Source organism: Conger conger, chromosome 10 (assembly GCF_963514075.1).
Source record: "Conger conger chromosome 10, fConCon1.1, whole genome shotgun sequence".
NCBI lineage: Eukaryota > Metazoa > Chordata > Actinopteri > Anguilliformes > Congridae > Conger > Conger conger.
In genome coordinates this window covers 5851625-5923713 of record NC_083769.1, presented here as the reverse complement: position 1 = coordinate 5923713, position 72089 = coordinate 5851625, and the positions used below count along the sequence as shown (strand labels likewise).

Here is a 72089-nt window from a genome sequence, read left to right as displayed (position 1 = left end):
CTCACCCATTTCTTCGGTAATCCCGGGCTAGTCTGCAGAAACCCGGTTCGACCGATTTTTGCGGTTTTGTTTCACTTGGAATTTCACCAGGGAGTTTCTTTCCCGTTTTCTGCTTCTTCCCCTCTAGCGGCCCCACACATTTGTGAGGGGTTCCTGGATTATATCAGTGGTTATCTCACTTTTCGTGGGTAACTTTGTGATCCCGTCCCGGTTGATCTTGGTCTCCTTATAAATAAATTAAAGTTCGTTATTTTAGTTTGCACACATTCAAGAGTGCATTGCACACATTACTTGAATCACTCGCCATATGGCTGACATAACACTGTCAAACACATGACATAACTGTCACAAGATGGCGTAACAGATGACGTCAGGTTATGTCTAATGACATAGAACTCATACTTTCATCTAAATTTTATGATCTGTCATAACATTTATCGATAAAAGTATGAGTTTAATAACATTCGACATCAACTGACTTCATCTGTTATGCAATCTTGTAACAGCTGTTATGTCAGGTGTATGACAATGTTTTGTCAGACTTATGACAAGGGGTTCAAGTAAAGTGTTGCTTACCAAAGACAGTTTCGCTGTCTTTTTATTGCCCTTATGATCACTGATCTCCACTAGAAAAAAATAAAATAAAATAATAATAATAATAATTGTGCATGTGTCATCCAATAAATGATCCTGGTGCAAATCAGTTCCGTTGCTCCCTAGAACGAAATCCGAAGCCACACTGGTTTCAAACGTTGCTCAAATAAAATAAAACAACCTGCACACATAGTATAGAGTAGATACAATTAGCTAGAATGTTCACTTTCTATTATATTAATCATGAGACCTCATTAACTTGAGACATCAGAGTTAGCCAAAGGCTCTTTTTACCAGAAACCTTCGAGCTTATGTAGCTAGCTACAATGTACAATGTAGCTAGCTACATGAAATGGGCCAAAACCGTTAGTAAGCTTAACACAAAATACAAGCTTAACACAAAATATAAAGATACAGAATGTGCCAAAATAATATTCAAACATGTCACAATACATTTTCATTAACCAGCTTGGTTTTTTAACAGTATGTGAGTCCATGAAAGATAATTAGGCTTTAAAAATTTGCATTTTCAAGCTAAAAATCGGCTTTAGCAGCCACATGGGTGGCAACGTTCGCTAACTAGTTAACTTACCTAGCTAGCTAGTTCCAGGTAGAAATGGCAGAAACGTGGATAAAATACCGACAAACTCTGACTCCCGCAACTAGTCAGGTTGCTAAAAAGAAAGAGTACCTTATCAACAAGCATTGATATGAAATAACCGAGTATTTTCACGTTTTGCGATCATATTTTTAAAAGCTTTCTCAGCAAGTACTTTCCGAGGTCGTTTCTTACTTTAACATATTGAAAACAGCATTCTGGGTAATCCCCAGTAGAGGGCGATGGCGCGCTGTGACAGGCACAAGAAGCATAGTGAATACAGACTTCAAGTAAGACACAACCGAAACTTACTTCCTGAGAAATCTCTTGAAAATATGATTGCAAAATCAGAAAATACTCGGTTATTTCATAGAAGCCATTGTGGATAAGGTACTCTTTTATTAATGACCTGACTATTAACCCGTGGGAGTCAGACTTTGTTGGTCTTTTATCCACGTGTCTACTGTTTCTACCTGGAACTAGCTAGCTAGATAAGTTAGCTAGCTAGCTAGCTACCGTAGCCACCCATGTGGCTAGCTAAAGCCCAGTGTTAGCTAATTCTATTTGTTAGACTCACATACTGTTAAAAAAAACCAAGCTGGTTAATGAAAATGTATTGTGAAATGTTTGAATATTACATTGGCACCTTCTCTATCTCTATATTTTGTGTTAGGCTGAGCTGCTAACTAACTGTTTTGGCCCATTTCATGTAGCTAGTTACATTGTGCTAAGTCCATTGAGCCTTCTTGTAAAAAGAGCCTTCAGCTAACTCTATGATGGCTCATAATTAAACATATGAGCTCAATACATTGTTCACAAGCTGAGATTTTATTAGATGGTAATGTTACCATTACTCACAGAGGGATCTACATTTTACATTTTATTCACATGATTGATTGTTGTGTTTTAAATGAGAGGTACAAGTGAATGAGGGCTCATGCTTAATATAATAGCTAATTGTATTTATTCTATGCTATGTGTGTCGGTTGTTTTCATTTTCTCCTGGATTTATTATGGGTTCAACCCAATCTGAGCCTGTCCCAGTGAGCAACTCCAGATAGGGAATATTTGAAACCAGTGTGGCCAACCGCTTCGGATTTCCTTTGAGGGAGCAACGGAACTGATTTGCACCAGGATCATGCACCAGGATCACCAGGATGTGTCATCCAATACATATTTTTATTTTTTTTCTACCAGGGAGATCAGTGATCAGAAGGGCAACGAAAAGACAGTGAGACTGTCTTTGCTAAGACTTTACTTGAACCCCTCGTCATAATTCTGACATCACACTGTCATACACATGACATATAAACTGTCACAGGATGGCATAACAGATGTGTTTTTCTATGTTTTGTATTCTGTCTGTGTCGTTAGTGTTTCCGTGTTTTTGTTACCTCTGTGCACACCGTAGCCACCCTGTCCGGTTCGTCCCAGACTTCCGCATTTAGGTTCTCCCGTCTGTATGATATGTTTCGACCCGTTTTTCTATGTCTACTTTTATTTCTGGATTCTTGTTTTTGTCTATTTAGCCCGCTTGTTGTTGACCCTTCGCCTGTGACCACGATTACGTTTTGCATTATCCCTGATATACCTGTTTGCTGGAGCTTTGACCCACTGCCTGGACTGTATACTACGAACTGCTTCCTGGAGAATAGACTCTTTGTCAAATCCGAGAAGGGCGAGTTCCATCGCTTCTACATCCAATTCCTTGGCTTTGTCATCTCCAGGGGGGCAGCTCGAAATGGATGCCGAAAAAACCTCCGCTGTTTCTAATCTGCTAATCTGCTAAAACTCTGGAACGGGGGCGGTCTGCTCCCAACTGTCCACTTATCTTCTCCAGATCAATCTCCATGACCCCAACCAGTCTGGCTTCAAGAGTGGCCACTCCACTGAGACCGCCCTGCTCGCGGTCACTGAGGCACTCCACTCTGCTAAAGCAAAATCCCTCTCCTCTGTCCTCATCTTCCTCGACCTGTCGGCCGCCTTCGATACAGTCAACCATGAGATTCTGCTCTCATCGCTGTCTGGGATGGGTGTCACAGGGTCTGCACTCGCTTGGTTTTCCTCCTACCTCTCTGGTCGCTCCTACCAGGTGACTTGGAGGGGCTCAGTCTCCGACCCTCACCCCCTACGAACTGGAGTCCCGCAGGGCTCAGTTCTTGGGCCTCTCCTCTTCTCGCTATACACCGTGTCTCTTGGTTCTGTTATCTCTTCCCATGGCTTTTCTTATCATTCTTACGCTGATGACACCCAACTCTTCATTTCCTTCCCCCCCGACACCCAAGTCACCACACGGATCTCTGCCTGCTTGGCTGATATCTCTGCGTGGATGACTTCCCACCACCTGAAGCTCAACCTTCCCAAAACTGAGCTTCTCTACATCCCTGCTAAGTCCTCTCCGTCAATCGACCTCTCATTGACTGTTGAGGACTTTGTAGTTTCCTCCTCCCGTACGGCAAAGAATCTTGGGGTGACTCTTGATAACTGCCTCACCCTGGCTCCACAAGTATCCTCCACTGCCAGAACCTGCAGGTTCTTTCTCTATAATATACGCCGTATCCGTCATCTCCTGACGGAGAAAGCCACCCAGCTCCTAGTCCAGGCCCTTGTCATTTCCCGCCTGGATTACTGCAACTCCCTCCTAGCCGGTCTCCCAGCGTGTGCCATCAAGCCCCTCCAGCTGGTCCAGAATGCTGCAGCCCGCCTGATCACCAGTCAGCCCAGGTCGGCTCATGTCACCCCGCTGCTCATTGGCCTCCACTGGCTTCCTATTGCCGCACGCATCCGTTTCAAGGCCCTAGTGTTGGCATTTCAGGCTGCTAAGGGGACTGCCCCACCTTACATACAATCCCTGATCACTCCCTACTCCCCAGCTAGACCACTCCTGCCAGCTCTGGTTGCCTTATGGTTCCCTCTCTACGTGCACCTGGCGGTCGAGCTGCACGTTCACTCCTGTTTTCCGTTCTGGTTCCTCAGTGGTGGAATGACTTGCCTCCCACTGTCAGAACAGCAGAATCCCTCCCCCTATTTCGACGCAGACTCAAAACCCACCTTTTCAAACTCTACCTTAGTCCTCCCTCCTGATTTCCCCTGCCCCTCCTTTCTGATATCCCTATCCTTGTCTAACCCCCCCCCCCCCCCCAAAAAAAAAAAAAAAAAAAAAAAATGCTGACAACTATGTTTAGAACAGCATTTCATGTGTATTTTGCTAGTTTCTGGATGTGATGCTTTGACTTATGGTAGAACCTATGCACTTGTAAATCGCTTTGGATTAAAAGCGTCTGCCAAATTACTAAAATGTAAAATGTAAAAAATGTAATTGGCCCCCTCCTACCAACCGCAAGGAACTCCCAACGCTTTCTGGGGTTTGCCCAAAGGTTTGTATGAAGCTACAGCTCCGTTGCCGCTCCCCTGTCTGCCTTGACTTCCAGCAAGATCACCTTCTGCTGGACCCCTGCTGCCGACTCTGCTTTCAGAGGACTGAAGAAGGGCTTCTCTGCTCCTGTCCTGACGATGCCCGACCCAGAGAAACAATTCACCCTGGAGGTGGACGCCTCCGATACCGGGGTCAGAGCTGTCCTGTCCCAACGGTCCTCCGACAACAAGGTCCACCCATGCGCCGCCTTCTCTCGATGCCTCTTGGCCACGGAGAGAAACCACAGTATCGGTGACCGGGAACTCCTGGGCAGTCAAGTTGGCGTTTGAAGAGTGGCATCATCTGTTGGAGGGGGCCACCACTCCGTTGTCTGGACCGACCACCACAACCTGGTGTACCTGAGGTTGGCCAAGAGACCCAACCCCCGTCAGGCCCGGTGGTCCCTGTTCTTCGACCGCTCCAGCTTCTCCCTGACCTACCGGCCTGGCTCCAAGAACGTGAAACCTGATGCCCTCTCCTGACTACACTCACCTCCTCAAGATGACGAGGAACCTGCCTGGTCATTGTCACCCAGCTTACCATAGTAAGCAAGCCCTGAGGGGCTGTCCTGTACCCGAGAACACCCAGCTGCCTGTTCTTTCCTGATGTGGTCCACCCGCTAGATCTGGAGTGCGCCCACACATCCCGACTCGCGGGAGAAGCAGGGTGCATGTTTATCAGTGGAGGCTGAAGGCTGTGTTTGATTTAAACAAAAGAGAAGGCCCACCATCTGAGCGCTTTTCCCCCCTTAGGCATATTGTACATGATTACAACTGGCACACATCAATACAATCTCAGAATACAACCACATCCCTCCCTGACCAAGGTTAGTGCCATTGCAAGTGAGCGATTAAAATTTATTTCCCAGGGACAGTGCACATTAACCAACTTTTCAGTTTCCACATCAATGTAAATGCACCAGAGTTAACTAATGAGATAATTTTAATCTGTAGTCCCTAACGCCTTGGACTGAATGAAATCGCTCCTACCCATCATTCTGCAGTAATGACAAATGGAGAAGGGCAGAGCATGTAGAGGGAACAGGTGACTCAAGTATTGCTCCCAGATGGCAAACTCAAAATGGCTGCTCTCTAGCCACAGTATATGGTCCGAACCAGGAGAACATGTTAATGAGATATGACTGGCCAGGAATATCAGATCCCCATCTCCGATCACGGGGCCTGGACCGGTAATTGCCTGTGACAAGGCCCCGAAGCGGCGTTGCCATGGAAACCCCATTGTGTGTCTATTTGTTTTGCATTTTGTTTGTACTCAAGGCCCAGAGAGTGGGGACGAAAATAACATATTTGGGTGGGAGTGGCTGGAGGGTTGGGAGGGTTGTCAGAAGACAATGTTGGAAGAGTGATGTTCATCAGCATATTCTGACCACCTTTGCTCTGATGGCATCGCTGATGTAGGTTATTGAAACCTGTTCTTATTGTGTCTTTTCAGCTGCTGTGCCTCATTTCAAGACTGAAACCCCCCGGGTGCTGGTAGGACCATTGGGCAATTTTGTTGTGATGGTAACTTTCGCTGGGCCCTGTAGGGTGTAACAGTGACTGGCTCTCCTGTAGTACTGTGTGGCCCGTAGGGTGTAAGAGTGAACGGCCTATAGGAAAGTGTATCAGTCCACAGCCCTGCCCCTTGTGTGGGTGCATATGGGTGATAGATCAAGAACACCATACTGTACAGTATTTATGAACTTTGTTAACCTATAATTAACATGAAAACACATTGTGTACTGTAGAGAGACGAAGCAGCTAGAGTCAAATCACAGTAAGGCTTGTAGTCATGAGATGATTATTCTCATTCACATATCTTCATATGTGTAAACACAGCACATATAATGTGTTTGCACGCACAGTATCACAGTATATAACAGGAAAGGCAAACAATCACTCAGTTTTGAGAACTAATTTAGATAAGTAGTCTCATCTGATTTGATCTTCTCGGGCACTACAACTATTAATTAAACAGCTCATTCGTTTTCACCTTAAAGCTAATCTATTAGACTTAACAGAAGGTTAATCTGAATTATGAATCTCAGCACAACTGAAGAACACTAGAGGGACTTAGAGTACTATTCTTTTAATTATCACAAACATACACTTAAGAGTAGAGCTCTATAAAAGAGCAGGAGATAGAGGTAAGCTGTTTCATATAAATATCAAATGTTACATCTAGTACATCACATCGTTAAAAAACCTCCCCTCTTTCCCCTCGTTTTCCGGTTACTGATGGGAGGGGGAAATTGCTACGGTGTTCCGAACAGCACACAGGGAAGCGGCCGCTTCCACCAGAGTTAACATCCGTTCATAGTTTTTCTCCTGAGGAATGTGGTTTATGATTATGGTTGCTTATTGACTTTCAGTCACTTTGACTGATGTGAATTGGACCAATAGTAATGGAGAAAACAACAAATAACTACACAACTTCCCTGTGTTCGGAAGACTGTGTTAGCTCATGATGTTCTAAACACCTATCCATGACTTTCTGAAGGACAACTACAACAGTTTTGCACTCTATTATGCAGGCAAATCTGTAATAAATCTTTATCTGGTTAAATAAAGATCTTTATCTCGTTAGCAACAGCTTCCCCACCACACTGTCACAGGGAAGCAGCATTACCTTGTCACTGTTTATCTACTTACAGTTCCGTTGACAGTAGGCTATATAGCAATTGATTTCATAAGACAAGCCAATTTTCTTATATATCTCATGATTATGTATCAGATATGGTCATTTAGGAATACGTTTAAGATGCATTTGGGAAATTCCAAGTGAGTGTTGCTTTATAGATAGTTTCAATGATGCCTGTGTGGTTCAGCGGCTTCTGCATTCTAAATGCAGTTTGTGAACAGGCCATTAATGTCAGTGTGATGCAGGTCTGATGAAAATGGCTTTTCCACCGAGGACAGGAAGCAGTGCTGGGGCAGAATTGTGATTAAGCTGCCATTAGCCGTGAAAGCTAAACTGTAAATATATTACTTGTCCTCACAGAAGGGAAAAACCATCTTCCTTCTTGAACCGTGTGTTACGTTTGGGTTTCGTAAAATGTTTTTGGACCCCAAAGCAGAGCCAGTGACAACGAACGAGAGGATACAAACTAAAATTTATTCAAGAAGAAAACAATAACAAAAAAACGCTGGCGTGTAGGGGAGGCAGCAGGCGGACCGGACTGTCGGCACCACGAGCCGGGAAGCCACAACGAGGGAACCAGCGTCAGAGTCCAGAGGGTTCAAACAGGAGGCGAGGCACATGGGCTAACTGTGCACGGGAGAAAACGGAGAGACACAGGTAAGTAAAAACGTACTGGTATCGTTGAAACAAAAGGAAAACGCGAGAGACAAACCACCACGAGGAAACAAGCAGCAGTAATACTGACTAGCCGTAATACTAACTTGTCGTCGGAAATAATTCGGCACCGGAGTGGAGTGAAGCCAGGCTTTTATGGAGCGGGGTAATTGGATGATTGCTGCCAGGTGTGCCTTGTAGATGTTCCAACAGTCCAGCCACACCCACTGCCACACACCTACACTGCCAGGAGGGAAACAGAAAAAAGAAACAGAAAACACACACAACCAACACCAAAACCCAAACCATAACACCGTGGCCTTGGCTGTTTGAGAGGAAGTACAGATGGAGTGGGGTGGGATGGTACCGATGGGTGATATACTGCAAGTATTTTTATTATTCGGACCGACCGTTAGCCAACAAACAGTTCGATTACTTGACAATCACTGCAGCTGTACTGTATGATATACTCTGTAAATATTACAACTTTATTTTCAGATTATTTTAATTTGTCCCATTATTTTTGTTCCTCTAGAATGGGAATATGCATGAATGGGCTGCAATTCCTATATGGATCCTTCATGTAAATACCCTCAAATTAAAGCTGAAACTTTAACCTGCTATTCGTTGGTTTACTTCAGAACCAAAACAACTAAAATTGTATCACTGGCCCAATACTTTGCCCAATACCAATGGTTTTACAGTAACTACATAAAGCTATTTGTTATTGGGTCCCACAGATCCACATGGCTTACACCATTTGCAACAGTTAGCTTTGTCTTATTCCACAGTGGTGAATTCAAGTAATCACAAAACACACCAAACACCAACGCAGCCATCCTGAATCAGAGTTAAGTCATTGAAGGACTGTAGGTTTTGAGCGCCCTGCCACCCGTTTTCTGCTATGAAAAAGCAAACGCCTGAGAAGCTGACTAATCATCAACAGGCTGGAAACATGAAAATATGTCCGCCAGAGTCTGCTGTCTGAGCTATTAAAAACCTGTTCCCAGCCCCGCTGGGGGGGCCTCCGTTCCAGGCCCGCTGTAGATGGTTTGCTTTAGCCCCTCTAATCCACCAATCACTGCCTCAGAACGGATCCCTCTGAGCAACCACTGACTTGGCCTCTCATCCTGTAAGAATATAATGGATGGGCAAACAATCACTCTAAAAGCTGTAACTGAAAATGCTCCCTGGGTATTCATAAATAGAAATGGACCTTGCTGTTATTCCAGGTAATTACTATTTTTGATGCAGGTTTGGTACTGAAGGAGGGAACCTGGAGAGCACTGGGATGCCATAAAATGAATTACTAGAATGTGAAACTCTATGGAGTGGAGAGGAGTGATATTTACGTCTGCATGCACACATGCTTTTCACACAGTATCTGACCTAAGGTGAATAGGGGGGAAAATCCTATCCTCCAATCAAAATTACATTTATTATTTAGAATGTGGATACATTGTGTACAATAGTTACAGTACTTGTGGATTTAGTCAGAGTTCAATTTTCTGGTTCAATATGATGAATGACTCAACAGCTCATAATTTACAGAGGGCCTTTTTTTATTATTTTGTTTTCTTGAATTATGAAAAAAACATGTAACTGTGCAAAAACTTGACACCCTTGGTCAAAAAGCCTTTTATAATTAATATCTAAGTATGCAGAACCTGACCTCTAAATAGTGCAACATTAAACATGACACATTTCTTCAAATTTTAAAGCAAGATTACTTTTATTTACATTGTTTACAGTGTCCGAATAATTAAAAAAGCCCTGTGCAAAGGTGTGGGAACCTATAACAGCTTGCAGATGCTTCCTGTAGCTAGCTAAGAGTCTTTTGGAATTATTCCTCATTCATCCTGCCAGAACGTTTGAACATGTTTGAGATCTCTCCACAGATTTTCAATGATATTTAGATTTTGAGGTATGCTTAGGATCATTGTCTTGCTGGAATAGCAAAATTATGTTCAACTTCAGTCTCAAACATTAGCCTCTAGAATTTCTTGATATTTGGTGGAACCCATTCTTCCTTCCACTTGCACAACATTTCCTGTGCCCCCAGCTGCCACACAACTCCAAAGCATAATGGATCCACCTTCATGCTTCACAGTTGGCAAGGTGTTCTTCTCTACCTTCTTTACCTTCTTTGGTAGTGTCCAAAAAGTTCAATTTCATCAGTCCAAAGTGCATTGTACTAAAAGGGCTTCAGGCTTCTCGATGTTTTCTTTTGCATAATTCAGAAACTTAATTTTATGTTGAGGTCGTGGAAAATATGCCATGTAGGTTCTGTATGTTGTATTGTTAAAGTATGTTGTATTGTTGCCCTGTGAACAGTCAAACCTGTGTCTGCTACTCCTTTTTGCAGCTCTTTTGCGGTGATGTGTGGGCTCTTCTGCATTTCTCACCAGGTCTCGGGCCATTTTATCTGAAATCTTTCTTGGTCTTCCAGATCTTGCGTTGACATCAACTGTTCCATTTATCTTCCATTTTCTAATAATGTTTCTGACAGTGGAAATAGGTAAACATGATTAGAAAAATTTTTGGTAGCCTTCTCTTTCTTGGTGGAAATGAACCATTTTCAATCTTAAATCCTTGGACAACTGTTTAGAGGAAGCCATGGTTGTTAATACCAGACAGAACAGCCACTGCAGTTGGATTCTTTAGAAGGCATGGAGGTACTTAAGAATAAAAAGTTCAACCCTCATTGAAGCCCCAACGAGTACATCACTTGGTTCTGGGCCTTAGTAATCATCTTTTTTTAAAGTAACAAAGAATAATCCAAAAGTCTTCCCAAACTTTTGCACAGAGCCCTTTTTCTTTTTTAAATGATTTATAGACAATAACAAATGAAAAGGAATTTGACTTTAAAATGTGCATGTTTAACTTGTGTTTCATGTGTACCATTTAGAGTTCAGGTTTGCTTTCGATCACATACAAATTCACAGACATTTAAGGCAAGGGTGCCAAAATTTTTGCTGAAATTATGCCGAATTCCTTTCATTTTATTTAGCTATTTTCCTCCATAAAATAGAAATTGCTAAATCTAGCCGAAACAGCTTCTGTAAATTGCCAGCTATTTTGGTTAAAGGGGCAGTTCACCAAAAATGTACTGTATGTTTCACTTAACCGGAGCACTGAGTACATCCATGCCATCCAGTCCATCCAGATAATTTTGTTGCCATGTGACACATCGTGATATAATGGCCATCTATGGACCTGTTTTTTTCTATGAATCCACCAAAACTTCATATTTGCAAAGCCCAACAGCAACGTGTCTTTCAAAATATAATGCCACTGTAACCTGCGAACATCAACAGAGCTCAAAAATGAACATTTCAATCGAGAACTATTTCTTATGCTGCGGGAACTTGTGTCCATGCAAGCAGAAGTTTCAAGTAAATCAGTATTCTGCATGTCTTCTTTATAGTCTGACATTGTGAGTCCATAGAGGTCCATTATATCACCATGAACTACATTGCAAATATAGAAACTTTCTTCACATCTTATTGAAAATACTCAGATAGACATGTAGTACTCTGCTTACGTGGAAACATACATTTTGGAAAACCTTTAATTGCAATGAATAAACCTCAAATAATCCGGAACAGCCCATAAATGCTCAGCACAAGAGCATCGATTCTCTTATTAGGAAAGAGATGTAAAGGTGTGATGTACGTATTGTCCTGGTTCACCGTCTGCAGAGGTTAATTAAAACCATATGGGCAATCACTTTATTTTGTCTAGAGAGAGAACCCTTCAACACCTGCAATATAAAGAGCCAAAGGTGGACAGACTATGTTTTGCTCTGACGCCTGCAGCAAAATGCCTGGGGCTACCTATGCGTAAGGAGCAATGGGAAATGCAACATTCCAATACACAATTAAAAAGCTAATAACTGTCTTTCAGCCGTATGGAGGCCTTTGAGTGGAGTTTGGGTGGGTGGGTTGGTTTGAAGAAATTAATTACCCACAAGTACCCTTAATTTCTCCCTTGGCTCCCGCCTTCCAGGGGTTAAACCAAATTTTCTACCTTGTGACCTGGCTGGAGCTGCAGACAAACAGCTCTCCATGGAAACCGTGTTCGATATTGCCATGACAACACACTTTGGAGGGTACAAGACTTTAAAAAAGAGAAGAAAACAACAATAGGGTCAAAAGAAGACGGTGATCTCTGACAGATAATATGATCTCAGTCTTTGAGCTGGGAAGCGTTGGGTACATGTTTCTATTTCACTTTGAAAAAGAGGGCCTTGTTTCCTGTGCTGTGGTAACTGGGGGTCCTTCTGACAACCTATTTCTGGAGGGCCTGCTTCATTAGCAGCAATGCAGGTGACAAATACAAAATAAATACAGCGATTACAATGGAATTAATTCAGTAAGAAGCAAGTACAGCCTAACTCGGTGGCCAATTAACACTTGGGGAATCGGCTTTCCAACGTGGAACAATAAAAAAAGGATAAACTTGGAAAATCTTGATATAGTCTAAAACTGCAAAACACAGTGAATGGAGACAACTTATCCTGGACAGTGGACTTCAACAATGTGTGATATTTGTCCCAGAAATAAATGCAGGTCTGATGAAAGAGAGTAAAACCCAGAACAGCTCTCTTGACTTCAGTCTATGAGGGTGGGAGGGATCCAGCCATCTATCCGGCAATTTCAGTATTCCTGCTTGGTGACCTGAACCATAGCCCTGAGCCCTGAGTGTTAATGTGTGTTCTTTTCTGAGATATTATGTAAAATTTTCATTTACCTTTTATATTTAAACTCAACATCATAAAATAGCAAATGTTGAGTAATATATTGATAATGACGACACGTAGGACATTACCTCAGGAGGTAGGAGTGGTTGTCTGGCAGTTGGAAGGTGCCTGGTTCAATCCCCTGCTCTGGGTGTATCAATGTGTTCCTGAGTAAGACACCCGACCCCCAATTACTCCCGACGAGCTTATTGGTACCTTGCATGGCAGCCTATCGCCATTGGTGTGCGAGTGTGTGTGAAAGGGTGAATGAGAGGCATCAATTCTGAAGGGCTTTGGATAAAAGTGCGATATAAATGCAGTCCATTTAACATTTACTATTTGTAATCTAAATCAAAATGCACTTATTTGAATGTCTTTATTTGAAGAGAATGTTTACAACGTTATAAAACACACAAAAACAAATTCCTTTGCTGAATATATTATTTAATGTAATTTTATTATATTTATAATTAATAGAGTAGTTCTTAGTTCATCTATTAGAAAGCACGTATTACGTTATTACGTATTTATTATACTTATTTTTTAGATTTATTGGTCTTCTGCTGCTGTAGCCTATCCACTTAATAGGTTTGACGTGTTTTGTGTTTGGAGATGCTCTTCGCTACACCATTGTTGTAATGTGTGGTTATTTGCGTTACTGTCACCTTCCTGTCAGCTGTGACCAGTCTGGCCCTTCTTCTCAGACCTCTCTCATCAACAAAGCGTTTTTGCTCGCAGAACTGCTGCTCACTGGCACTGTCTGGCACCAACAATCATTCCATGGTCCCAATTCTGACATTTGGTCTGATAAACAGTTGAACCTCTTGACCATGTCTGCATACTTTTATTAATTTAGTTGCTGCCACATGATTGGCTGATTAAATATTTGCATTAATACGCTGGTGTACCGGTCTACCTAATAAAGTGCTCACTGAGTGTATTTACCTGCCATTTTCACATTGAAGGTTTGCACTTCGGCAAAAAGGCAGATGATTGGCTCGAGTGCGCTTCATGCAGATGGCAGATGTATCCTGGTGCCGAACGCTTTCTCTGGTTCCCCTGAGTGTCTCTTCATCAGGAGAGTACACTGTGGTCATTGTTAAAGCTGCAGCTGTTCTGTTAAAGCCGCTGAACTCTCTCATTCCAAGCACAATCCTTATCGGAAGTTTAACACTTTCACCCCCGATCAGAAACACTTTACCAATGTGTAGCACTCACCTGAGTGATGCTATCCTGAAAGATTTACAGAATGGTTAAAGGAAAACACCAACGTTTTGGGAAAGAAAAATTCCGACTTACCCATATTTAGACATGATTTCATTTTAATTTTTGTGCATTCACTGTCTCAATTTCCATGTTAGCAAAACATGTTAGCTTAGCATAAAGACTTGAAGCCTGTCGGAGTCAGTAACCTACCACCTTCAAAGTGAAGAAATACACCTTACAGCAACTCCAAAGCTGTCTTATTTACATGAGGTATGTGTATTTTAAATACACGTGTGGGAATTTAAACGAAAGATGTTGTTTTCTGAGAAGTTAGACGGTTGGAACTATAACCGCTGAACACACATCCTCTTCTGTCTTCCGCTGGTTGAGCAGTGATCGGCGCACCTTCTGAAGGTCGTTTTAAAAGGCAGAACTTCTCAGAAAACAACGTCTCCCAAACAAAATACACATACCTCATGTAACTAAGACAGCTTTGGAGTTGCTGCTCTATTTGTTCACTTTGAAGGTGGTAGGCTACTGACTCCTACAGGCTTCAAGTCTTTATGCTAAGCTAACATGGGAATTGAGCCAGTGAATGCATGAAAATGAAATCAAACATCTTAAGTCTGGATAAGTAGGAAAAAAGGTATATTTCCCAAAATATTGGTGTTGGGATACATAGCAAATAATACAGTGCATCCGGAAAGTATTCACAGCGCTTCACTTTTCCCACATTTTGTTATGTTACAGCCTTATTCCAAAATGGAATAAATTCATTTTTTTCCTCTAAATTCTCCACACAACACACCATAATGACAACATGAAAGAAGTTTTTTTGAAATTTTGGCAAATTTATTAAAAAATAAAAAAACTAAGAAATCACATGTACATAAGTATTCACAGCCTTTGCTCAATACTTTGTCAATGCACCTTTGGCAGCAATTACCAACCAATTAAAGTCTTTTTGAATATGATGCCACAAGCTTGGCACACCTATCTTTGGGCAGTTTTGCCCATTTCTCTTTGCAGCACCTCTCAAGCTCCATCAAGTTGGATGGGGAGCGTCGGTGCACAGCCATTTTCAGATCTCTCCAGAGATGTTCAATCGGATTCAAGTCTGGGCTCTGGCTGGGCCACTCAAGGACATTCACAGAGTTGTCCTGAAGCCACTCGTTTGATATCTTGGCTGTGTGCTTAGGGTTGTTGTCCTGCTGAAAGATGAACCCTCGCCCCAGTCTGAGGTCAAGAGCGCTCTGGAGCAGGTTTTCATCCAGGATGGTCTCTGTACATTGCTGCATTCATCTTTCCCTCAATCCTGACTAGTCTCCCAGTTCCTGCCGCTGAAAAACATCCCCACAGCATGATGCTGCCACCACCATGCTTCACTGTAGGGATGGTATTGGCCAGGTGATGAGCGGTGCCTGGTTTCCGTCTGGCCACTCTACCATACAGGCCTGATTGGTGGATTGCTGCAGAGATGGTTGTCCTTCTGGAAGGTTCTCCTCTCTTCACAGAGGAATGCTGGAGCTCTGACAGAGTGACCATCAGGTTCTTGGTCACCTCCCTGACTAAGGCCCTTCTCCCCCGATTGCTCAGTTTAGACGGGCGGCCAGCTCTAGGAAGAGTCCTGGTGGTTCCGAACTTCTTCCATTTACGGATGATGGAGGCCACTGTGCTCATTGGGACCTTCAAAGCAGCAGAAATTTTTCTGTACCCTTCCCCAGATTTGTGTCTCGAGACAATCCTGTCTCGGCGGTCTACAGACAATTCCTTTGACTTCTTGCTTGGTTTGTGCTCCGACATGCACTGTCAACTGTGGGACCTTATATAGACAGGTGTGTGCCTTTCCCAATCATGTCCAATCAACTGAATTTACCACAGGTAGACTCCAATTAAGCTGCAGAAACTTCTCAAGGTTGATCAGTCTAAACAGGATGCACCTGAGCTCAATTATGTACATGTGATTTCTTAGTTTTTTATTTTTAATAAATTTGCAAAAATTTCAAAAAAACTTCTTTCATGTTGTCATTATGGGGTGTTGTGTGTAGAATTTTGAGGAAAAAAAATTAATTCCATTTTGGAATAAGGCTGTAACATAACAAAATGTGGGAAAAGTGAAGCGCTGTGAATACTTTCCGGATGCACTGTATAAACTTTAAATGAAAAATGAAAAATATAGAATATTTTATATTAACTAACTTATTTTATATTAACTAATATGCTAAACAGGCGGCACGGATGGTGCAGTGGGTAGCACTGCCACCTCACCTGGGTTCGAATCCCCGTCGGCTGGGGCCTCTCTGTGCGGAGTTTGCATGTTCTCCCCGTGTTTGCGTGGGTTTCCTCTGGGTATTGTGGTTTCCTCCCACAGTCCAAAGACATGCAGGTTAGGCTGATTGGAGAGTCTAAATTGCCCGTAGGTATGAGTGTGTGAGTGAATGGTGTGTGTGCCCTGTGATGGACTGGCGGCCTGTCCAGGGTGTATTCCTGCCTTTCGCCCAATGTATGCTGGGATAGGCTCCAGCCCCCCTGCAACCCTGTTCAGGATAAGCGGGTTAAGATAATGGATGGATGGATGGATAATATGCTAAACATCTTTTGGAGAAATTGTGTAATTGCCTGCTCAGTGTGAAGATGCTAACGTTTTTCTGTAATGGAATTCCCATTGTTTTAAACCACTTCCTTTCACTTTAAAACCTTTGGGTTTTAAAAGTAAATTTCAGACCCAAGAAACCAGGTGAGGTAATTTAGCTGTGTAGTCAGCTGCATTTTGTCCTGTACCGAGTAAGAGAACCAGCACACTGTGGGCAGGAGTGAACAGAGTCGGGTTAGAGAGTAGCCTCTCCCTGACTGCACTGTAGGAGGGCCATTCACAGCTCAGCCTCCAGTCTGATATTACTGACCAGACCTGGGGTCTGCCCAGCACAAAATAAAATTCTGTTCCCTGCCATAACCAAGTGTGAGAAATTATGTAAAAATACAGTTATTGCACTGACACTTTTATCCAGAGACTTACCAGTTGATTAGACTAAGCAGGGGACAATCCGCCCTGGACCAATGCAGGGTTACAGGCCTTGCTCAAGGACCCAATTTTACTGTGGCTTGAACCACCAACCTTGCGAGTCCCAGTCATGCACCTTAACCACTACGCCACAGGCTGCAGAGCAATGGCCAATGTATAGTGGAGGTGAGATTAATATTGATCTGATTACAGCTGTGTGTGGGTGCATGTGCACGTGTGTGTACATGTGTGTGTGCATGTGTGGGTGTGTGTGTACATGTGTGTGTACATGTGTGTGTGCATGTGGGGGTTGTGGGGTTGGTGGGGGCAATCATTATTCGGGCCTGGCTTATGAGGGGTAATAATGAGCCTGACCCGCAGAATAAGGCGCTGGGCAGGAAATTGCTGTTTGGTGCAGTGTATTGTCTGAGAGATCTCCCACAGTGCATCACTTCCTCCACTTCCAAAGAACCATAAGCAGTTGATCCAAGATGGCAGATAATACAGAGGCCTGGACAGAAGTGCCCAACAGAAGTATTGGCAGCAGGTCAGTGAGGCTCAATTACTAGACTTTAATGTTGTGATTTATATGGTGCAAGTATTACATTAATTTGGTTCATAATGAGTAATTATCAAAATCGTGGTTCATTTTTATTATTAGAAATGACAATAATTGCATAAACAGCAATATACCAAATCAATTGATACTTGTAATTTTCGCATACACTTCCCCTACCTACATAGGGAGCAGTAAGACACGGGTGAATGTAAATAAGTTCCTAGAAAACCATCATTCAAATCGGGGTTGGGGTCAATTCCATTTTCACTTCAACACTCAATGAATTGACACCGGAGGCAGCGCTTTCTTTGACATTGGGAAACATTGTTTATTTGTATGTCAGCAGAGGTGCATAGAAATGCATGCCTACAGGATACAAGATATTAACTGTATTGCCCTAGACACACCACATTTGACAGCTTCATACAGTTTCATCCAAAACAGTTACTGTACCAAACACTTCATTTTGAGGAAGCCAGCATTTACAGTGACTCCAGCTCACCCACTGCTACCCAGCAACACACTCTCTGTCTGCTTCTCTCTCATTAAAACACAACAGTAAAACTGACAAAGTGTAATGCAGGTCGATAAATCTGTAATATTAACAAAATAATCTCTTTATCATATTTGTTTTAATATGCATCTGTAACTTAGCTAAAGGTTAATGCACTTGTGTTCAGGTTATAAAAGGTTTTGAGTAGTATGTCATGTTTAATCGCATACTGTGCTACATACTAGATATGTGCTATCATTTGCGTACAAAATAAAAAATATATATTGATGTCTGATGTACAAACTCAAAGATACACTATTTCATGCACAAACTCAAAGAAAGCTACTGTATAGATATATGTTTGTTAAATGTACTGTAAGGCAACTAAGGTTTTTAAACATGGCAGGCTAGACTGGAAAACTGGAGCCAACATCTTTACTCACACATGAGCACGTACACTGCGACTTCTATCCCTGTCTGGTGTGTGTGTGTGTGTGTGTGTGTGTGCGTTTCAGATATCAAACTTCTATAACCCTCAGAAAGACATCTGAAACCAGTGTGAGCTTTAATTATGTTCTGCTACCAAGCCCAGGCTCTCCAATTCATCCTGTTTAAATTACTCACAATAAATCCTCATTGACTCCAGATTAGGCACAATCGGAACAGAACTGATATGCTTGCAAGCCATCTTCATGATCATAATCTAATAAAGCAACAGAAAATGGAGAATTTTCCCCCCCGCTTGGTCCCCTTTCAACCAGCAAAGTAACTACAATGTAACTACTGTGTGTTGTAAGGTTATGGAATTAAAACATGTCTTCATAATAGTCGTTGGAAGGCTTATGGACGAGTGGAATAATCGATGTCTGCTCCATGTTCCTTCCAACTAACTCTAGCTCTGCTGCCGCGACAAAAGGCAGACGTGCAGTTGCTTTTACTGTTATGTTTTAATTCAAACAAAGCCACACTTGGGTTCATTTTTTTTTGTAGGAGTCAACTTGGAACAACTGTTGAAAGTCTTGACTCTATCTCACGGTCACAATTTTACACCGCAATATTCAAACACGTACTTCTGTTGTGTTACAGTCAACATTTATCACGTTTTATCTGTGAAAGGCTGAACTAAAATGGCACCATCACGCCTGTGTGCTTTTTAAATTATAAAAAGTAAACTAAGGGACAGTGAATCACCAGTTGATTGGATGTTGCACAGCTGAGAAACATCATTGTTCACAAATATGGCAGTCATTTCTGGCAGCAGTCTTGATAAAAAAAATATTGCAGAGTAACTTCAACTCATGAGAAAATGTTAACAACAACGTTAACAATGTTAAAAGTTAATTCAACTATGATACAAGTTAATTGCTGCCTAAGTGTTAAGTACATTAATAGAGTTTGTTATTCTCTGTCAAAGATACATACTATAACAGTGTATATCATGCAAGACATGCAAGACGCATCTAAAACAGACGGATGTGTACATAACGAGGGCTTCTGAAGAGCTGAATATACACCACAGAGAGTGTTTCCTTGGACAGTTCCCCTCCTGGAGAAATGATCCAGCCTCTGCCTGTGTGCCTGAAGGAAAGGGGGTGGAGCCACCCCTGGCCCCCTCCAGCCCTGCACTCTGGGCCACGCCCACTCGTCCCAAAGTGACCAATAGCCATCAAGTCAGGGTGGTAACTTCTGCCTGTGCGTAATTGGCCGTAGCAGCGAGGGCTTCTTTGCAGCTCTCTGCGTTTGAGAAACAGAATGTTGTAAATCAAGAACAGCATTCATTTGAAGCACTGCATGTTGCATTGTGCAGAGTAAACCCTTGGGTAGACACAACCACTGTAAGTACAAATAAAACACTCAGCAAGCTTGAAAGAATTGAGGCAAACGAATAGTAAATTAGTAAACGAGTAGCAAAAACAAAAAGTTAACAACATGTAACCTTTTGATTTGAAAAAAATAATTGAGAATTACATGTTTTCATTTTATTACCAATACTTTTCATCAAATAACAACATTCAAACTTAAATTTGTCTCTAAACGAGGAAGAACAATTTGGTTAGACTGAACCCAAGTAAGGGCAGAATTTCAAAGTATGTTCCTTCATGTTTCGTCTCGGGCAGTACATGGACCGTACAGCGGCATGTATATTTAATACAGCTCAGAGTGATGTACAGGCCAGAGCCCAGGCCCATCTGAGCTGTACACTCCTCTGTGATTCACTCTCGTCGTCAGCCCTGTGGACTACATTAACACTGGATATCTATGATGCAATTCCACAGGGAAACACGCTAATCACACCCCTTTCACTGTTGCGCCAATCCACAATGTTGAGTATGACATCACTGATTAACCCTCCTATTATGTTCAGATTTTGTGACCGGTTTTACATTTGGGGTAAAGTCGGTGCCAGTGTGTTTGGACACACCTCTGCTCCTCCAGGCCAGGGCCAGCTCTGGGTGGCCCTCGCGTTCGGCCCTACGGGGCTGCGCAGGGCGGAGCGCTGCCTCTGTTCTCTGCCCAATCACTGCTCTGCTGCCTGACACAATGCAGGCCTTTAGCGCACAACAGCTAGGCCAGGGAAAGAAAAAAAAACCTCAGGGCAGGTTCACGTTACTAATGGAAAGCCATTAGTGCCAATTAACCAGACATGTCACCGGGGGGGAGTAATAGCACATCATAACACACATATCTTTTTTTGCTTTGTTTCTTTTTAGTGACGGAACTGCTTGTAGCTTAATTATACACTAATCATAAGGAAATGACGGTACAGTTAGCGGGTAATTTCGGCAGATGGAACGAGGCTCACAGCCGCGCTGATGCTGCCTGCCTGCCTGTCGAACACGACTCGCCACCACTGACCCGCCCGGAAACCCCGTTGTTAGCGTACGTCAGCTGTACCAGCTCTTAACGGACGTCTCATGTTTGGCCATGATTCTGTATAAGGCAAAAAAATTATGGCTGTTGACTGATGAAGAGGTCGAAACGTTAACCATTTCAATGGCTCAATGTGTCGCTTTATATGTTTTTTGGAGCATTGAGTGAGTGTGTGAGCCTTTTCTTTTTAAACCTATTTCCTATAATTGTAACAACAACAACCCGTTTGGGCGCATGTTTCAGCAGAAAGCAAGAAAAACTTGAACAAAGCGCTATTATGTAATTTCAGAGCAAAAGCTGAATTTTTATTGACAGTGAAAAGCTGCTGTATTGAGAGAAATGAGACTGGATCTAGGTGGGTAATCAATCAGGCAACCGATGAACAGATTGCAGACAAATACTTATCAGCTACAGGGGGATTCAAATATGGGTAAATATGAGTAAACTGATATAACCTAAAAATGTCCAGTCTGGCAGCTTCAGTTTGTCTCATGCCATAAAAGGCAAATCATTTACTTTGCTAATCTTGTCCTGCTTAATGTGCTGTTTCTGTGAAAAAATGTCACTACTGTGGAATCTGAAAAAGGCCATGAAAATCTTATTGTGTTGTTACTCCGTCACCAAGTGGGTCGATCCAGAGCAATCAGGAAAGAATGTGGGGTGTCTGAAATATTGGCATGCATTCAGATTAAAATGTTCTGTCACCCCGTGCCCTTTTGGCCATCTGTATTTCTCGGTTTCCTGTTTTCTGTCTCTAGCGTTTCTGCCTCTTGTTTCCCTCTGTGACCACCGTAGTTTTCAGTTTCATTCCCTCTCATTCATTTGTTTCACCTGTGTTCCATTTTGTGTCTCCGCCTCCCACTCCTAATATGTACTTCCTTTCATTTCTGTCATGTCTCTCACCTGTTTCTTGTTGTCTGTCAATCAGTATTGTATTTAAACCCGCCCGTTTCAGTTTCGCTCACAAAGTTGTGTGAATAAGTAGGTGTAATAAAGTAAAAATGTTTCTAATAAAGTGATCCGTGAGTGTATATATACACAAATGCCAGTTCACTTGTGAATTGGATCAAGTAAATGGCCATGTTCACCCCAGCTGTGAGATGTTAGAAAGCCTCTCTGGACTGGCCATAAGGGGCTCTCTAATCTCTCTCTCGGTCTCTGCATTACCTGATAATGACATTTGCCTGCAGTCTGTTCCCAAACAATGGCAGTTTCCAGGAATCTCAGATACAGCCTGGCCCTAATTTGGCCGATCTAAGCTAAGGGCCGCAGTGTTCGGAGGTGGAATGCTAGCATGGTCTATTGGCAGGAAATCCATTCCCTCCCGAAATAGAGCTCCAGAACGGCGTCCAGGGGCAAAGAGGGAGCTCCGCCTGCCAGGTCGAGAGATAAAGATTCCAGCCTGAAAGGCCCAGAAAACCCCACGTACACGCCTGTTCTGGTTCCTCAGTGGTGGAATGCCTACCACTGTCAAGACAGCAGAATCCCTCCCTATATTTCGACACAGACTAAAAACACACCTTTTCCGACTACAGCTTAGTCTTCCTACCCATACCCCCCCGTCCGTAGCCCAAACCCAGTGGTGGACCGGTGGAGGGGTTGTTGAGTAAGATCATAACAGCGCCCTTCTTTTCCACAACAGCAAAATGTGAAGATGGGTCAACTGGAGGTCATTAGACCTAACGGAATATATGAGTGTAACAAGGGTGAAAAGTTATCATTGTTTAAACTACTCAATCAAAGTCGAATATTGGAATGGGAGAATGAGGCCTGTTTTGAACTAATCAATGCGAGTGTTGAGTGTTGAGTGCTGAGTGCGAAGGCAAAATATTTTGATTGGTTCAAACAAGACAGTTAATGACAGCCAATTGCAGCTCCACTTCTTTCCAGTGTCATCATACCACACTCTCCCTTCACACCCTCAGACTCAAAAGTAATCCCTCAGATTTCATTCAACAGTGAACATGGTGCTGTGAACTTGCCGTTCATCTAAATTAGAACCAAAAGGAATTTTGGTTTTGAAATTAAGTTGTGAAATGTAAAGGAAGAAGAAAAAGGTGGCTTACAGAGAACCCTCATCCAAGAGCTCCTTTCTGTCTCTGCGTTCCACAGGGATCGTCTGGCCTAGTTAATTCCTGTGACTGAACAACACATCTAGCATGTGTGCAAACACAAACAAATCACAGCATTGCTGGCAGGCCTAAGTATATCTATGTATCTATTTCTTGTGATTTAAAGAAGAAAAAAGCGTGCCTTTATTATAGGCATACTACACTCACTGAGCACGTTATTAGGAAGACCTGTACACCAGCTTGTCAACTAAATGCAACTAAATGCATAAAGGCATGCACACATGGTCAAGAGGTTCAGCTGTTTTTCAGACCAAATGTTGCAATGGGGAATAAATATGATCTAAGTGACTTTGACCCTGGAATGATTGTTGGTCCCAACAGGGTGGTTTGAATATCTCAAAAACTGCTGATCTCCTGGGATTTTCATCCACAACAGTAACTAGAGTTTACTCAGAATCGTGCTAAAAACTAAAAACATCCATTGAGAAGCAGTTCTACACACAGAAATGCCTTGTAAATGAGAGAGGTCAGAGAAGAAGGACTGACAAGAAGGTGATAGTAACACAAATAACCACACATTACAACAGCGGAAGAGCATCTCTGAACACACGTCAAACCTCTTAAGTGGATGGGCTACAGCAGCCGAAGAACAATAAGTCTAAAAAATAAGTATTAAATACCTAATAAAGTGCTCACTGAGTGTAGATAACACACTGATAGCTGAGACTGGAGTCATAGCAATACAATGATTCCCTCAGAACAGGAATATTAGTATCCCTCTATGCCAGGGATCATCATCTGGCCCTTGAATCCAAATCCAGCCCTGGTTTTCTTTTCACCCTTGTAATTAGTGCTCCCGATTAGCCCGACTTCACACCTGACTGCCAGGTAAAGGGAGGGTGGAAAACCAGTTGCTGAACCCTGCTCTAAATTCTAGAGAATCTACTGCCAAAGTGGTGGGGTTTATAAGGTGTGAAGCTGTTAAGAAACTTTACTGCTACTTTATTTCCCATGAGCCCTACAAGGCTTGTGACAAGGCTCACGCTAGGATATCTTAGGACTTTGGAAGCCAGTGAGGCCAAACGGGGTTAGATTTTCAATGGGGAGCTCGGAGGAAGCCATTCTCTGTGACCTTTATTCCCTTCAATCACTTGAATGCTATCTGGCACTCAAGCATAACTACCGTCAAATCACAAGAGCACCATATGGCACCCGCAACCTTATACATTTTGGTGGAGCCGCTTCATATTAGGCTTGGGACTGAAAGGGTTAACGGTGAGCTCACGGCATACACTCAAGATGGCTGCATCCGACTCTGCAGGAAGTTATCGGCCCTGTTCCCCCGTTTACCTGTGCGAATGGGGGTGTCAGTGGCGCAGGAGAAGTCGACGGAGGTCAGCAGGAAGCAGGACGCCTCCGTCTTGGTCTTGTCGTGGCCGCGGGATCGGCGTAGAGACCAGCGCTTGGTGGGCGACAGCGTCAGGCCGTACCCCTCCTCGTCCGACAGGACCAGATTGGCATCACCGTTCTGCTTGGAGTCTGATGGGAGGAGGGGAAGAGAAGGTGGTTGTATCGGTGTGGAGAGGGTGTAGCTTGATTGATAGTTGTAGAGTGACGCACACTTAGGTGCGGTAAAGCAAAGGCCTCATGGCAGGTTATCGTGACAATCCTCTGCCGACACAACTCTCAACAACATGTCCTTCGCAAGGGGTGATTTCATCTTTAGCCTACTGGTTTGTCTTTGGCCCCAGGTTCAAATCTCTAACTCATTACACAATTACTACCATTTTACTCACCATTCACATCTGCCTGCAGTGTGGCCAACCATTTAAACCAACTCTTCCTGTAATACAATGGGTTCTATTCCAGCTGGAGCACACTGAAACATGGTGAGGATCCATGCCATTAATGGCATTTGGCAGACGCTCTTGTCCAGAGCGACGTACAGTTGATTAGACTAAGCAGGAGACAATCCTCCCCTGGAGCAATGCAGGGTTAAGGGCCTTGCTCAAGGGTCCAACGGCTGTGTGGATCTTACTGTGGCTACACCGGGATTAGAACCACCGGCCTTGCGTGTCCCAGTCCTTTACCTTAACCACTACACTACAGGCCTCCCATTACTCCCATTACTCAGAGGCAGACCTGGGTCAAATGCGTAATTGATTTGGATTCAATTACTTTTCTACACTTTACTGAGCCTGTCTCTGGTATTGGGACCTATGAAATACTCTCAACAAATGCAAATGAAATTACTATCCAAAGTAACATACAGTTGATTTGATGAAGGGGAGCCAATCCCCCCTGGAGCAAGGTGGGGATAAGGGCCTTGCTCAAGGGCCCACAGCTGCACTGATCGAATTGCGGTCACACTGGGGTTTGAACCACCAACCTTCTGGGTCCCTGTCAAGCAACATAGCCACTTGGCTATAGGTTTCCCCATACAGGATGGATAAGAGTATCTGTTAAGACCTGCTACAATAAAAAATAAAAAATAATAATTTCTGTTAACCAACAAAATCTTTGAGAACAGCGAAGACGAGACATTTGTTTTTTAGTATGGCAGCCTACTACTAAATACACAAAGAGCTCCTTTGAACAAAAAGTGTGTGAATGAATGTAATTCATACTGGAGACTCACTCAGGGGCTCAAAAAAAATCAGACTTAAAATTTGTTCTTTGACACAGGAAGTACAGGGAAAACTGAAAAGGCAACTGCATCCTAATGTGAGCAGGGCAAAAATGAAAACCTGATTAAAGGTAATCATATATGCTTGTGAGAAGGGTCTATCTGCAGCTTACAAACTCCCTACAAAACAGAAGATACATCCATATTGGAAATGTAGAGACACATCGATAGAAGACCTCCCCCCATCTTCTGATGTGTCCATATAGTGGACACATCAGAAGTGAGTGCATTATTTCAACCAGGTGTGTTGGTATCGCTGCAGGCCATTCCAATAGACGCGGTAAAGTACAGATTCTAAATTGCTCATTTGAACAGCTGAGGTTAGAGCTTTGAGCTAGTTTGTTTTATTCACTGGAACTGGTAGGCTACCTGTTAGTGATTGATCAATTGTTTTGATAGCACTGGAATCTGTCACTAGATTAGTCTTGAATTGGTATTCCCTTTAAGCAATTTTAGCCAATAGAAATAGGTGTGCTCAGAGCAATGCTCCGTCCCAGTTATGGTTCATCCCATCCCAGTCTTCTCTCTCCCTCACATAAGAAGCCCCCTGCGACATGGGCCTCCATGGTGCCGGAACCTCTCCAACCTCTGCTACCCCCCCACTGATCCCCTGTGAGGAATTTGCGGTCACAGGGGCACTACGGAACTGCCAGTCTGCCACTTGGAATGCTGACTTCATCCCCGCATATGCCTCCCTCCAATCCCTACAATTCCTTGCCCTAACTGAGACCTGGATCACACCTGACAACACCGCCACTCCCGCTGCCCTCTCATCCTCCGTCTCCTTCTCTCACACCTCCCGGCCATCCAGCTGTGGCGGTGGTTTGTTAATCTCCCTCTCATGGAACTTCTCTGTTCTCCCCCTCTCTGACCTGTCCATATCCACTTTTTAATACCATTCTCAATATCCTACCCTACTAACCTCTTTATTGCTGTTGTCTGTCATCCTCCAGGGCCCCTGGGAAGTTTCCTTGATGAACTAGACACCCTTCTCAGCTGAAGCCACCGTGAAGCCTCCCAGGCTGCTGCCTTCCTACCACTACTCCACTCCTTTAACCTCTCCCTGCAACACTCTCATCCAACCCACAAGGCAGGCAACGTCCTAGACCTTGTCTTTGTGAACTGCTCATGCTCCAATTTCACGGTTACCCCTCTGCATATACACAACTTCCAACTTTCTCCCTCCCCCTTTCTCCCCATCCTCCCTCCCCTCCTCCCACCCCGACTTCCTCAGTCCACCGTAACCTCAACTCTCTCTCAGCCTCTTCCTTTGCCACCACTGTCACTGCCTATCTCCCCCTTCTCGAAGCCTTCTCCAAACTCCTCATCTGCCACCCTCCTTTAATCTCTCCCCTCTGCCTTTGACTCTTTCTGTCCCTTTGTCTCAAGGCCACTTTGCACATCCCCTCCCAGTCCTTGGATGTCTGACACCCTACGTACCTGCAGGGCCAACCTTCACGCAGCTGAGAGGAAGCGGGGAAAATCCAGAGACCCATCAGACCTCACAATCTACCAGTCTCTCCTGCTGGCATTCTCTTCTGCTGTCACTGCCGCCAAAGTAAAATACTATCAAGCACAAATTCACAACTCCACTTCTAACCCCCGGAAACTGTTTTCTATTTTTTCCTCTCCTCAGCACGCCTCCTCCACCTCAGTCCTCCTTCGCTGCTGATGACTTTGCTGATTTTTTCGATGAGAAGGTCACAGACATCCACAGATCCTTTGGAACCACCACCCCCCTCTCTGTGCCCCTGCCCCCCTCTAGGCCCATCCCTTCCTTTTCCACTTTCTCACCCCTTCCAGACTCTGATGTTTCTCAACTCCTGCCGCCCTACAACCTGTGCCCTTGACCCTATCCCCTCTTCTCTCCTCCAGACAGTCACATCTGACATCCTCTCATTTGTCACCTCCCTCATGAACTCCTCCCTGTCTTCTGTCTGTTTTCCATCATCCTCCAAGAGGGCCCACATCACCCTGCTGCTAAAAAAGCCTACCCTGGACCCCTCTATCATCCAGAACTATTGCCCGGTATCTCTCCTTCCTAAATCAACTTTCTTCTTTCTTTTCGAAGAACAACCTGCTAGACCCCCATCAGTCTGGCTTCAGACATGGACACTCAACGGAGACCACACTCCTCTCGGTCAGAGAATCACTCCATGCCGTACAAGCAGCCTCCCTCTCCTCTGTCCTGATTCTTCTAGATCTCTCTGCTACCTTTGACACTGTGGATCACTCCATCCTCCTGTCCTCCCTGTCAGCAACGGGGATCTGCGGCACAGCCCTGAACTGGATCGAGTCCAACCTCTCTGGTCACTCCTTCCAGGTTGCCAGGGACCTAGCTCCTGGTCCAAGCGATGGTTTTGTCCCACCTGGACTACTGGAACTCCCTCCCAGCATCCACCATCAGACCCCTCCAACTTATCCAGAATGCAGCAGCTCGTCTGGTCTTCAACCTTCCCAAACACTCACATGTCAAGCCCCAGCTTACCTACAAAAGATCATGAGTGCCTGCCAGACCTCTCCATTCGACCACCACAGGATGCCTGGCGCCTCCCCCTCTCTGCACTTCTACCTCCCGCTCATGACTACTGTCTATTCTGACTCCATGGTGGTGGAGGTCAGAACAGCAGAATCTCTTGCCACCTTCAAGCGCAGACTGAAGACACACCTCTTCAAGCTGTATCTCTCCCCATCCCTCAGTACCTCCCTGTAAACCTTAACTGTCTTTACCCTGTGTTATTTACTTGTGTCATTAGGATGATACCTTTGCTAGTTTTGTTTGGCTAGGTAAGCAGTTTATTCATACATTTGCGTGTTGCGGTATTATTTAATAAAAATTTAAAAAGTCCATAAATAAAGAAAGAAAACGATGATCAAATAGGCCCTAGTCCTTATCTATGTTTACAGGTAGCAGTTGAAATTGTACATCCCTCTAGGGTCTTTCAGTGCACTTATCCGTGGTTATGGGTATGCACTTTGCAGTACGTCACTCTGGATAAGAGCATCTACCAAATGCCATTAATATAATGCAATGTAATGGACTTCTGGTGGGCCTTAAAGTATTTCAGTTTTAGTTTCTTAGTATATACCTTACCTTGTCCAATTATGCGCTTCTTTTTACCAAAGGTAAATGTATGTACCTGGTAAATACCTAGTCCTTCAGTCCCCCTCTCACCTGATCGGTTGCGGGGTTTCTCCTGAACGGCAAGTGGGCAAGTGTCGCTCTGGGTGCTGTTCCGGGGGGAGTTGCTGACGGACTTGACGAATGAGGGCGAGTCAGGGGGGGCATCCGGGTTGGGATTGTGTTTCTTCTTCTTCTTTGGAAGCTTCTGTTTGGCCATGGCCAGGGAGTAGTACATCCCAAAATTGTTAACGATGACGGGCACGGGCATGGCGATGGTCAGGACCCCCGCCAGGGCGCACAGGGCCCCCACCAACATGCCTGACCAGGTCTGCGGGTACATGTCCCCGTACCCCAGGGTCGTCATGGTGACCACGGCCCACCAGAAGCTGATGGGGATGTTCTTGAAGTGGGTGTGGTGGGTGGGGTTCAGGGGGTCGCCGCCCATGCGCTCGGCGTAGTAGATCATGGTGGCGAAGATGAGCACGCCCAGGGCGAGGAAGATGACGAGGAGGCAGAACTCGTTGATGCTGGCGCGGAGCGTGTGGCCCAGTACGCGGAGGCCCACAAAATGGCGGGTCAGCTTGAAGATGCGCAGGATCCGCACGAAGCGGACCACCCGCAGGAAGCCCAGCACGTCCCTGGCGGCCTTGGACGAGAGGCTGCTGAGGCCCAGCTCCAAGTAGAAGGGCAGGATGGCCACAAAATCGATGATGTTGAGCATGTTCTTGATGAAAACCAGCTTATCCGGGCAGCACATGATGCGCATCAGGAACTCAAAGGTGAACCAGACCACGCACACGCCCTCCACCAGGAAAAGCGCGGGTGTGGGCACCATTTCAAACACATCCACCGTCCTGTTGCTCACATTCTCTGTGTACGTCTTTCTCTCCTGGAAGGCCTCGTGTGTCTCCAGGCAGAAGTTTGTGATGGAGACCAGGATGAAGAAGAGGGAGATGAAGGCCACCACCTGGAGGAGTAGAGTGTGGGGTGAATAGTGTTTTTATTTTTTATCCAAACTAACTACATACAAACTGAACACTGTTTGAATGTGAATGTGAATGAAAAGGTACAGTACAGTATGAGTATCTTCATGAGTTAAAGTCTCGACCCAGTAACTGTAGGAAATACGGCATGGTCTATGGAATAGTATGAGTGAACAGTGAATGGAACATAAAACACTAACACACAAGTACCAACTAAGACATATACAACGCACTTTTGGGAACAGACATAACACTTACCGCTGAGCCAAAAATATTCTTTACCACAATGCCCCTAGGCACCAACGGAAAAATTTACTTTCGAGAAATGTATTTTGTATGTAAAAATCATCACATGCTAAAAGCGCTTTATGAGAAATATAGATTTTTATTTGATAAACCTTTCTGCTTTTGCCATAGTGACTTTGACTTCTTTTAATGCAATGACAAACACAGATATGTCACATGATGAGGGAGAGCCAATGGGAGGACTGCCCATTCGAAAATTCTGATGTAACTACCTATATCTCTGATCTGTTTATGCGCTGTAACATATTTTTCGCAATTTCATATGAATCCAAAATGTATTATTTCCATAAGCTTCAATTTATGCCACATCATCATGCCAGTAGAAGGACCCCAGAGGAAATAACATTTATATTGTGTCATCTTTTTAAGGTTGAGGAATGGCGGCGAGCCAGGAGCGACTAAGGGTAATCCCTTGTAAGCGGGCACGCGAACGTGTCCGCCACTAAACCCCCGAAGGTAGATGAAACCAAATAAAGGAAATAGCCCCAAAAAACGGCTAGGGAAAATAAAGCAACCCTTAAAAACCAGGGTGAATAACCCAACCAAAATGAGTGCTGAAAACAAGCACTACAACCCCAGACCGGGGACAAAATAAAATAACAACCTAGTAAAAAACACTAGGCACAAAAACAAAGAACCTTGAGACACAGCTCAGGAAAAAATACATGTACCGGGGACAACGTCCCTCACCCGCAAGCTCACGAGCGGAAATTGAAATCAAAGAAAAACAAAGAACCTTACGGAAGGTGTCAGCCGTGCACACAGCACCAACAGGCTGAGCTTCTTCCTTACCTTTTCTTTTTGTTTTGTTTTTTTTAAACGAGACAGAAACCCAAACCTGCACGATACCTGACTCAATAAGGCTCAGAGTCTTACCACGTGCATACCGGCTTGGTGTCAGAGCGAACAGTAACACCAAAGCATTGATCGATAGTCCGCGAGTGCTTTATATACAGCCTCAGGAGCCAAGGTACCATTGGCACTACCTCCCAACCCTGACAATCTTCCATCATTTTTAAAGAATGCACTACTCACCTTACATTACATTACATTAATGGCATTTGGCAGACGCTCTTATCCAGAGCGACGTACAACAAAGTTCATACCCATAACACCTTGTGTATGTTTCCAAATTGTTATTGTGCAGGATGATATGTGTTGAGTGAATATTCACGTCAACAATGAGGAGAGCCAGTTAAGAAACAAGCAAATACTGACGTGTTGTCCCCCACCCCCATGCACTGTCACCACCTCTGATTTCTTTGGTGGGGGAAAGTAGCCGTGTGGAACAGTGGAATTTATTGTTCACATAGGAGATCGCAGAACCTAGCAGTCATCTTGCAGCTTTGGAGCGACAATCCAATCGCGAAAAAAGGAATATCCCATCTGCCCACCTATTTTAGTAGTGTACTTCACAGCTAACTTTACCCATTATCGTCATTAAGCAGACGGTTCAATGTACAATTTAAGACGCTCTGTACAATTCTCTGCTCTCACAGAGATGCAGAGAAGCTAGTCCATACTTCTATTACACCACACCTTGACAATTGCAATTCTCTGGTGAAAAAGATCCCCTCTAACTCAGTGTCACATCTCCAAATGGTTCAGAACTCCGCCACTACAGTTCTTTCCCACACACATGCAAGTGAGCACATATCCCCCGTACTACAAAACCTCCATTGGCTTCCAGTCCCATCAGGGATAGGGTTCAAGGTCCTTTTACTGACCTACAAAAGCGATTCAGAAATAAAATGTATTATTATTATCAACCAAGAACCAAAGTACAAGTTCTAAATACATTTCCAACATGTGTATTTCTCAACTTCAACATGTGTATTTCTCACCATCTCTGAACTGCTGCCATGAGATTTCTCAATAACCCACCGTGTCTGCCATTTTGGATGTCAGCAAGTTTGCATTTCTTGAAAACACGTAAAATGCTTCTTCTCCAACAAACATTGACCGATTGACACAATGTTTTGGGTACTGCCTCCATAGACCAAACTTCCTTAAATGATTATTCAGAATTTGTCATGTTACAATATGACTGAATAAACAGCGAATGAAAATCAATTCATTTATAGAGATCTTTAATTTTCTGCAGTGACTAGTACCTTCATTGGGAATATATTCCTGGCACCTGTTCAAAAGACGGTGTCCTCAAATTATGTACTGTCTAATAAACATACTGCCTACTTATATTAGTAACCACTGTGTTCCTGAATGCAGACCATGAAAACACAGGGTTAAAAGGTACTTTAATACACACATTTCTGGGGTTTTGCTGAGTGTATTTGTGAGCAGACTTTTCAGGAAGTAAACCAGGTCCCACAGAGATGCAGAGCTATCTTTGGGTCGAATCAATGTCCAATAGATCACAGAGGAAGAGGCAGAGGCTCTTTATTACCAGGGCGGGCATCTTACAACACTCGCCTGCTGTTGTAAAATAGCATGGAGATATGCATATCTCACAGTCAGCAGTACGTTCAGTAGACACTACATACTCAGTGACCTGTACACCAGCTTCTTAATGCAATTTAATCAGCCACTCATGTGGCAGCAACTAAATGCATAAACGCATGCAGACATGGTCAAGAGCTGTTTCAGACCAAATGTCAGAATGGCGAAGAAATGTGACTTTGACCATGGAATGATTGTTGGTGCCAGAGACTGCTGATCTCCTGGGATTTCTCTCTGGAGTTTGCAGAGAATGGTGTGAAAAACAAAAAAACATCCAGTGAGCAGCGATTCTGCGGGCAGAAATTTGTTGTTAATCAGAGAGGTCAGATGAGAAGGGCCAGCCTGGTCGAATCTGACAGGAAGGTGACAGTAACACAAATAACCACACTTTACAACAGTGGTATGCAGAAGAACATCTCTGAACACACAAACCTGTTGACATGTGGATAGGCTACAGCAGCAGAAGACTTAATAAATCTAAAAAATAAGTCTAACAAACATCTGACCTAATAAAGTGCTCACTGAGTGTATTTCGACCATGCCCACACTCTTGTCACCTTGGTGACTTTTTCATCTAGTGTACTACATTCACATATGCAATAGTAAGCAAGAACGGCCCGGCCCCTATGGGTCGCCTATATCATAAATTGGCTGCTATTGTGAATAGTTTATTTCTCACTTTTTGTGTGTGTCCTGGTGACACAGTGGTCCAGTGGTTCTCATGGTGCCTCAGAAACCCTGCGTGAGAATCCCACCCGGGGCCTTTCTGTGTGCTGTCTGCTTGTTCTCTGGGTGCCGGTGTTCATTTTCTCCATCAAAAGTCTCTGTGCTTGCTGACTGCTGCTATGCTGTTTGGACCCCAGGAATGGCTGCTTGCCACTCTATGTTATGTTTGAAATGCTGACGGTCCTCAATGTTGTTTGTCTTTTTGTCTAGTCGGTGTCTTCACTGTTGCCATATTGTGCTGTCATTGTTGTTCATTGCTTGTTCCATGTGACTGCCATGCATTTCCGCCAAGGAAAATCATCAAAGTGATCTTTCATTCATGCTGACCATAGTCAGCACTGGCATGGTCAGGACGCAATACGAGGCTATGGGTGTGTGTCACATACTGAAGCCCACTGCAGGACAGGCCACCGCAATGTAGGTTTTCGAAATGTTGTTCCTTTCATAGCAATGGGCAAATGTTTAATATAACTCTAGGTTATTTTTGTCTGTGTATTCCTAATTACTTATACTGCCAAATTTGAGAAATTCAAATAATTATCTGTAATTGTTCAAAGTCTAGAGCCAACCATTAACCATAAAGCAATTCCCATTTGAAATTTCGGGTTTGCTTTTTCATTAGGGCACAAGGCAATGCAAATTAAGATACCACAAAAGAAAGCTCATTTGTCATTCATTTCAACACATCTTTCTAATTTGGGACAAATTTCCCCCATAGAGATTCACCCCCACATAGCTCACACCAAGCCACAGCAGAGAAACCACTGTGATAGCCATGGGGGATGAAACGGGGAACTGTGATTGGATAATTAGAGTCTTTTTTTTATTTACATTACATTTATTATTAACCCTTATTTATACAGGGTAAGTTGCCTTTTTTTATTTTAATTGATCGCTATTTTTTCATGCATTTATTCATATGTATTTCAGGTCCAATGGATCCATTGGTGTAACTCAATAGCTATTATAAAATGCTGGTGACACATTAGTTTAACTAAAACACATACAGTATAGCTGCTTGCAGGATAACTTTGACAAATCTCCTGATTGCAGAGGTCAGTTTTGGAGCTAACAGGGCTTAATGCACTGAAAAATGTGAAAAACTCAATAGCAACGGCTCTTTCCAAATATGTCACGGTTGCTCTCGAACATCCACAGATCTTAATCTGTGCATCATAATATCAGTCACTTGCATTCTGATTCTGGGATATTCAACGTAAATTTTATTGCTGTTTTCTTTTGCATCTTTACCTAGTCTAACTTGTGTATGCACTTGTCTCTACTGCATTCATCCTTTTTCCGATTTCAGCACCTGCCCCTCTAAAGGTGCACAGGCCTGTCCACCTGTATCAGCAGCCAGGCTTTGCTTATAGCATTGCTTCCACCTGCATCAGCAGCCAGGCTTTGCTTATAGCATTGCTTCCACCTGCATCAGCAGCCAGGCTTTGCTTATAGCATTGCTTCCACCTGCATCAGCAGCCAGGCTTTGCTTATAGCATTGCTTCCACCTGCATCAGCAGCCAGGCTTTGCTTATAGCATTGCTTCCACCTGCATCAGCAGCCAGGCTTTGCGTATAGCATTGCTTCCACCTGCATCAGCAGCCAGGCTTTGCGTATAGCATTGCTTCCACCTGCATCAGCAGCCAGGCTTTGCTTATAGCATTGCTTCCACCTGCATCAGCAGCCAGGCATTGCTTATAGCATTGCTTGCACCTGTGTTAGCTGACTTAGGAGGACAGGACCTGCACAGAGATGATCCAGCAGGCAGTCAGAAGGAGAGGAGAGAAACTGGGGAATACAAGCTCAAAGACGTGTCCATGGCAACCGAGCCCCATGTGCATGTCGCCATGGGAGTGTTGCTAGGGTGCAGATAGAATCCCACAGATCCCATGTAGAGATTGGGCATTTCATAATGAAGACAACATAATGAAAGGTATTTGTGTTTCACCCACCCGTTCACCTGTCGGCCTTCACACCCAGGGATCAAACATGATGCCATTATTTATATGCCCGCTGTCAATTGCACACTGTGACCAAGTATACTAGCTAATGAAAATATCTAATCAACCAATCATGTGGCAGCCACCCAATGTGTAAAACCATGCAGACATGGTCATGGGGTTAAATTGTTGTGGTTCAGACCAAACATCAAAATGGGGAAGAAATTTGATCTAAAGACTTTGACCATGGAATGATTGTTGGTGCCAGACGGGTTGGTTTGAGTCTCTCAGAAACTGCACAGAATGGTGTGTGGTGGAAATTTACAATTATGTGCTTTGCATTTGCATATTTGTATTTAGTTAGTCCTTTACATTTATATATTTGTAACTAGCAAGATATGCCTCCAGTTGACCAAAAGTCACACCAGATGGTAAATGGTTGGCATTTATATAGTGCCTTTATACAAAGCGTTGTACAATTGATGCTTCTCATTCACCCATTCATACACACTTACACACCAACGGCGATCGGCTGCCATGCAAGGCGCCGACCAGCTCGTCAGGAGCATTTAGGGATTAGGTGTCTTCTTCAGGGACACTTCGACACAGCCTGGGCGGGGATCAAACCGGCAACCCTCCGACTGCCAGACGACTGCTCTTACTTCTTACTGCCTGAGCCATGTCGCCCCTGGTGTGTGGTCTTAACAACAAACCATTTTTTCATAATTCTCCTGAAAAAATGGTGCAGCTCTTGTAACTGGTAATGTCAGTTACTCTGCAGACTAACTCCGGTCTTTGGATTGTGATAAAGACTGTATTCTTTTGGAATACTTTGAGAGATTAGCACTCCAGCAGCCAATAGACCGTCAATGGTTTGGGCTATTCCCTGCTCGGCCTCTGCTTTGAGAGGATATTGTTGTAATCTTGGGGGTCTGCACCCTTGTTTGAGTAGGATATCTACTGGTTGGGCAAATTGTATGAGTCCTACATCAGTCCTTTCATGCTGTGACCATAATTGAGGTGGCACCTGGGCCAACATGTCTTTGAACAGCTCTTTATCCTCCTCCACCAGAATGTGCATGCAACTAGCCACCTGAGGGGTGACCAGGGCAGAGAAGGATATCATCATTTTGATGTAATTCTTGTCCTCACTATGCCACACTTGTGAACATCGGGTGGGAGTCCATTTTTGCTTAGCGTGATACGTGGAAGTGTTATGATCCTGATTTCTGTCTGTTCGTTTATTTTTCATATTTATGTCTGGTTTTCTGTTTACATTCATTAGTCTTTGCACTCGTGATGTGATGTCTGTGTCTGAATGTTTTCTGATCACTCCCCTGTCTGTGAGCTTCACTATTCGGGTGGTTTTGGAATTTTCCGGTTTCCCACGATTCCTTCTGTCTCGCTGTTTTTAATACCTGCTTTCTCTACATTTCATGTTTGTAGATAGCACAAATATACTAATCCCAACTAACATAGAATTTGTACAGTACTAATCATATTAACACACTAATATGTTCATCTAACTAACAAACTAACATTTGGGTATTTGTAATTTAACAGACTAACACTACCTCGTCTTCAATACTGCTCTGTAACTCCGCCTCCTTGTTCTATCCCTAAACTGCTTGCCTTTCAGCGAAATGGTCTCTGTGCAATTGCCTACTCCCTAGTCCGGAGCCGTTTGTATTACATGTGTGCCTATGTGAATCCAGTCCCGCGTTTTTCGTTCCATCCCTTGTCATTGTATGATTGCCCTTTCATGTGTCTCACCTGATGTTTATTTGTTAGACTGCCCTCACGCACATGCCCTGCCTAGTTTGTCTCATTCCCCTGTATATTTATACCTGTCCTTCTCAGTTGCACCTTGCTAGTTCCTCATATCCTGCTTTCCAAGTCCCGAGTCCCAAGCCCTTATTTTCCTTTACCCCAGTACTAGCCTCCTTGTTCCAGAGCCCTTGCCCTTGTGGTATTCTGTTTTGTTGGTTTTTGTTTTTCTGGATTCCTGTGTATGACCCCTGCCTACATCTCTGGACTCTTCTCTTGTTACTGTGGATATCCGTACCTCTGCCTTATTTGGACTGACCTCCCGTTTTTTTTTAAACTCTGCCTGTATTTGTTTATGCTGTCTGCCCCTTCATCTGCCTTAATTAAAACCTGCCATTTTTTCATCATCCCTGTGTCTGCTATTGGTTCCTCTGTCCCCCCTGCCACGGCAGGAAGGGCATGTTTGACTTTGAATTGCTCTTTTAAATACTTGTTGTCTGATATTGCCATGGCCGCTCCTTGTTTCCCAATTATTATAGCTGCTGAATTTATCTGTGCATGTTGTGGTTGTTCTTCTAGCCATTTCGCATTGTTTTTTGGAAAGAACTATACTGTGCAGTGGGACTCCAATGAGGTTTCTTTGGAGTGTGGTATAAAGAGATCCCATTGGTAGCAGGCTTTGCATGCTTCTTCTCTTATCTGACCCAGCCAGGACACTGTTGATGTGTTCTGGCTGTGGGATTGCGTCATCATCGGATAAATGTTACTTTCGATATGTATCCTATTGGGGACACAGAGTATTTTGCATCCTAGTTTACACATAGCATCTCTTTCCAGGAGATTAATTGGGGTACTTTCTGAAATCAGAACGGGCCATCGTACTTTATTACTTACTCTGAGGTTCTGTAGTGAGGATCAGCTGCGTGGTTCCCGAGAATCCGACACTCGGGACAAATTGTCCTGACCGGGGGAGATGAGAGGGCTACAGCAGCAGAGGACCATTAAGTAAAAAAGTCTAATAGATTCCTATTTTATATATATACCTACATTATTAGGTATTTTTAGACTTCTTCTCAGCCTATCCACTTATAGTTATGATGTGTTGTGTGTTCAGAGATGCTCTTCTGCATACCATTGTTGTAATGTGGGTTATTTGCGTTACTGTCACCTTCCTATCAGCTTTGACCAGTCGGCCATTCTCCTGTGACATCTCTCATTAACAAGGCGTTTCTGTGTGCAGAACTGCTGCTCACTGGATTTTTTTTGTTTTTTTGCACCATTCTTTGCAAACTCTAGAAACTAGTGTAAGCACATCCATGGAGATCAGCAGTTTATGAGATACTCAAACCACCCTGTCTCTCACCAACAATCATTCCACGGTCAAAGTCACTTAGATCAAATTTTTTCCCCATTCTGATGGTTAACTGAAGCTCCTGACCCATATCTACATAATTGTATACATGTCACTGCTGCCACACAATTGGCTGATTAGATAATCGCATGAACAAGTAGGTGTAATAGAATAAAAATGTTCCTAGTAAAGCGCTCGGTGAGTGTATATTTGTAATGCCTATTTGTAAATATGCCGAGTATGTCATTGATCTTGCCTGGTCCAATTGAGCCAACCAAGAGGACCAGAAGTTCTGTATTCCATAGGTCCCAATATACCAGACAAGCTCAGTAAAGCATAGAAAAGTATTTGAAACCAAAACAATTATGTATTTGACCCAGGCCTGGTATAATGGTCAGGGAGCTGGGTTCAGAGGTGGTGTGTTCAATCCCAGGCAAGGGCACTGCTCTTGTACCCTTGAGAAAGGCACTGACTACTTAATCTGAATTGCCTCAGGATATATCCAGCTATTTAAATGGAAAGTGTGTAGAATGTAAACTGTACGTTGCTCTGGATGAGAGCCTTTGATAAATGCCTGAATGTGAATGTAAACTCAGGAGGTACTATCCTCCAATGAAATGCATTCATCTCTCGCTGGGGGGCCCAGGATCAAGGAAATGGAGCAGAGTAGGGAGCACCACATACAAAGGAAGTCACAGGGAAAAAATATACTGTTCAGAACTAAAGCTCCATTTTAAACTGGAGCAGAAAGATGTAGTAACTGAATTATCAGTCCCTCCTCAGAGCAATCTCTCCCCACCCTTGGTGAAATCCAGTCCCTAAGAACTTGTATGTATTGAATGTATTCAGCGGCATTAGCTGTGAATGGTTTTGGTTACAGCAACCAGAGACTGCACCAAGGAAGGCCCTGAAATATGGCCTTTTGTGTGTAGTCATAAAGGGGTAATGGAAACACAGAGACACATTCAGGGGTCTTCATATTTCATTCAGTTCAATTAAGTAGATTTTTTGGCCAAATACTTTTTGCATGAGGTTTGATGGTGCAGTTAACCGAATACTGGCCAGCATGATCTTTCCTGGAGCCAACAGTCTCTCTAAAACTTATCTATGAAAGCAATGTGTTATTTCATGTACATTTGTCATGTAAGGAATTCTCAAACCACATTTCTCAATGCCTCAGTGAAGCTTAATTATTGATTTAATTCCCTGTTCTGGGTTCTAAAAATAGATATATAAAAAAATTATATTGTCTTAGTTGATAAATTGCATAACTAATTTGAACAACTGAATACATGTTTTACCTGTATCTAGAAGACTCCTTTTCAACTTCACATTTCTATCATTTTTGAAATGTATAAAGCAGATGAGCAAATATCAGCATAGATCAGAAATTACTGGTTCAATCAATGCCAATTAAATATAACTAAATCAAATTTAGATCTAAGTAGGAACCGAGACCAGTCAATACTACACAGGCAAGGATAATCAACTTTGGCCCTCAAATCCAAATCCAGCCTTGGATCTCTTTTCTACTGATTGGCCAGACTATCTTCACACTCCACTCCCAGGAAAAGAGACGGTTGTCAGGCACGATGACAGAAGAACCGATCGCAACCCAAAACTTGGCAAAACAGATGAGCGTGGATCAAACAGGCAGTTTCACAAGTCGGGCTTGCACTGGTGTAAGCCAACTCAAAAGGCAGGCCGGCAAGGACTGATTTTAACAACTTCTGTTCCCTTGAATAACTGAAATACAAACTGGCATTCAGTATAAATTAATTAATGAAATTGTTTTACCACCTATTTTTAGTCTCCTTGAGGACGTTTTCATTGGCAAAGCTCCCCCAAATGTGTTTGATGGGCAGAGAAAACAAATAGCAGGTCTAGACTGCCAGAAATGAGAAATTCTGAAACAGCAATGCAAATTTACTGATGAAATTTTAAATCAGCTGTTTTTAAACTGTTGCTTTAGACCAGGACTGGGCAACACCATGCCTGGAGCAAGTTTCAGTGTGTACCCTGGCTCAATACCACAATTAGCTGTCGACACCAGCCCTGCTTCACTTGTACATTATAACTATGTCAAACAATGTATACGGGGACCGGTAACATGGAAATGTGTAAACTGTTCATATTATGGAACATTCATTCATCCACAATAATCCCTCACCATGCCAACCATCCCAATCCCTCACCATGTCAACCATCCCAATCCCTCACCATGCCAACCATCCCAACCACTCACCATGCCAACCACCCCAACCCCAATCATGCCATCACCATACCAACCATTCCAACCCCTCACCATGCCAACCAACCCAACGGCTCACCATGCCAACCATCCCAACCCCTCACCATGCCAACTACCCCAACCCTTATCATGCCAACCATCTAAACAGGTCACCACATCAACCATCCCAATCCCTCACTATGCCAACCATCCCAACCCCTCCCCTTGCCAAACAGCACACTCTCAGCAGCTGGCAGCCATACCATCATGCACCCTTCTCCTGCCAAATGGCTGACGCTAACTGGGTGCGGGCTTGGTTAGTACTTCAATAGGAGACATCCTGGGCAAACAAAGTTGTTGCTGGAAGGGGTGTTGTTGGGCTAGTAGAGGGTGATCTTCCATTTGGTCAACTTGAAAAAATAAAAAATAAAAATAACGCCCCAGTATATGAACTGGGTCACTGTGCTTTAGGAGACGCTGTCTTTCAGATGATACATTAAACTGAAGACTCAATGTGGTCTTTAAAGATCCCACAAAGACACTCATCACAAAGAGTAGGGGGTGTCCCTGGTGTCCTGGCTTAATTCCATACCTGGCTATTTCAACCTGCCTCCTGAGCATTCTGGTACAAAATGGCAACCGTTGCATCACCCAGGTGGGTGCTACACATAGTGGTTGAGTTCCCCCCTCATCACTGTAAAGCACTTTGAGTGTTTGCAAGCAAGCAATTATTATTATTATCCATCCATCCATTTTCTTAGCCCACTTATCCTGAACAGGGACGCAGGGGGGCTGGAGCCTATCCCAGCATACATTGGGCGAAAGGCAGGAATACACCCTGGACAGGTCGCCAGTCCATCGCAGGTCACTCACACCATTCACTCACATACTCATACACACGGGCAATTTAGACTCTCCAATCAGCCTAACCTGCATGTCTTTGGACTGTAGGAGGAAACCGGAGAAACACGGGGAGAACATGCAAGCCCCACACAGATAGGCCCCGCCCAACCGGGATTCAAACTCAGGACCTCCTTGCTGTGAGGCAGCAGTGCTACCCACTGCACTATTATTATTATTATTATTACCATGCCAACCATGCCAACTACCCGCATCATGCCAACCTCTGTGCAGGTAAGACACAAGGTGTCAGGTTCCGTGTTTACATTGTCTGGTCTTTTATCTATGTGCTTCGCGTTTCCGTGTTTTGGTACCCTCTGGGCATGAAGTCCGTAGTCACACTGTCATTTAATTCATTCAATGTAATTCGTTTAACCTGCGTTTTCACTTCCTGATTGTTTCCCACACCTGATTGCCATTCCCTCTTTACCTGTCTTATAAAAACCCCTCTGTTTGTGTGTTTCGTCGCCAGATTGTTATGTGTCAAATCCATATTCTCCAGTGTGCATATCTGATTGATACCCGTCACGACCCGTTTCATTTTCTACTTCCAGATTCTGCTTATCCCGTCTCTAGAACTTATCTAGTTCTGAACTGCTGTGTATCGACCTGTTTCTGTTTTTCGACTTTGTTCTTTGGATTTTGTTTCCTTTCCGAAAAGATGCTGGCTTATGGTGCCAAGTAAAGAAATATGAATCTTCTGGCAATGAAAATAAATGGCACAAAGACTGAAAAAAACCCAACTTTAATGGCACAACTTTGTCTGTGCAGTGCTGAAGCAGGACTGAAATAACAGCAGGTGTTGGAGGGGGGAAACTCAATGCCTGAAAATAAACATAACATTTTTCAGCCATTTTCTCTGTTTTCTTTTCACCCACAATCCTGCAACTCTACACTGAAGTGGTGTACACCAGTGACAGAGCACCCCATGGTCCAACTGCGTCTAATGCAGTTCCACACAGTATGTAGACATCTTCCTGCATACTGCCACCCAGTCCCATGTGAATATACACATATATGGTCAGACATGAATATCACAACATGATTTTCATTATTATTATTATTATTATTACTATTTGGGGAGCCCATGTATAGCATTGCACTGTACACAGTTGCTCAGACAGTAGTAGTCCTAGCATAATTTCATTAAATCTTCAACGCAACGCCCCCCCCCCCCCCCTATTTCCCCAGGGCGCAGTGAAAGCGTTCCCCGCCCTGCCTGACTATCTAGCCTTCAGAATATCACCTGTCTATGACACCTGAAACTTGGGTGCTGGAGCTTTGAAACAACGCCTTCACTTCGACCCAATTCAACTTTTGCGATGTGGCAAGAGCTGGCAAATTAAATCGATGTGAGCATTGTACGGCGCTATTATAGAGCCACTGTAATGGCTTCTAAAAGCAAATTCCACTCGAATCCGTCACAGGTGAAAATCCACTCAACGGGGACAAATTCATTTCTCCCTCTCAAGGACGTCTGAATAATTAATTGTTTATCTGTTCACATCTTTGGGGATCAAAATACACAAGCCGTCATGACCCAGTCGCACACTAACCCAAAAATGTGCAGGACTGATTACATGATATACAGTATGCCTCCTTTTAAAAATTGAGAGTATACACATTATTAACATTATTGTGTTTAATATGCTATTGCTATTTAATCTGCTCGGAATCTGTCGAATCTTCTGCCAAATTGTTTTGCTGCAAAAGCCACAAGGAAATACCCCAAAGCCCTTAACCATGCAGCACATTCAGTGATTAATACTGACTCAAATGTTTTAATTAGAACATATCTAATTAAACACAGTCAAAGATCAAGATTGAATTTTCATAATAGATTAAAAATGGGAAAATGGCTGACCTATCAGCAGATTCTATCAGCAGATCTGGGACGTATCTGTGGCCACCAAAATACATAAAATTATCTAATTTTGATCTACTTACAGGTTTGATACGTTGTGTGTCTAGAGATACTCTTCTGCATACCACTGTATGTAATGTGTGGTTATTTGCATTACTGTGACCTTCCTGTGAGCTTCAACCAGTCTGGCCCTTCTCCTCTGACCTCTCATTAACAACGCATTTTTACCCACAAAACTGCTGCTCACTGGATGTTTTTTTCACACAGTTCTCTGCAAATTCTAGTGACCGTTGTATGTGAAAATCGCAGGAGATCAGCAGTCTCTGAGATGCAACACCACCCTGTCTGGCACCAACAATCATTCCATGGTCAAAGTCACTTAGATCACATTTCTTCCCAATTCTGAGATTCAGTCTGAAAAACAGCTCAATCTTTTGACCATTTCTGCATACGTGTATGCATTTATTTCCTGCCACATGATTGGCTGATCAAATATCTGCATTAACAAGCTGTGTACAGGTCTACCTAATAAAGTGCTCACTGAGTGTAGATTACACACTGATAGCTGAGACTGGAGTCATAGTCACAGCAATACAATAATTCCCTCAGAACAGGAATATTAGTATCCCTCAAAGCCAGGGAACATCATCTGTCCCATAAATAACCAACCTAATAAAGTGCTCACTGAGTGTGTGTTATCTCACAAAGTATTTCAACCAAAGCAAGCAGATGGAGTGCACGACACTGACACTTGCACACCGAAGGTCAGCTAACTAAATTACACCAAGTTACAAAGGTTGATTATTTAACTTATTTTGTCCATATTTTATGGACATTACATGTAACCCAGGACAAATGACCTCATTCACAATTTCATAAACTTAAGTACCAATCTGATTATTTAGTGCCTTGGCGACTCCCAATGCCACTAAATTTAGGTAAGGGTTTAGGTTCAGGGGAGCTTGCCAATACTCTGACTGCTTTCCATGTTCTACTACTGTGTTCTACTCCAGGGTTATGATTTCCACCTTATTGTACACCGATCTGGATAAGAGCGTCTGCCAAATGATTGTAATGTGTTGGCAAAAGGCCACTATATATAGGAGGACACTAGGCCAAGTAGAATGTGTCCATTTTGCAGTTGCAAAAACACAATGTCAGTCTTCCTGGTACAGTTACGTGTGCTTTCCATCCACTGGGAGTACTTTACATCAGGCTTAAGAATCAAACAGAATTTCTTTCTGATACTTACGATGGTTTAACAGGCGCAAACGGGTTGCAATCCTTTTTAGGATTCCCCCCACAATGTCTGCTTACCTCCCACACAATTCCCACACTAACTTTCCCCTCTCATTCCCCTCTGCACACAAGCAAGGTCAGAGTCGACAGAGAGCCAACAAGGGGTGTGAACAGTTAAATGTTTAACCGGTTAACTGAAACTTATTTGTAAATGTTAAAAAAAATAGATAACCGACAACCAATCTTTTTTTTCTGAAGGTGAAATTTGAAGCTCAATTTAACATAAATGCACGTTCATCACCAGGCATATTATTGTGGTTCTAAACAACTGACAAGCTTCAGTAGTTCGAGCAAGCAATCTGGCCATTTTAAGGGGGTTTAAAATGCAAATACTACAGGGAATTGAATGCTACAGTATTAGAGTTATCCAATAAGTTCTGTAGCTGTTGGTTGACTTATGGCTAATTGTAACATTATGTCGTTTCTAAAGGCTCACAGAAGATTGGTGTTTATTCGTTGACACACAAATTTAAACAGAAAACTGAACGTAGCTTTCCACTATGCTCTATCTAAATGAAAATAAACAAAGCAATACATCATTGGGCAAATGTAGCATGAAATATTACAATACGCTGTTTACATTCAATTCATAAGCTAAAGTCGTATAAGCAAGCAATCTGCGGCCACTTCATAGGGTTAAGAATGTATATAGATCTCAAATAATTTCTGTATGTTTTAAATGTGCTTCATCCGTGTTTATTCGTTGGCACGCAAATTCAAACTACCGGCAAACTGAACTTTCCTTTCCACTATACTGTATCTGCATAAAAATAAATCAAGCATGAGGCTATTTATCCATTTTATGCATTTTTAAAAAATGACACACAATCGACCAGCATGCCTGGACATAAATTACAGGGATTTAACTACAGATTTCTGCAACTGTGAGGTTACACTGCACAATGTCAGTGTAAATGTAAATATTTAATTTGCCAATTAGGCTGACTTACTATTATCTGACTTACAATGTTGACATTTAACTATTGAGATGGCCCAAAAAAAGTTTGAAAATGCAATTAAATTTGTCAATAATTCAGTTAAAAAAAGAAAGACAGGAGCCGTGGTGGCGCAACAGGCTAAGATGCAGCGGACTCGCGGTTGCAGTTTGCTGCGGTTGCACATCGACTGGGGTTTGATTCTCGGTCCTGCCAAAAGCCAAGTTTGGCCAGCTCATGTGGGGCAGCAATAATTGGCTCGCTGCTCCAGAGGGAGGGACTTGGCAGGGTTAGTAGATCGCCGCACAAAACAAGCACCTGGGGCGCCTCGGAATCACGGCAACGGGCATGAGACGAGACGGCTTGAAGAAGGCGTGTCGTTCTCCTTCGGGCCGCCGAGGGACGGGGTACGGTGTATCTAATACTACTACCCCCAATTGAATCAGATGAGGTATTTAATAAAAAATTATAAATAAAAAAAAAAGAAAGACAAAAAGATACGACCCCTAGCGGTCATAAGCAGTATCGGTTAACAGGTTAAGCGTTTCAAAAATGGGATAGTAACCGGTTACAAAAACTGAAGATTTGTCACATCCCTAATTTCTACCTAACAGTACTCATGAATAATGACTCTTAACACTGAGGCTACAAAGCAGAGCTATTGTCAATGTAAAATATCAGCAGAGATACATCTCTCTCTCTCCCTTTCTCTCCTTCTCTCCCCTGGTGGAAATTGAAATGATGTCAGGAGTGCTTAATCCAACATTCACAGGAGACTTGTAACTAAGGGGGTTCATGCATAATTAATGGGGATGTAGAAAGCATTCTTGTTCACTGTAAGGGTAAATCTGAAGCAAAACACAACAACAGTGTGCCCCTTTTTTTCTGATGCACAACTAGGTGTAGACTGGACAGCACAATCTATTAGCAACAAACTACTATTTCTTGTGGGAGCTGGCTTAATGGTATGGGTAACAGTTAGACTATGTTTGTTGAATTAAACTATTATTTTTAGTATATTGATGAGTAGCAAATTGTTTTATTTGGAGCATCTTTGAGAGCGACCGGCAAAGGAGTGTGTGCAGATGCCAGTGACAAGCGAAGGAGAATAAACTGGAACATGACACCACTGTATTTTTAATGAAAATGTGTTGTTCCATTTTGTATTACCGTAGTCAGTAACCGTACCGTAGTAATAATTTATCCCACCAATCTTCAACATCTTATTAGTCTCACCACAACAACAACCTTATTATTATTTTTAATGTGAATACATGTTTACAGATCATTGGTTTGAATAGGCCACAGTACCTGCCTTAAAACAATGTGCTCTTCAAAGTCCCATTCAGCTGGCAAATAAATTATTAATGAATATGCTACACCCCAGTATCTGTGTGTCTCTTAATGAGTGTGCTGGCCACCATAATTATCTATAAATTAAGGCTCTAGATGACATGATATACTGTTCATAATTATCTATCATGAATACAAAGCACCTTAGCTTCCTGTGGGGGTTACATCACCTGCGAACCCCCCCCCCCCCCCCCCATTTGTGTCCCTACCAATGTCAAAATCAAAACCTATGCCTTTGGACTCTTCTCAGTCCATGTCAAGAGACATCAAAAGCTAAGCTTCTCTCAAAAAATGGGAACTGATGTGTCAGTTTGAACTAATTTGTTAATTAGGGCATGGGCTTCTTCCACCTCCATCTCTGCACTGCATGGAGGCTCTCTGTGGGCCTGTATGTGAGGCTGAGGCTGAGTGAACACCAGATGTTTCTGTTAAGTAGCCTAAATAATATGCACACTTCACATTACATAGTGTAAAACATATTCTATAGGCTACATTGTAATTAAGACATTTTCTGACGCAACACCAAATGACGCATGGGTTCGATAAATTACGAAAAATGCAATCGATATGGATGCAATAACATTACGTTGTTCGAATCCAATGGAGGCAAACAGTGGATACAGTGGTTTCTCCGGTTTGTTTATAGCCTAAAAAGCGAAGTGGCTTCACAATGTCGATCGCCTCTGCTTTTACTTTCGTCAAGCCATTCAGTTTGTAATTTCTTAAATTGGTAACGTTAGATAAGATTATATTAATGTTAACTCCTCCATTTTACAATGGCCTCACTTCACCTTTTTATGCTAGACAAATATAGAATATATATCACTAACGATATGACTGATGTTCAGCCCCTGAAGTCTCATACGTTATCGACAGATTTCTGAGTGCACAAAATCGGATCTTAAGAATGAATTAATTGATCTAGGATATCTATATCTTACACTAGTCGGCCATTTAGCCAGCAGCCGGTGCTTGGGGAACAGTTCTGTGGTGCAGTTGTGCTTTTATAATATGCGCAGCAAGCCTAACAGCCCTCATAAGCAGTTGGTTTATTTAAATGCTGAACAGTTTATAAGCGCGGTAAACAGAGCAGGTGACCTGGGCAGCATCTCCCCCCAAGCTGTCAGGGAATCATGTGAGCATAAGGCCGGGTGGGGAGAGGCAGTTACTCCGGTCATAAAAGGCACAGACCGGGACCTCTGCTGTGTGTGTGTGTGAGCGTGAGAGAGAGAGAGAGAAAGAGAGAGAGAGAGAGGGAGAGCGAGCATGTGCATGAGTGTGATTCAGGCAAAATCTGTGTTCAGCCAAAGTTCACAGCCAACCAGTAGTTTATTCAGTACAATGTCAAAGGCCAGGTATTCAGAAAACACAGTGCCAAATCGAGTTGCAAAAGAATAGTAAGGGTACAGTCCAGGGTCAAAAATCCAAATGAGCAGAAAGGCAAAGGTACAAAGGGTAAAGCAAGAGAGTCGTTGAAAAAACAGTATAGATCAAAAACAAACCAAAGGGGCAAGGCAAACTCGGAATCAGGCAAAGGGGTGTCTCAAGAATGAATAACAGGCTTATAAAGAATCGGCTCTGAAATTATGATCAACGTCCTGACAAGTGTGCTTACTCAGACTGGGGTTTAAATACACTGAGGGATGAGACAAACTAGGCGGGGCATGGGAGTGAGGATGATCTAACAAAGACACAGCAGGTGAGACACATGAAAGGGTAATGATACAATAACAAGGGACGCACGTTGACGCAGACTGGATTCACAAAGGCACACATGTAATACAAATTGCTCCGGATTAGGGAGTAGACAATTGCACAGAGTTAAGGAACATAGTGATAGTGGAGAGCAGGTGCGAACACTTTGCTGAATCAAGGCAGGCAATTTAGAGATAGTTTAGTTTACGTGATTAAATTATAATTACCCAAAACTAGTAACTGTTAGTTAGTTAGTTAGACAGACAAATTAGTGTGTTAATATAATTAGTACTGTACAAAATCTATGTTAGTAGTTATTAGAGAAAATGAGACTAAGAAGGAATCGTGGGAAAACGGAAAATTCCGAAACCACCCGAAGAGTGAATCACACAGACAGGGAAGTGACTCGGGCTCAGAACTACAGAAAGACACAGACATCACAGGGGAAGACAAGTGCAATGAAATATAATGTAAACAGAAAGCCAGACATGAATATGAGAAATAATAAATTTACAAAAATACAAAAGAAATATAACAGACAGAAATAATAACAGACAGATAGCAGAAACATTACAACCAGAAAGGCGATGAATAGTGCTACACTACCAAAAGATTGATAAATAAATACATAATTAAATAAATACAGTGCCCTGCATAATATTTGAGACAAAGACCCAGTCTTATTTTGCCTCTGATTTGCCACAATTTTACATTTGGAATCACACAATTAACATGTGGTTAAAGTGTACATTCTCAGATTTTATTTTTTCATTGCTTTCACCATGTAGAAATTACAGCGGTGTTTATGCATAGTCCCCCCATTTCAAGGCACCATAATATTTGGGACACATGGCTTGCTCAGGTGTGTTTAATTGCCTCCTCAATGCTGGTATAAGAGAGTTCTCATCACCTTGTCTTTCCTCTAGTCTTCAGATCACCTTTGGAAACTCTTATTGCTGTTTATCAACATGAGGGCGAAAGTTGTGCCAATTGAAGTCAAAGAAGCCATTATGAGACAAGAATAAAACCACTTTGAGACATCGGCCAAACCTTAGGCTTACAAAAATCAACTGTTTGGAACATAATTAAGAAGAAAGGGGGCACTGTTAAGCTTACTGTACTAATCACAAAGGTACTTGCAGGCCAAGGAAGACCTCCACAGCAGATAATAAATAAAAAAATCCACTAATAAAGAAAAATCCACTAACACCTGTCAAACAGATCTGAAACAATCTTCAGGAGCCAGGTGTGGATTTGTCAATGACTACTGTCAGCAGAAGACTTCATTCATTCATTCATTATCCTAACCCGCTTATCCTGAACAGGGTTGCAGGGGGGCTGGGCCTATCCCAGCCTACATTGGGCGAAAGGCAGGAATACACCCTGGACAGGTCGCCAGTCCTGGGGCACACACACCATTCACACACCATTCACACACTCATACCTATGGGAAATTTAGACTCTCCAATCAGCCTAACCTGCATGTCTTTGGACTGCGGGAGGAAACCGGAGTACCCGTAGGAAACCCACAGAAACACGGGGAGAACATGCAAACTCCACACAGAGGCCCCAGCCAGCCGGTATTCAAACCCAGGACCTCTTTGCTGTGAGGTGGCAGTGCTACCCACTGCACCATCCGTGCCGCCAATACTAAACATGATTACTTTAATTTACATAGCATTACTGTGTCCCAAACATTATGGTGCCCTGTAATGGGGGGACTAGGTATAAATATTCCTATTTTCAACATTTCTACATGAACCAACCTGTATAAAAATGCCCTTCATTAAAATCTGGCAATGCACACTTTAACCACTTTTTTTATTCCAAATCTCAAATTGTGGCACATAAATAAATGTCTCAAACATTATGGAGGCCACTGTAAATCATTGTCCTTTTGTGCCTTTACAGTGTCTGGGGGGCGTCTCAATTTTGTCTTACTATTGCTTTGTTAGACCTTTGTTCTCCTAAATAAAATAATTAGGGCTGAGGATGAGGATCAGCTGGCAGGGCTGTGGCTCAGCTTCTCTTTAATATGACAGCAGTGCGGGAGCAGCTGTAGGGGCAGCCCGGAGCTTAACGATGAAGCCTGGAATAGAATGGATGCCAGAACAGAGCTGCTCGCCTGTCTCTGCCGTCCTGGCTCCACCAGCTGCATTCAGTGCGAGTTCACTCTGCTAACGGTGGTTTTGTTTGAATTTACTTTGCTAACGCTGGTTCTGTATGAGTTTACTCTGCTAACGCTGGTTTTGTAAGAGTTTACTTTGCTAACGGTGGTTCTGTATGAGTTTACTTTGCTAATGGTGGTTTCGTATGAGTTTACTTTGCTAAAGGTGGTTCTGTATGAGTTTACTTTGCTAACGCTGGTTTTGTAAGAGTTTACTCTGCTAACGCTGGTTTTGTAAGAGTTTACTTTGCTAACGCTGGTTTTGTATGAGTTTACTTTGCTAATGGTGGTTTCGTATGAGTTTACTTTGCTAATGGTGGTTTTGTAAGAGTTTACTTTGCTAACACTGGTTTTGTAAGAGTTTACTCTGCTAACGCTGGTTTTATAAGAGTTTACTCTGCTAACGCTGGTTTTGTAAGAGTTGACTTTGCTAACAGTGGTTCTGTATGAGTTTAATGGTGGTTTTGTATGAGTTTATTGGTGGTTCTGTATGAGTATAATGGTGGTTTTGTATGAGTTCATGAACAGTGGTTTTGTTTGAGCATGAGGAGCCTCACGTACAGACAGGGGAGGAGCATCAAGTGCTGCGAGTTCAGCAGACATTATTAAAGGGCTAGCTCACTTTCTCAGTTTATTAATTTTTTTATTATTTCAGTTCAAGTGTGTGCTGACACAGAGAGCTGTAGTGCACAACACAATAAATATATATTTAAAACATTTACATGAGTTTCTGATGATAATGGCTGGTGTAGGGGCAACAGGGGGTTTCTGGTCTCAAGCAAGAAAACACCTTGGGCAACAAAAAAGCAGGTGATATTATGCCAGGGTGGCCTGTAGCGTAGTGGTTAAGGTAAATGACCGGGACATGCAAGGTTGGTGGTTCTAATCCTGGTGTAGCCACAATAAGATCCGCACAGCCGTTGGGCCCTTGAGCAAGGCCCTTAACCCTGCATTGCTCCAGGGGAGGATTGTCTCTTGCTTAGTCTAATCAACTGTACGTCGCTCTGGATAAGAGCATCTGCCAAATGCCAATAACGTAATGTAATGTAAATGCCTCCAGGGGCAGTGGGTACCTGATTATTCTGTGTGCGTTTAATCTTATTTCAGATTAAAAGGCAGATCTAATGGAAATAAGTCCCAGCACAATTTAAAAGTGAATGAATCTATGAATATTGAATTGTTTTGAATTATTATGCTGATGAATAAATGCTATAAAATTAATGTATTTATGTGAAATCATAACATCAGCATGCAAGCTGGTTTAGACTCAGTCTCCCTGCGGTGACACTGTGGAGCTGTCTATCCCAACTGTCACCTGGCCAGCAACACGACCACTGTTTCCCTGGCGACCGTCGGCCCGAGCAACCATCACCAGTGGCTGTCTGACAGCGGGACCTGTGATCAGAGGTAAACCCTCCTGCACTTCAAAAACAGCCGATCCTCCATGAGTCACAAAGCAAACAAAACTAACCTGAGCTGAGCCTCTGTTACATGCTCCTCCACTTTGCTAGTTCTCTTTCCCTCTCACATTCACAGGTGCTGGTGGTTATCCCTGATTGTTGTGCCTATTTTAGGTTCCAGGTGCCTGGCAGAAAACCCCACGTGTAGCAATTATTGTTTGTCTCTGTTAAGGTTTATGTTGTTTCCTTTTATGGAAGGGGATCTGGTAGTTCAGTTTCTGTAGCTTTGTTTAGTGTGTGGTTGATTTAAGTGTAAATGTTAAGGTAGATTTTAATATAAATGTATGTCTTTTTAACTCATGTTTGGTCTCAATGTTATGAGCCTCAAAAGTGAATGAGTCATCATTGAGGTCGTAACAGCTTGAACACAACCGCTTGAACACAAAATACATTTTCAGCACAACTGTTAAATTATAATAAAATAAGTCACTCAAAGTCTTAGATTAAAATACACTAAAATGTACCAAAATACACTGCCAACACAACAATGGACTTCATTTGGGAGAAAAAGTGGAAGGTTGTAGACTGGCCAAGTCAATCACCAGACGTTAAAGCAATTGAGCATGTATTTCACCTCTTGAAGAGGAGATTGAAGGGAAAACCCCTCCGAAACAAACAGCTGCAGTAAAAGCCTGGAAAAGCATCACAAAAGAAGAATGCAACAGTTTGTGATGACAATGGGTCACAGGCTGCAAGGGACCAAATATTAAGTGTTATGGATGTATATGGATGTATTTTTTGCTCATCAGATCTGTTAATCTACTTAATATGTTGTATTTTCATATATATAATTCAGCCATAATTCAGCCACAATTCAGTCAGTCAAATAAAAGCACAGACACAAAGAATGATGACGTTTCTTTGTGTCTTCGTTTGACGTTTTAAAATAATCCAGAATTTCAGGATTTCTAATCTGGGAACATGATTACAAACGGATCTCTGACTTGGACTGTCTGACTTGAAACAACTTGAAAAATGACCAGCCTTCTGAGAACAAATCTTACCTCAGGCACCATACATGTAGAACTGTAGGTTAAGCATTACCCAGAAATACAGCTGAATATATATATACATATTTTTTAATTGATTTACTTGCACAAAAAAAACATATACAACATTAAAGGATAACATCATACATAATATGCATGATGTGCAAGAGAGGAAAGAAACCAAAAGGAGCTTACAGGCGTCCTTTTATACCAGTAAAATTTTTAGTGGGGATACTGATCAGCCTCCAGTGGCAAGAGCCAGACGTTTCTGTTCCTCAAATACAAATAAAAATTGTGGGCCAATTATAGTACACATTCCCAGTATATCTCTTCGACATCTCTGCCTGTTTAACGCAGAAACGCAGCAGTGAGTCACACAGTGATCAATCCTTCCTGGCTCTGGCAGCAGTGGAAACCATCGGTGCGACGAGCAGAAACCAAAAGTGCCTCTCCTCTCCTTCACTCCTGTGCTTGTGTGGGGAAAGACCAGAGAGCGCTGGCTTGAAGGCCCCAGCACCACAAAAATGACTTAACAAGTGTCTTAGTCTTGTAGTCAGACTTACAGTCCATGAGCATTTGCACAGTGGTACAATTTCTGTTCTTTTGGCTCTGTACTGATTTGAAATGAAACGATGCAGCGCAGACTGTCATTCGATATTTACATCCTTTTTGCATGATCCATGTAGGAATTACATCACTTTTTATGCTTCCCAGATGTTTCTGATTAGTCAGAAGTATTCAATGGCTTCCTTAGTGCAGATATAAGCTTTCAGTATGTAGTCTTCATTCTAGTATTTTGATTGCTTTTGGAATCTGTTATTGGCATTGGTCAACATGAGAACCAGAGTTGTGCCAATGAAAGTCAAGGAAGCCTTAACAGGCTTCTTTTCTTTCTTTCTTTTTCTGGGAATTTCCATTCAATCAGCCTTCTTCACTGTACCTCTGACTGGATGAATCTGTGGAAAACATAAGGAAGACTTCGGTAGACGTTTCCCTATGAATCCAGACAGCAGGGAGGTGAGGAGCAGGCGTTATTTCTCACGCCTCAGAGCCAAACACGTAGTTACACCTGCCATCAAGATGGGCCACGTAGTTACACGTGCCATCGAGATGGGCCACGTAGTTACACGTGCCATCGAGATGGGCCACGTAGTTACACAAGCCATAGTCGAGAGACCCAAGAGGACTTCTGACAAAGTTATTATGTAAGATTACAGGGATTATTGCTATGTGTTCCTGACACCATTATCTCAATTACATACTCCCAAAGCAGCACGCAGCATGGGAGACAGTAACACTGCAATGATGGAAGCAATTCCCCCAAGAATACCATCAGGACCGTTACGATATCAGGCCATTGTTCAGGATCGCACACAATAGCCACCTCATCCTTCAAGGACAAGAACAAAACCCCTGATGGCGATTACTTTACAGAGGCTCACAATGTGGTTATTTCATTACCCCAGCGAAGCACAATACTGCCAGGGGAGGGGGGATTCAGCAGAAACATCAGTTTCTGGTCTTGATTCTAGGATTTTGATATACTTTGGAATCTGTTATTGGCATTGGTCAACATGAGGACCAGAGCTGTGCCAATGAAAGTCAACAAAGCCATTATGAGGCTGAGAAATGAGGAAAAGCTTCAGAGGCATCAGACAAATAATGGGCTTCTTTTCTAACATGAAATTATAGTCGAGCATTTCAGAAGCTGATAGCAGAGGGGTTAATGGGTGGAGCAGTGTGGAGCAGAGCGGTTAACGGGTGGAGCAGATTGGAGCAGAGGGGATAACAGGTGGAGCAGAGTGGAGCAGAGGGGATAACAGGTGGAGCAGAGTGGAGCAGAGGGATTAATGGGTGGAGCAGAGTAGAGCAGAGGGGTTAACGGGTGGAGCAGAGGGGTTAACGGGTGGAGCAGAGGGGTTCACGGGTGGAGCAGAGTGGAGCAGGGGGGATAACGGGTGGAGCAGAGTAGAGCAGAGGGGTTAATGGGTGGAGCAGAGTGGAGCAGAGGGGTTCACGGGTGGAGCAGAGTAGAGCAGAGGGGTTAACGGGTGGAGCAGAGTGGAGCAGAGGGGTTAACGGGTGGAGCAGAGTGGAGCAGAGGGGTTCACGGGTGGAGCAGAAGCAGAGTAGAGCAGAGGGGTTAACGGGTGGAGCAGAGTGGAGCAGAGGGGTTGATGGGTGGAGCAGAGGGGAGCAGAGGGGTTAACAGGTGGAGCAGAGTAGAGCAGAGGGGTTGATGGGTAGAGCAGAGGGGTTAACAGGTGGAGCAGAGGGGAGCAGAGGGGTTAACAGGTCGAGCAGAGGGGTTGTTGGGTTGCTAAGCGCCAGCTCTGGTTCTGGTGAATGGATGAGCCCCATGATCCAGGAACTCATCCTGACTGCGGCTGGTAGCCCCGCAGGTAATTGGTAATAATTAGGGAGGGTTCAGTCTATGTCTCGTTGCTCACTAGCGACCCCTGCTGGTCTACCAGATTCCTGCACGTCCGCCTGTTAAGCTGCACATGAAGTGTCCTGCACTAAGTGACACATGTCATGACATAAGCTGGTGCTGTCTAGCACTAAGTGACACATGTAATTACATAAGCTGGTGCTGTCTAGCACTAAGTGACACATGTCATGACATAAGCTGGTGCTGTCTAGCACTAAGTGACACGTCATGACATAAGCTGGTGCTGTCTAGCACTAAGTGACACATGTCATGACATAAGCTGGTGCTGTCTAGCACTAAGTGACACATGTCATGACATAAGCTGGTGCTGTCTAGCACTAAGTGACACATGTCATGACATAAGCTGGTGCTGTCTAGCACTAAGTGACACATGTCATGACAAACTGGTGTTGTCTAGCACTAAGTGACACATGTCATAACATAAGCTGGTGCTGTCTAGCACTAAGTGACACGTCATGACATAAGCTGGTGCTGTCTAGCACTAAGTGACACATGTCATGACATAAGCTGGTGCTGTCTAGCACTAAGTGACACGTCATGATATAAGATGGTGCTGTCTAGCACTAAGTGACACATGTCATGACATAAGCTGGTGTTGTCTAGCACTAAGTGACACATGTCATGACATAAGCTGGTGCTGTCTAGCACTAAGTGACACATGTCATGACATAAGCTGGTGCTGTCTAGCACTAAGTGACACATGTCATTACATAAGCTGGTGCTGTCTAGCACTAAGTGACACATGTCATGACATAAGCTGGTGTTGTCTAGCACTAAGTGACACATGTCATGACATAAGCTGGTGCTGTCTAGCACTAAGTGAAACATGTCATGACATAAGCTGGTGCTGTCTAGCACTAAGTGACACGTCATGACATAAGCTGGTGCTGTCTAGCACTAAGTGACACATGTCATGACATAAGCTGGTGCTGTCTAGCACTAAACAAAGCTGTTAATGACACTGCTCTTATTTGTCTGTTTGTGATGACACCCCTGTTCTGTAGCTGCTAGGCAATATTTAAACACAGCTGTGTCAAATCGAAAGAGTAGGCTTGTTTCGTTCTAGAAAATGCTTTATAATTTTCCCAACACCAGAGGCAGCACTTCCGCCAGCCCAATTTGCAAGCTGCGGTGTGGTAAGAAGTGGGAGAGCTGAGGGTTCAGTGTTGATATACAAACGGCCAAATAAAAGGTGGAAATGCCACAAAAAAGAAGCTATGTGTATTCGTGCATAGAGTTAAGAAATATAGGGTTTGGCTGATCATGTTTAGGCACTGTTCCAGCATGTGGATGGGGCCTACAATCAGGCATTCACTCACTAAGCTAGGGCTGCCCTACCCTGGAGATCTATGTTAGCAGTGTACCTAGAGCAGAAAGACATTACAACTGTACACACTTCAATATTTGTTTATTACATCGTCGCAATATTTAACAACGTTATCGCATATCACATATTTTCCTCAGATCGTGCAGCCCTAATGAAATCCTACAGGAAGGCAGAGAGCCAGGAACAGGGATGGGCAGCCCTGCTCTAGGCTGTGCCAGTGCCCCAGATAGCAAGCGATTCTAGGCTGGATCTGTGCCAATTTGACTGACTTCAGGTTCGCTTGTTATCTGGGTGCTGACTGGCCAGTGGTCCCATAGCGCACATAATGGGCTGTAGTGTTTGGTCAGAAAACCAATGTTGTTGTTTGTTGTTTCAGAAAAACCAAGTCTCGTTGGATAGTATGTGAAACTCTGTTCCAATTCTGACATCAATAGTTAGAAGACTAGCAGGTGCACCATTGGATAATAGCAGGTCGCTAACAGTGTATATGTTATTAAGTCATCTGATAGTGTTCTGTTTCATATCCTGATTCATGCAAAGTGACATGCCATGACATAATCTGTTGCTTTCTAGCACTAAACAAAGCTGTTAATGACATTGCTCTTATTTGTCTGTTTGTGATGACACCCCTGTTCTGTAGCTGCAAGGCAATATTTAAACACAGCTGTGTCAAACCGAAAGAGTACGCTTGTTTCGTTCAAGACAATGCTTTCTAACTTTTCCCAACACCAGAGGCAGCCATCTGACAGATATCAGATTCAGTGGAACACAAACCCAAGGCCCTCACAAACTACCCTAAGTCTAAGTGCATCGGTGGCAGCTGTTGATATGTGCATGCATTATGATTTCAGCCTTTGAAAGTAGTTTCAGGTAGTTATCTCCAAAAAAGACTAAACCGTTACCTGACTTCTTTGTACATGCTATTTACTTTAATATTCAAATATAACTGCTCAGGAATCAAAAACACAGTATCTATGGTAACCCCAATATGGGGAATGTTTTAAGGGGAAAAAAAAGACTATTTAATGTTCTGTTGGAGAATTTGTGTTGAATAAAAAAAAGAATGGGTTGGAAAATCATCTAGAAAAATCTTGTGCTTGCAGATTACGCCAACAGCCAGTGCAGGTGGAGGAAATGTCCATCAAATGAATCCATTTTACATTACATTACATTACATTATTGGCATTTGGCAGACGCTCTTATCCAGAGCGACGTACAACAAAGTGCATACCCATAACCAGGGATAAGTTCGCTGAAAGACCCTAGAGGTAAGTACAATTTCAACTGCTACCTGTACAACAAAGATAAGGACAAGGGCCTTTTTTTTTTTTTTTTTTTTTTTTTTTTTTTGAACAAACAAACAGAGCAAAAGTCACCAAAGTTAACTATCCAAACACTGCTTACCTAGCCAACTAAAATACTGATACACAAGTCACAGAGACAACAATTAAGGTTCACAGGGAGGTAGGGAGGGATGGGGAGAGGTGCTGTTTGAAGAGGTGTGTCTTCAGCTTGCGCTTGAAGGTGGGGAGGGATTCTATAGTTCTGACCTCAACGGGGAGTTCGTTCCACCACCGTGGAGCCAGAACAGACAGTAGTCGTGAGCGTGAGGTGGAGGTTCTGAGAGGGGGAGGTGCCAAGCGGCCTGTGGAGGCTGAACGAAGTGGTCTGGCAGGGGTGTAGGGTCTGATGATTTTTTGCAGATAAGCTGGGGAAGACCCTTTAACTGCTTGGAAGGCTAGCACCAATGTTTTGAATTTGATGCGAGCCATGACAGGCAGCCAGTGGAGGGAAGTAAGCAGGGGGGTGACGTGTGAGTATTTGGGAAGGTTGAAGACCAGACGAGCTGCTGCATTCTGGATGAGTTGGAGGGGTCTGATGGCAGACGCTGGGAGGCCAGCCAAGAGGGAATTGCAGTAGTCCAGGCGGGACAGAACCATCGCTTGGACCAGGAGCTGGGTCGAGTAGGGGGTGAGAAAGGGGCGGATTCTCCGTATGTTGTATAGGAAGAACCTGCAAGACCGGGTCACCGCCGCAATGTTCTCGGAAAGGGACAGTCTGCTGTCCATCACCACGCCGAGGTTCCTTGCACTGGGTGACGGTGTGAGTGTGGTATCCCCGAGGGAAATGGAGAGATCCAGATGGGGAGAGGTATTAGCAGGGATGAATATCATTTCAGTTTTACCTGGGTTGAGCTTTAGATGGTGGTTGTCCATCCAGCTCTGGATGTCCCTCAGGCAAGCAGAGATACGGGCTGAAACCTGCGTATCAGACGGCGGGAACGAGACGAAGAGTTGGGTATCGTCCGCATAGCAGTGGTAGGATAGCCCATGTGCAGTGATCACAGGGCCAAGGGAGCGAGTGTAGAGAGAAAAAAGAAGCGGGCCAAGGACTGAGCCCTGGGGAACTCCTGTGGCGAGGGGCCGAGGTGTCGATACCGAACCAGCCCAGGCAACCTGGAAGGAGCGACCAGAGAGGTAGGACTCAATCCAGTCCAGGGCTGTGCCACAGATGCCCGTTGCTGACAGGGCAGACAGGAGGATGGAGTGATCCACAGTGTCGAAGGCAGCAGAGAGATCTAGAAGAATGAGGACAGAGGAGAGGGAGGCTGCTCGTGCGGCATGAAGTGACTCACTGACAGAGAGGAGCGCAGTCTCTGTCGAGTGGCCCGATCTGAAGCCAGACTGATGGGGGTCTAGCAGGTTGTTGTTAGAAAAGAAGGAAGAAAGTTGAGTAGAAGCGGCTCGTTCTATAGTTTTAGAAAGGAAAGGAAGAAGAGATACCGGGCGGTAGTTCTGGATGATGGAGGGATCCAGGGTAGGCTTTTTTAGCAGCGGAGTGATGTGGGCCCTCTTGGAGGATGCCGGAAAACAGCCGGAAGACAGGGAGGAGTTGACAAGGGAGGTGACAAATGGGAGAATGTCAGGTGTGATAGTTTGGAGAAGAGAAGAGGGGATAGGGTCAAGGGCACAGGTTGTAGGGCGGTGGCACAGCAGGAGTTGAGAAACATCAGAGTCTGTAAGGGGGGAGAAAGTGGAAAAGGAAGGGATGGGCCTAGAGGGGGGGAAGGGCACAGTGAGGGGGGCGGTTGTTAATTACAGCCCCTCATTAGCCCAACATAATAAAGAGCAGCTTCCCCAGCCCCTGAGTCAGGGACCATGAACTCTGGCCCTTGAATCCAAATCCAGTGACAGGATGCCTGATGTAGACGATTGCCTCACACCAGAAGGACGGCTCCCAACTGGCCTCAACTGGCTGTTCTTGGAGATCAATTACTACTTTACAGTCCAAAAGGAACATTCCGGAAGGCAGCAAAATACATTTTTCTGGTCAAATTTCAAATCCAATGTGCTGGAGTACAGAGCCAAAAGAGCAGAAATTGTACCACTGTCCAAATACTTGCGGACTGCACTGTATAATTGTAAACTCTGGAATTTTTCACTCTTCGGAAATTGAATTCAACCGATGGGAAATGTACAAACATAACAGTTGTGGGACTGGGACCCGCAAGGTCGGTGGTTCGATCCCCGGTGTAGCCACAATAAGATCCGCACAGCTGTTGGGCCCTTGAGCCCTGCATTGCTCCAGGGGAGGTTTGTCTCCTGCTTAGTCTAACCAACTGTACATCGTTCTGGATCAGAGTGTCTGCCAAATGCCATTAATGAAATGAATAATGAAATATCTCCTGTAAACACACTACCCCCGAGACAATGGTGGTGAACAGGTCAGATTTTGTTTTAGTAAAGATGCCAGGGTTAGTACCTGACTGCTTCTCTGACCTACTGTAACCAGTCTAATCTGGTTTGGCCTGACTTGCACAGCAAACAGTATCACCTCTTTGCCTGTGGCTCCAGGCTAAGCCTCTTCTGCCTGAGCGTTACAGCAGCAACATGAAGGTCAATCTGGTTATAGAGGACTGGGAGGGAGACGATCAGGCAGAAAGGTCACTCTTCCCAATACGGCAGCAGCCATCACTCGCCCAGGGGCACACTAGGACAGATCAGAGCTAGAACTGACCCTCATACAGGTAAAAACAAATCCAAGAGCGCACATTGCACTCCATTTAACCTGTGGCATGCATCTCAACAACGCTGTTGTTTCTCAATTGTAAATTTACAAATCAATCTTGACTGAAACTGCATTTGAACAACTATATAATAAATAAACTGATGCTAATATTATGGTTGATATAATGGGTTGAGATGATGATGACGCAACCAGAGAGGGCATGCATTTGATGTACAGTACATTTGTAATTTAACAGAAAATCTTAGTCTGATCATTTAATTGGTCACAATGCAGACAAGCCACAGTGTTTCTTCGAGATTGGCTTTTGTTTGAGATGGGTATATACAGATGCTTCTCACTTCAGTGGGGAGGCTACACCTCAAACTTGGTTACAGTCTGGATTTGTGATGTAATGGAAAAACGGAGGTATTAGTATCAGCATCAAGGAATATGAGCAAACAAATATCAGCTATCCATACAGGAATTTCCACATTGTGCATCCATAATTATTACATAGATATAGGTATGGTATTGGTGGTTTTCACAAATCACAAACATTGCAGTGCATTGCGTAGGCACAGAAAAGGTTTTCAATAATTTAAATATTTAAAACATGCAGTCCCCTTTTTCTGTTCGACAGCATCTTTGCCACAAGAATTGTGGAAATGCAACATTATATTTCATTTGTGAATTTGAAGCTAACAGCTCCTGTAGGTGGAGGTTTTCTGCTGGCTGTTGTAGGTCTGATGTCATGAGCACACATGATGAATTGTCCAATAGAAACATGTTGAGACCTGAGGCTACCCCCCCCCCTCCCCCCTTCACTGTCTGTCCTTTCCAATGTCTGCATCTTGTTCCAGAGTCTAGCCTTCAGTGCCAGGCCCTCTCGCTAGCAATTCTCTCTTCGCTAATTAGCACAAAGGTGATTAATGGCGGTAAGGGCAGGAATTTAATGCGATAATTATGCCGGGGATGCTTAAACAAGGATCACTCAGGTAACATATTGCTCAAGCTGCTAATTCTGACAGGCTCATCACTAATGCCCACAGAAGATCCCGCGGCTCAGACCAGCCTACGCACAGAAGAGTGAACAGAATGTAGACCAGGGTCATGCACAAATCAGCCTGTAAACTACTGTGTCCTAACTGTCTACTGAGCATACTTCCTACTGCTGAGTGGCTATTAGTACGTGATGGGCAGTATCCTCCATACTGTTTTCTAACTGTACTGTGGAAGTGTGGTTCTGCCCTTGTGAGACCATGCTTGTGTGTTATTGCTGTTCTTAATGGAAAGAGTCTGCAAAACAGCAGCTCAGTTTCAAGTTGAAGCTGTGCATAATGTTTATAGGACCAAAATTCCATTTACTTCTGAAAAGTATGGTCGCAAATATACTCAGCAAAAAACGACAAATAAGTATATCACCCCGGGAAGTACACTACAGTTCTAAATTAAAAATGTAAATTTGTGCTCTATAGAGTAAGTTAGTTAAAGGGATAGTTTCTGACAACCTGCCTGCATGCAACTCCAAACTATGCCTCCAGAGGTTGTATGGGTTTAGGGTGTCCAAGTCCAGCCTTAGCCTCTCCACACTAACAGCTGTCAGCCTGTGGGTAAATGGATGAGTTGTTGAGAGAAAACCAAATTCAACCCACCCAACTCCTGGTGAGGCAAAGCCAACTACAGCATGTCCCACCACTGTGGATTCCCCGTTATCGCAAGTTACAGAGATCAATGAGGATTCAAATTCCAAATACAGACAACCCTGTGCATACTGAGCTACAAAGGACCCCCACTTCTCAAATACATAAGGATTCGCAGAGAAATTAGTGAAGGTTGTTTGATTTTTTAGGCAGAAAGGGAACAAGGTGTTCTCCTTTCTCATCTTCAGAAGGAAGCCAAGAACAATAACACTAATTATGTTGTAACAAAACATACAATTTGGAACTTCTGGTGCTGGTTTATATAATTTTATTGGAGTAATCTTGTTAAAGTGTCTTCGTAGCCCAGCTGCTAGACTATCACCAATCATCACAAGTGCAGGCTTTGCCCCTTTAGCTGCTGGTTTGCGCAAAGGCGATATCACCAGCTGACTATCACTGGGAGTCAGCTGGAGCAGAATAAGGCTGGCTATGTCCCCTGATTCCTTGGCCTTTCACTGCATCACCTCCTCCCAGTCATGCCCATGAGGGTGAGACATTACCAGCTGTAGTAAGAGATGATGGCGCTCCTCTGATTGATCTTGATTATTAAATCAACTCCTGTGACATCTGACTTACAGAATTCAATACAGAACTCATGTCAATAAATGTCCTTCCTCACAATGCACACTAGAAAATATAAGACTGACATATTGGATCTTCAACAATTTTTTAAACACTTTAAAATGCTACTGCTCCAATACAAATTTACCAATTTGCACAAAATAATATAATAATGTAATGTAATATATTGCCTCATCTCAGATACCTTTAAAAAGTATTTATTTCCTGATGCCAAAAAATGATCCAAAGAATTTACAGGCTAATCACAATAATGGTACAAAATCAAAAACTGTCACATAAAGTTATGAAAGTTGGTATGTGCATTGACAGTTAGATCAACACTCTAGCCCTAAAAAAATATTTTAAAATTCACTAAAAATTACTTCTGTATCAGACAGGTCCCTAAGTTGATGGCATGTTCCATCTTCTCCATTGGTATGCATACAGTATATGTGAAGTTGGTGTCCGCCATCATAGAGACTCTATTGATTATGCTGCTTGGACCCCGGGAATTGCTGCTTGCAGCTATGTTTCTGGATAGTTTTTCTTTTTTACAAATATACAGTATGTTTTACAGGAAATTAAAACAGAAAAAGAAATTACAAGACATAAGATTATAATGTTTTAGCTTCACATGGCTGTAGCTGTTCACATACTGTATGTCCATCCATCCATCCATTATCTTAACCCGCTTATCCTGAACAGGGTCGCAGGGGGGCTGGAGCCCATCCCAGCATACATTGGGTGAAAGGCAGGAATACACCCTGGACAGGTCGCCAGTCCATCGCAGGGCACACACACCATTCACTCACACCATTCACTCACACACTCATACCCATGGGCAATCCAGACTCTCCAATCCGCCTAACCTGCATGTCTTTGGACTGTGGGAGGAAAGCGGAGTACCCGGAGGAAACCCTCGCAGACACGGGGAGAACATGCTAACTCCACGCAGAGAGGCCCCGGCCGATGGGGATTCGAACCCAGCACCTCCTTGCTGTGAGGCGGCAGTGCTACCCACTGCACCATCCGTGCTGCCCACATACTGTATGTCCCACTGCCATATACAGCTGATCGGATAACCAAGGAGGTTACCCTCTACACCATTACAGAGGGATACAAGTATATAAAAGCCTTAATGGACAGCATTTTCCTTTCCTTTCTTTTTCAATCTTTATTTATACAGGGTAGGTTGACAGAGAACATTTGCTAATTTACAGCAACATCCTGTTTTTGCCATATTCTTTTATGGGGTACTCTTCTGACAACCCCTACTGGTACAAATCTGGTCACAATCATTGGTTCTATCCGATATGTCCGCACTTCAACCAGATTGTATCCTTTCAAACTTTAAGTGCTCGAGTACAGAACCAAAATAACAAAAAATGTGTGACTATCCAATGAATTATGGAGCACTCACTGTACATCAACAATGTCCATGAAAACAGGCTTAACCAAACTGCAGGAAGTGGGCCTTACGCCCAAACACTAGCCACAAATGTGACCCAAAATAGCCCAAACTGCCACAGAAGAGCCGGGAGCCACTGGTCCCTGTGACTCTGATTAATATGAACTCAATTAGCAGCCCTTATTCAGCACTCAGCTGGTCTAGCCAGGTCAAGGCCCTGGAGTCCTCCAGCTGCCAACAGCTGTAAACACCACCTCCTACCCTTCCCATGAGCCTATGGTACTGTTCTTCCCTCCGTGACGACTGAAGGCAGCCGGTGCAAACAGCAGCAGCCAAACAATAGTTCAGCTCAGCCAACAGTTGATGTGTACATACCCTCTTCAAATTTTTATTTTATATATTTGTATCAAATGTATCTGTAGCTATGTTATTAAACTAGTGTGTTTGCTAATCTGTCGCTAGTCGTTACCTTGGAATTATGTATCTGCCTTCTGAGTGGTTTTGAGATATACACTCACTGAGCACTAGGGCTGCATGGATATGAGGAAATTATGTAATATGCAGTATTATATGCAGCACCATACTTGCGATAAATAAACAAATATTGAATTGTGCACAGTTCTAATGTCTTTCTGCTTTAGGCGCACAGCTAACATAGACCCCAGACAATGAATAGCCTAAGCCCACTCAATAAAGCAAATTAGATACATTATTTCCAACATGCTTTTATTGAACAAATTGCACATGAACAGCCAATCAATTGAACAGAACAGAATTTAAATAAATACTATTCATCCCAGTTCAAGCCATCTTTTGCGATGTGTTTATATTACATGTTCATATCTCGATGACGATAAATATACAGTTTATTCTGCAGCCCTACTGAGCACTTTATTAGGTAGACCTGTACACCAGCTTGTTAATGCAAATATTTAATCAGCCAATCATGTGGCAGCAACTAAAGACATAAAAGCATGCAGACATGATCAAGAGGTTCAGCTGTTTTTCATGCCAAATGTCAGAATGGGGAAGAAATGTGATCTAAGTCACTTTGACCATGGAATGGAATGATTGTTGGTGCCAGACAGGGTGGTTTGATTTTCTCAAAAACTGCTGGTCTCCTGGGATTTTCAGGCACAAAAGTCTCTAGAGTTTGCAGAGAATGGTGCAAAAAACAAAAAACATCCAGTGAGCAGCAGTTCTGTGGGCAAAAATGTGTTGTTAATGAGAGAGGTCAGAGGAGAAGGGCCAGACTGGTCAAAGCTGACAGGAAGGTGGCAAATAAGCACACATTACAACAGTGCAGCTCTGAACATAAATGTGTTAAACCTCTTAAGTGGATAGGCTACAGCAGCAGAAGAACAATAAGTCTACAAAATAAGTGTAATAAATACCTAATAAAGTGCTCACTGAATGTATAAGATACCAAAGTGAATAGGCTCCAAGCATATTGCATTATTTCATCCTTCAACTTCAATTTTTTCATACTCAACAGTCTTTTTTTTTCAAACTTCACACATATATTTAGCGCCCAAAAACAACATATTTATCACAGTGACTCATTTTTTACAAAAATGACAGTTAAAAGCTTAAAAGCAGCTGCCTTCCAGTCATCACTGAGGGAGCAAAAGTACCTTGGGCTTCCCATGGACACATAAGGAGCGTGGGAAATCAGATCGGACACACTCAAGACCACACATCACACACAGATTTTTGATTGAATGGTGGGGAAATGTATCATCAAAATCACAAACTGGCAATAAAAATCCTCCTAGCAAAAATATATTGTGCCATAAATTCTCTTAATTTGTCCTGGTGATTCTAAGCGCAAGGAGTTGCCAAAGCTGGTCTTAAATCCAGTTAATGGTTTCCCACTGACAGATGCTGGAGAGAGACGACACATGTATCAACGTCACCCAAACACAGCTTTCTGTTCCTGTGCAATTCAACGCCTCTCTGCCTCACTCTGGTCCCACAGGGGGGACCCGACATGGTGAATACGAGAAAAGGCGGTCGGCAAGAAAGATAGCAGAGTCCCACCGAATTACAATTTCTCCCTTTACTTGACTGTGAACAGAACGGACATGTAAGCAGAAGATTTCATTTCAATGCGAGTTACGAGTCGTCGGAGATGAACAGCAATGATGCTTGAAATATTCCCCCTCTGAGGTAGCATTATAACAGCATCCAGCAACAGGTGAGGCTCAGTGCACTCCAGCCTGACTGCCATAGGCTCTGTGCTCATGCTCTTTTTAAAGGTCTCTGTCTGCGGTGTGTATTTAGTTACAGGTAGTGCTTCTCCCATTCTCCTCCCAGTTTGCTTTGAAAAGACCTGCCTTCCAACAGCTTACACAGGTACCAGTCTCCACAGCTGTTCTCAGTACAGCAAGCCACTGTAGAACTGAGCTCTGATTAGCTAGAGCTGAAATAAAGCTACTCCACAGATTCACTTCAGAGAACACGTTCATTCTCCACAGAAACACACACATCCCCCTGCTCTGCACTGGGAATCAATTCCCCTTACACACACATGCACGCTACACACACAAACTGACTCTCACGCAAAACGCTCCTGCATACACAAATACAGGACGGCACATACATGCACACAAATTGCTCGTGGTGAAAACCGACCACAGTTCTCAACAGGTCAATTTCCTTAAATTCGGCCTGACAGAATGGCACAACTGAACGGACCATTTTCGCTCGTTTTTATACACAATGAAAGAATCCTTCCATCTTGACTCCCCTGTGGTTTGTAATGCATACTGGCACCAAAAATGTCTGCCGTTGCGAGGTAGCCTACCTGAAAGCATACTTTAACAATCTAAATAAATACAGCAAGAGCCACGGACATATTCCAGTCAGGGGCTCGTTTGCTGTTGTTGCAGCTTAAACGATACAAATGACCACCAAACAAGAGAAAAAAAATAGAAGCATAAAAACATTATGCAGTTTAGCATTGAAAGGTTAAATTAACGGATTCAATTCTCTGCACGTTAATTAGTGACAATGGTGGCCGACTGTCACTGTGCGGAGTCGATTACAAAAACGTACGTTTTTGTTAATGGCGAAGAAACCGTTTCTGAATGGAAACTATATTCGTCGGTTATGCCGAGAGGAGCGCAGTCGTGTTCATTCATCTCTCACCAGGTAGCCTAAACAGTATTGCATCAATCTCTTTCGTAGCCTATAGGCTTCATTAGAAATAGCTAATGGAACTTAGATAATAGCACGATTTATGCATATTTAATCTTATCGAATAGGCTAATTGTGTAGAATTATTTTAAATACACATGCTGACGAAAAGCAACGCCATTGTCGTGATCAATAACTAATTTTAATGATAAACCACTTTTAGCACGCCTGCGTTGTTTCCAATGGTAACCCAAATGGGAATGTGACTCGTCTGCGCCTCTCCCTACATGCCTATAAGCACAAACTACTCAGCCATAACGGATATTACATTTAAAATACCATAATAAAATGTACGACATTTGCATTACAGTATGAAAAACACATTAATCAGTTAGGAAACTCCACAGGATGCCAGTATTTCGCAAGAAAAGCCAAAGCACCTGTTGCGTGCTTTCCCTCGCGTGTATACACAAACATTCCTTGCCAATCCCAACTGACAAAAGGAATACCTACCCTGGCAGCCCTCGATGAGTATGGATCCTCAAAAAGTGCCCATATCTTTGGTTGCCAAACTTCGCAGCAGCTCCGTGACCTGTCCTGGCTGGGCAATTCCTTGTCGTCTTCGGTGTCGTCCGGGTCTGGAGGTTCGAATATATCGAGTGCTTCTTCTGCATCCCTGTGCTGGCGGTATGTCATCCAGCAGCAAGGCTCCACGTCCGTTTCATCTATGCCCCAAAACGCCAGCTCCTCCTCGAACAAGGGCCCGCAAACATCGGCCGGGCAATGGAGCTTGCCAGTCCGGTAATAGTTCAATACGTAGGCGAATATGCCCGGGTGACGGTCGAAAAATAACTCGCTCGTTGGGACCTTCCCGGTGTCCGCATCCGAGTTTTCCTGGGGGTCGGGATCGGCAAGCCAGGCCAAGCGGGTACGCGGGAGGGTCCTAAGAGTGCTCTTGTAGGTTTCGTGTCGCGTGCCACCGACGTTGATGACTATTTTGTCCGAGTCTTCCCCCCTGGTCATCTGTTCCTTCAGACATGTTTTAGACGGAGGTTTGTTGCCAGACTTGCGCCCACGGAAACTCGAAACACACACCGAGCTGATCATAGATTTTGACGGAAAGACTGACCTTTGAAAACACCCTTTTCTTTATAGTTTTACTTGAGTACAATCCTTTTTGCTTCTAAATCCACAGTGATTTCGCTAAGAAAGGTGGGACAAAGGTCAGTTCTCAATTTAATGGGTTGCTATGATCCGAATCACGTGTCCTTTCAGTCCTAATAGAAATAGAGTTTTAAATAGGCAACATAACCACAGGTTATAACCATAGGCTGATATTGAAATTAAAATTCACCTCACAAGTGACATATATAATCTGGAATAAAAAAGCGATACAAAAATAATCCGATGTGGCCACTATTTCAACTGCAAATTGAACACGTTGCTAATTCCGCTGTTTTTCGAAAAGTCGACAAGAATGTCAAAATGTCAGCAATATTAAACCGAACATAAAAATATCCAGCGGAACGTAGGCCATAATTTGCTTATCGTCCCAAATGAAGCAACAGCATTTGTGTATTCAAGTTACTTCTAGTTGGTAGCTACGCCAGGTCCTTTCGTCCACAACACTTTGCAATCTTAAGTATCAGTAGTTTTCGGATATGATCAAATAAGAACGGAGTCTTTTGCAATCCCCGAGTAAACATGCATTTGTAAACAAGTACGTAATTTTTTCGGTCTTTTCGGTCAATTCACAAATAAAGTAAATTATGTCTCACGCCCGTTAACTAAAGTCACCGTCGTCATTGAACGGAATGATGGCAGAATCCATTTAGCCAAAGGGAATATAGTTTCAAAGAGACGTGGAGTAAAAAGCACAAATGCGTAGCCTATGCTGTTCTTCTTTATCCCTGCTTCCAGCATTCCATCTATTGCCTCTTTGAGCTAAAAGGCAGCACTGACTGATGGGTTGATGTACGCGCGAGGTTGTTTTTCACCGAAGGATCTGTTGCTTCACTTCAAGTATCTTCCCTCCCCATAATCATACGACACAATCCAGAGGGATTGTGCAACAGAAATGAAATTAACTCTTTCTTTTCCGTCTCAGTCTCATCAAAGGGTCATCATACGCGTTTGAAATAGGAAAAGCATCCCTGTACCAGTTCCCCATTGGCTGGAAAACTGATGCAGAAATAAATTATTCCAAAATATTTCAGTCTCTCAGATCCAATTCCTACTACGTTATTGATGTGCAATATATTTTTTGTTCGGTTTAAAGAGCATAGCCTTATTCCTGAGAGGAGAAAAAAAAACGGCTTCACATAAAATCCATCAGCAACTGGTGTGCTGTGTTGGGCATTGTCACCGAAACACAGCTTCTCTGGCTTTGTTAACCCGACGAATAACTGCAATCAATCGACGCTGAATATAACAGAGCAGACAGCAAGGTGTTCAAAGGCGATTAATCTCACTTTAACAGAAACACTTATCACATGTGTTATATTTGGCGCGATTCGTTTGATTACGAAAGAAAATGCGTAGCTATTTGCAGCTATGACATTCTTTCTGACAAAAGAATGTAACCAAATTATCAAAAATTGTTCAGCGCCATTATGCTTTCAAGAGACAAACGCTGCTGCCCGTGTTAATACTTGTTAGAGCCTGTTTAGAGTAGGTTTCCCGAATTGATCAGAATAAGGGCGTGTGGGGAGGACAAACCATACTTTCCCAGAAACTCTTCCGAAGAGAGAGGACAGCCTGATATCCTGATATGCCTGATATCTTCACTTGATTATTTCGTAACTTGATACCTTCACATACACTCACCGAGCACCTTATTAGGAACATTTTTACTTTATTATACCTACTTATTCATGCGATTATCTAATCAGCCAATTGTGTGGCGGCAGTGCAGAGCATACAGCCATGTATATACGGCCCAGGGGCTTCACTTAATGTTCACATCAACCATCAGAGTGGGGCACAAATGTGATCTTAGTGACTGTGACTGTGGAATGATTGTTGGTGGCAGACAGGGTGGTTTGAGTAAATGATGGCAGAATCCATTTAGCCAAAGGGAATATAGTTTCAAAGAGACGTGGAGTAAAAAGCAGAAATGCGTAGCCTATGCTGTTCTTCTTTATCCCTGCTTCCAGCATTCCATCTATTGCCTCTTTGAGCTAAAAGGCAGCACTGACTGATGGGTTGATGTACGCGCGAGGTTGTTTTTCACCGAAGGATCTGTTGCTTCACTTCAAGTATCTTCCCTCCCCATAATCATACGACACAATCCAGAGGGATATTTTGTGCAACAGAAATGAAATGAACTCTTTCTTTTCCGTCTCAGTCTCATCAAAGGGTCATCATACGCGTTTGAAATAGGAAAAGCATCCCTGTACCAGTTCCCCATTGGCTGGAAAACTGATGCAGAAATAAATTATTCCAAAATATTTCAGTCTCTCAGATCCAATTCCTACTACGTTATTGATGTGCAATATATTTTTTGTTCGGTTTAAAGAGCATAGCCTTATTCCTGAGAGGAGAAAAAAAAACGGCTTCACATAAAATCCATCAGCAACTGGTGTGCTGTGTTGGGCATTGTCACCGAAACACAGCTTCTCTGGCTTTGTTAACCCGACGAATAACTGCAATCAATCGACGCTGAATATAACAGAGCAGACAGCAAGGTGTTCAAAGGCGAGTAATCTCACTTTAACAGAAACACTTATCACATGTGTTATATTTGGCGCGATTCGTTTGATTACGAAAGAAAATGCATAGCTATTTGCAGCTATGACATTCTTTCTGACAAAAGAATGTAACCAAATTATCAAAAATTGTTCAGCGCCATTATGCTTTCAAGAGACAAACGCTGCTGCCCGTGTTAATACTTGTTAGAGCCTGTTTAGAGTAGGTTTCCCGAATTGATCAGAATAAGGGCGTGTGGGGAGGACAAACCATACTTTCCCAGAAACTCTTCCGAAGAGAGAGGACAGCCTGATATCCTGATATGCCTGATATCTTCACTTGATTATTTCGTAACTTGATACCTTCACATACACTCACCGAGCACCTTATTAGAAACATTTTTACTTTATTATACCTACTTATTCATGCGATTATCTAATCAGCCAATTGTGTGGCGGCAGTGCAGCGCATACAGCCATGTATATACGGCCCAGGGGCTTCACTTAATGTTCACATCAACCATCAGAGTGGGGCACAAATGTGATCTTAGTGACTGTGACTGTGGAATGATTGTTGGTGGCAGACAGGGTGGTTTGAGTATATCAGAAACTGCTGATCTCCTGGGATTTTCACACACACACACTAGTTTGGAAAGAATGGTGCAAAAAATATATAATATTAATCCAGTGGAGGAGAATGGCCAGACTGGTCAAAGCTGACAGGAAGGTG

At 43.3% G+C, this 72089-nt stretch overlaps 1 protein-coding gene across 2 annotated transcripts; it reads right to left on the bottom strand.

Annotated features, from left to right (window-relative positions):
* Positions 1-17711: 17711 nt before the first annotated feature.
* Positions 17712-69675, bottom strand: kcnc4 (potassium voltage-gated channel, Shaw-related subfamily, member 4). Of its 2 annotated transcripts, XR_009709731.1 has the most exons (5): positions 68187-69675; positions 28706-29621; positions 24195-24383; positions 20324-20466; positions 17712-19635 (listed from the first exon to the last, which is right to left on the bottom strand). XR_009709731.1 is itself a non-coding variant. In XM_061257102.1 (4 exons), exons 1-4 carry the CDS (start codon positions 68778-68780, stop codon positions 19568-19570), a joined length of 1767 nt encoding a protein of 588 aa, XP_061113086.1. In that variant the 5' UTR covers positions 68781-69675; the 3' UTR covers positions 17712-19567. The 2 variants fall into 2 exon arrangements, 1 of the variants encoding a protein (XP_061113086.1); XM_061257102.1 differs by lacking the exon at positions 20324-20466.
* Between the last annotated feature and the right edge of the window lie 2414 nt (positions 69676-72089).

Coding starts and splice junctions, on each gene's coding strand:
- kcnc4 (XM_061257102.1), bottom strand. CDS start 68,780: ATGATCAGCTCGGTGTGTGTTTCGAGTTTCCGTGGGCGCAAGTCTGGC. Junction 29,622..68,186: donor ACTCATCGAGGGCTGCCAGG/GTAGGTATTCCT, acceptor CTACTCCTCCAG/GTGGTGGCCTTCATCTCCCT. Junction 24,384..28,705: donor GAAACCCCGCAACCGATCAG/GTGAGAGGGGGA, acceptor TCCTCCCATCAG/ACTCCAAGCAGAACGGTGAT.